The sequence below is a fragment of the Delphinus delphis genome, chromosome 1 (assembly GCF_949987515.2).
Source record: "Delphinus delphis chromosome 1, mDelDel1.2, whole genome shotgun sequence".
Taxonomy (NCBI): Eukaryota; Metazoa; Chordata; class Mammalia; order Artiodactyla; family Delphinidae; genus Delphinus; species Delphinus delphis.
In genome coordinates this window covers 95,951,710-96,022,212 of record NC_082683.1, presented here as the reverse complement: position 1 = coordinate 96,022,212, position 70,503 = coordinate 95,951,710, and the positions used below count along the sequence as shown (strand labels likewise).

Genomic DNA, 70,503 nt, shown 5'->3' with positions numbered 1-70,503 from the left:
TTGCGTGTGCACAAGAATGACCTGGGAGGGGGGGCTATTGAGATTAAGTTAGGATTCCTGGGACCCATCCTCAGAGTTTCTGACTCAGTAAGACTGGAATGGAGCCTAGGAATTTGTTTTGCTGGTTGGCAGTTAATTTTTCAGATGTGTCTAAGGCAGGGTCCCCAGGCCATATCTACAGAAACACTGTCATGGAGGTTACTTTATGACTTTGGAGAGGGACACACTTGGATCTGAGCCTCCCCTTTGCCAATAAGCAAGTGAGACTGATTGATTCCAACTTCTCTTCTTGAAGACCAAAGGAGAGTCTGGATACTTATCAGCAGAGCCCCACAGAGGCAAAGACCACAGCCAGGGACAAAAAATTCTACAAAGCAGAAAAACTCTTAGGACAAAGTAATCCACTAGGACATTGCTGAAAGGCAAGGCCAATGAATCAAAGTAAAACCAACTGGTAATATAATGTTTAATACAATTTAAATTATGGTTCTACAACTTCTAGATGTAAAACATTGTCACTTAACCTCCCTGAGCCTCAAAGCCTGCAAAATGAGGATAATATCTACTTCCCAGATTTGTTACCACATGTCAATGGGACACTGTCGGCCAAAACAAAACAAAACAAATGCCCACATTCAAACATCTGCCAAGTCCTACCTAAAAAACTAGAATTTCAAAAAGGATTCAAGACTGTCAAAATATTACCACAGAGGTTGGTGCTTCTGTTTCTCCACAGAGACAAGTTAAAGAAAACAGGAAAGGGACTTCCCTGGTGACACAGTGGTTAAGAATCCGCCTGCCAATGCAGGGGACACGGGTTTGATCCCTGGTCCGGGAAGAGCCCACATGCCGCGGAGCAACTAAGCCCATGCACCACAACTACTGAGCCTGTGCTCTAGAGCCCGCGAGCCACAACTACTTAAGCCCGCGAGCCACAACTACTGAGCCCGTGTGCCACAACTATTGAAGCCCGCGTATCTAGAGCCTGTGCTCCGCAGCAAGAGAAGACACCCCGATGAGAAGCCCATGCATCACAACGAAGAGTAGCCCCTGCTTGCTGCAACTGGAGAAAGTTTGCCCGCAGCAACGAAGACCCAACACAGCCCATAAATAAATGAATAACTTTATATAAAAAAAGAAAACAGGAAAGTAAAAAATGGTGCAATAAAAATAAATATAAGTGACAATAAAAGATCATACAAGTATATCATTTATATTACATGTCAATGAGATAGATTTCCCTATGAGGAGAAAATAAGTTCGAAGACTGGGTTATAAAATAAATATAACTATTCATTACCTATAAGAAAAATAATTCAAGCCAAAAGACTATTTATTTATTTATTTATATTTTTGGCTGCATTAGGTCTTTGTTGCTGCGCATGGGCTTTCTCTAGTTGTGGTGAGTGGGGGCTGCTCTTCGTTGCGGTGCACGGGCTTCTCATTGTGGTGGCTTCTCTTGTTGCGGAGAATGAGCTCTAGGTGTGCAGGCTTCAGTAGTTGCAGCACGTGGGCTGAGTGGTTGCAGCTCGCAGGCCCTAGGGCGCACAGGCTTCTGTAGTTGTGGAGCATGGGCTTAGTTGCTCCACGGCATGTGGGATCTTCCTGGACCAGGGATCTAACCCATGTCCCCTGCATTGGCAGGTGGATTCTTAACCACTGCACCATCAGGGAAGTCCAAGAATTATTTACAAAGGACTAAAATGATGGGAGTATTCTAAGTTCTCTTATGAATGTGTAAAAAACATGATGTCAAATAAATTAGATTTTAATCACAAATATTAAGGGTGATAACCCAAACTGAGCAAGGAGTGCCTAACAATTCTCACGGTTTTGGTCTTAAATAATGTAATAATAAAGACATGTAAAAAGCTGGTAAAAATTAAAGAGACAAATAAAAAACGATTGCATTTGGATTCCGTGGCACTTCATTAACTAGTTAATTTTCACTTTAAAAGAGAGAAAATTAAATCATGTATGAAAAAGAAAAGCAATTTTTAAGCATATAATCATATTTTTAATAGTTGTTGAAAAGACTGTCAATAAAGTTTAATATTTATTCCTTTTTAAAGCTTTGAAATAAGGTGTGGAGATTTTTATTCTTTTTTTTTTTTTTTTTTTTTTTTTGCGGTACGCGGGCCTCTCACTGTTGTGGCCTCTCCCGTTGCGGAGCAATGGCTCCGGACGCGCAGGCTCAGTGGCCATGGCCCACGGGCGCAGCCGCTCCGCGGCATGTGGGGTCTTCCCGGACCGGGGCACGAACCCATGTCTCCTGCATCGGCAGGCGGACTCTCAACCACTGCGCCACCAGGGAAGCCCGATTTTTATTCTTTGATGAGAAAAATCATGTACTTAATTTGAAAAGCCAGTGTCACACTTAACTGGAGATATGAGTTCCTCTCCTTGAAAGCAGGAACAGAAGGTTCACCCAGTGCCATTCTTTTCAACACGGTATTGGAAATGCTGATAATAGCTATTTGGGAAGGATATAAAAATTTAGGGATAAAAAAATACTGCTTTTTATATTTGACATGATTATATACCTGAAAGTTCCAAGAAAAGCAAACCCTAAATTACTAGAAATAATAAATGAATGCAGCAAAGATATAGCCAAAAGAAATCCACATAGAACAATTGCATTTCCATCTGTCAGTGAAATACAGCTGCACATTAATTAAAACATAAAATAGAAAAGGGAGAAAGATTCCATTTATAACCACAAACCAAAAATGAATTTGAGGATTTTCTTCGAGCCACCAGATTTATTCCAAGAAAATACTTGAACCATAACAGGAAAAGGAAAGGAGGATGTGAACAAATGGAGAGATACACCAGATTGTTAACGAAAAAACAAAATCTAGTAAATGTGACAGTGTTAATAGATTTAATGCAATAGTAGTTAAAGGCCTTATAAAATACTTATAGTAGCTGAGTAATTGATATGAACCTTAGAGAATAATGGGGAAAAAAATAAGGACTCTCTCACAAGATTTAAAATGCGTTATAAAAAATATTTATCAAAACTATAGGTCCCCAAAGAGAAAAAATAAATCAGTGGAACATCTCTACTTGGTATAGCATCTTAAGCTTAAAACAGGACCAACTCCAAAGTCCAAAATATTCCTCCAAATCCCAAACTGAGTCTGCTTCATCTCAGTAAATGGCAAAACCGCCCTTCCAATGTTCTGGCCGAAATATGTGAAATCATCCTTGACCTTCTTTTTTACCACCCACCACATCTAAGAGGTCAAGAACAGGTCCAGAATTGACCACTATTCACTGCCTCACCTCCATCAACCTGACTGAAGTCATCATGGCCTCTTTCCTGTACCACGGTCAGGGACCTCCTAACACATCTGCCATCTCCGCTGCTCTCCTACGGTCTGTCTCAGCACTGCCGCCAGAGCATACCAGGCATATTTCTCCTCAAGGAACTTGACGTTATTTTACAACTCTGTTCTCTTGACTGGAACCTTCTTTCTCCCAGCTATTTGCATGCCTATTCCCTCCCTTTCTTCAGGTCTTTGCTCAGATGTCATCTTCCCAGTGATGTCTTTAAGTTCCCTGTTGAAAAATTCAACTTTTCACCCCCCCCCCCCCCGTGCCAGCCTCCCTATTATTCTTTCCTACCTAACTTGTTATTTATCCATCTATCAACTCTTTTAAAAGTTTGTCTCTTTCCCCCCATTCCTCCACCAGAATGTTAGCTCCATGAGGGCTGGGATGTTTGTTTTGTTCATACCTGTATCCTTAGCACCTAGAACAGTGCCTGGAACATAGTAGGTGCTCAATAAATATTTGCTAAGTGAATGAAACAAAACAGAAATTCTTGTAGCACAGATGTCCTACTTTAGAAACTTAATTTACAACAAAGGAGAAACAATACAACAATGCAGAAAGACTTCATTGCTTCATTGCTTACTAATTGTTTGGGTAGTGGAATAATGAGGAAGTTATTTACTTTAGAGTAATACATCACATCATAAATAATAAATTTCAGATGCATTAGAGTAAAACATACACTAGTATTTTTAAGAATGGGAAAAAATTACATGGCTATCTCATGTTTGAAGAAGTGATAAATGTCTGACTGTTGAAGAAATGAAAAATGTTATTAAGCACAAGATAGAGAAATATGAATATGTAAAGATTATTCTAAATTTTATGGTAGATACATATAAAACAAGGCTATAGAAAGAAAAGATATGTGAAAAATATAGTTACTAGCAGCTTATTCCAAAAAAGGAAAGAACTGATACAAATATATAGTTCATGTCTAGATTCCACTCTGTAAGTAGCCAAAGAAGATGAAGAGTTTATTCCCAAATAAAAAGGAAGAACAAATATCACATAGAAAAATATACAGCCTTGAAAGTGGTAAAAAATATATATATATCTAAACAGCTTAAAGATATCATTCTAGAACTATTAAACTACTTTTTTTCTTTCTTTTTCTTTTCTTTTTTAAAAAATTAATTAATTAATTAATTTTATTTTTGGCTGCGTTGGGTCTTTGTTACTGCACGTGGACTTTCTCTAGTTGCGGTGAGCATGGGCTTCTCACTGCGGTGGCTTCTCTTCTTGCGGAGCAGGGGCTCTAGGTGCGCGGACTTCAGTAGTTGTGGCACGCAGGCTCAGTAGTTGTGGCTTGTGGGCTCTAGAGCACAGTCTCAGTAGTTGTGGCGCACGGGCTTAGTTGCTCTGCGGCATGTGGAATCGTCCCAGACCAGGGCTCGGACACGTGTCCCCTGCATTGGCAGGCAGATTCTTAACCACTGAGCCACCAGGGAAGCCCCTATTAAACTATTAAAGCAAATAAAAATGATAAACTGCTTGTTAACAGAACTGTGGGGAAATAGGTACTGATTTGTTGCTGGTGACAATATGAGTTTGTGTAATTCCTTAAACAAACAATCAAATGATATGTATCAAAAGCTATAAAAATATTCATATCTTCCAGACTATTCTATTTGAGGAAATTTAGCTACAAGGAAGTAAATAAACCACAAATTAAGCAAACAAAAAAAAAAGTAATCTGTTTTTGTACTGTGTAGAAAAGCGGAAAATTGGAAATGGCCCAAGTGCCAAAGAGTAAAGGAATTTCTAAGCAAACTTTCTTATAATAACACGTTGGACCATTACAACTGACAATGTGGGGACTTTTTTTTTTTTTTTTTTTTTGTGGTACGCGGGCCTCTCACTGTTGTGGCCTCTCCTGTTGCGGAGCACAGGCTCCGGACGCGCAGTCTCAGCGGCCATGGCTCACGGGCCTAGCCGCTCCATGGCATGTGGGATCTTCCCAGACCAGGGCACGAACCCGTGTCCCCTGCATCGGCAGGCAGACTCTCAACCACTGCGCCATCAGGGAAGCCCTGTGGGGACTTTTTTTAACACTTGGGAATGTGACTGTCAACACAGCATAATTACCATCCTAAATGTTGAACTTAAGGTGTGATCTTTCTGTAATCAAATAGAGGTCACCTTTGGGATCAGAATTCTAATCTTTGGGGCAATGCATCCAAGAACGATCGTATCAAATGAAGGACTACCTTACACAGCATTATGCTAACTCTTCAGAATGAAAAGTCTAAGGAACTCCTTGGTGAGGCTTGAGGCAGGAAGTCAGGATTTAACTTAGCCTCTTGGGTGCTATTAACTTGGTTTCAGGGACACACTTGCCCTGCAGTAAGTGGAAGGGAGGAGGAATGGCCAAATAGGCAGGACTGTACAGTTCAGAGGCTGAGCACCCACTGAGGAGGAAGCAGTAAACCATCTCAGAGGCTCCTGGAAACTAGAGGACCTCACGGGGAGCCCTGGGCCTGGGAGCTGCCCTCAGAAGCTCCAGGGGTGGCAGGTCTGAGGATGGGAAAATGCCAGAGGAAGGGTCCAACATTATGGAATTCCGTGTGGACCCGGAGCCCTCTGTATATGAGGCAGGATCCCTGAAAGCCCTAGACAGAAGACGTGGCAAGGTGGAGAACAGCTGCAGTTTATTTGTCCAACTCACAATCCAGGTGATCAGGAAGATGACGTGTTTGCCTAATGGTGCCAGACTGGCTGGATTTGAATTCTGACTCCACCACTTATTGAGTGACCCTGAGCAAGTCACCTAAGTTCTCTGTGGCTCAGTTTCCCTCTGGGGAAAATGTGGGATAACAATAATACCTACCTCATAGACTCGCCATGAGGATTAGATGCAACAAAACAGGTAAAGCTCCTATGCTGGAACTCTTGTCATTTTTATGCACTTGGGATGACTTGCTTAAACAACAAAGTGCCTGTGAGCACAGCTTGGAGAATCAGAAAGGGCTGGATCATGTCAGAGCACAAGGAATTTATAGCTGAGAGTTACTGAACCACGTGAGATTTTACCCAGACTCATTTTTTTTTGTTGATGACATTAGTTTGGGAGGAGGAAGAAGGAAGACCTTCAAGGTGCTCACATTGGAGAGGCTGTGCTGGCTTGGGGAGGTGGGACGTCTCCGAGGGTTTGGGCCAGATGGGCTGTCAGGCAGGTTTCTCCTCCTTGGAGTCAGCCTCGGGGCCCTGGCTGGAGGGCAGTTCCCCTAGAATTTCTTCTTGTGACAGAGGGCTGGTCCTAAATATGTCCAAATGGGACTACTGGGGACTCAGACCTCACTGTGTGGCAGACAGATCTAGGAACACGCCCAGGAATTTAGGAAGTGGATAGTGCTTTTTTTTTCCCCCCTTGATAGCCTAGCCATTGGTTGAGAGCAGTACTGTCAAAATTAAATCCTGATGCTCATGTGTTTTCCCTGGGAACAATTACACGTTTGGCTGCCTGGGGCAGTGGATGGGCAGGCAAGTGGAGAGACTGAGTGAAGGGGCCTGGAGGAGAGGGAGAAATGTCTCCAGGGCATTTTTAGGAAGCTTTGCTGTGTAATGTCCTCCTCTTCTATGTCTCCAAGAGAATTTTGCTAAAGACTGATTTATCTTTAAAGGCTTCTTTGAAGTTAGGTTTAGATTTCATTGAAATGTTGTTCTGTGATGGTCCTTAAGGTGGAAGCGATCCATAGATATGGGGTTATTAATTTGTATAATTATTTATTAAGCACCTACTGTGTGTGAAGCACCATATTAGGAACAGAGGTAAATAAGGTAGAATACTTGCTCTCAAGTTGCTCACAGTCTACTAGAGAGACAGGCAAATATACAATGAAAAGGTAAATTGTAAGTGTAATGATAGTCAGTAGGCTGAATAATGCCTCCTAAAGATATCCGAATCCTAATCCCTTTGAGTATTGCTTATCCAGGTGGACCCTAAATGTAATCTTAGAAGAGAGAGGCAGAGGGAGATTTGACCCCAGAGGAAAAGGTGCTGATGTAATGATGGAAGCAGAACCTGGAGTGATGTAATCTGAAGATGAAGGAAGGGGCCACAAACCAAGGAATGCAGGTGGCTTCTAGAAGCTAAGAAAGGCAAGGAAAAGGCTCCCTTCAGAACCTCCAGAAGGAACCAGTCCTGATGATATCTTAATTTTAGCCAGGGGAAGCTGATTTCTGATTTACAAAGCTGTAAGAGAATAAATTTATATTGCTTTAAGCCACTAAATTTGTTGTAATTTGGAACAGCAGCAATAGGAAGTGAATACACTAGTGTTGAGTGAAATAAGTGACACATAATGCAATGGATGCTCTGACTATTGTCCCATTGACATGCAGTACGCACAGATATGAGGAGAATTCAGAGAGGTGTTGCCATTGATTCTTCCAAGTGGGGAAGGACTGTTAAGGCCATCTGCATAGCACTCTTAGGTGTGGAGAGGTGAAGGGATTGTCCGAGGTTATACACATTCTTTCACTAAGCAAACATTTATTGAGTATCTGCTCTGAGCTGGATCCTGTGTTGACACTGATGGGGATCTGAAAATGAATATGGCAAAGTTCTTGTCCTTAAGGAATTTACACTTCAGCAGGGAATAACTTGGCATAAAAGCCCTGGGTTTGTCATTACACTGGACCAGTGACTTAACCTCCTTGGGTTCAGTTCCTTCTGTGTAAATCATAAAAAGAGCTACTTCACCAGATGTTGTGAGGACCAAATGATAAAATACATGCAAAAGTGTTTTGTAACCTGTAAATCATTTTGTAGGGCTGAATCCTGGTCTTTCCATAAACCCTTCTTAATCTGCAGATTTCCCTGGGCTTCCTTACTTCCACCACCTTCACCTTAGAGAGGGTCCCGGCTCCTCGTTAAGGTGTCCAGTATTAAACCCAGGTGGTGTGACTCCAGTCAGGGCTCATCCCACCAGCAGTGCCATCCCAACAACAGGCACAGAGTCCAGGGCTGGGCTCCATCAGCCTTTTCTTTAAAAAATACTGCTCAAGTTAAAAAAAAATTTTTTTTTTTTTAATGAGAAGGCTGCTCACTGTCAATTCACGTGAAGGATGAAGAGAATAGTTTCTGGGAGAGATGATCTGTTATTGTGAGCCAAAAATCAAATGCTGTTTAAAGTATGTTCTATTTGGACCTCTACTGATATTTCCGTATCAGATTACGTTGTGCTGAAAAATTGATGGAGAGAATGTTTGCACTAGAGCAAAAGTCCCAGCTCAGCGTTTGGTTCCTGGGTAAAAATAAAGAGGGAAATAATTGATTTAGAAGTTGTATTTGTCTTCTTTTTCTGTTTTGTCCCTTCCAGCTCTGCAGAGCTGAACTGAGTGCCTTCTCTGCCCAGCCGTGCGCTGCGCGGTAGGCAAGCTCTGTGAATGAGTTCAAGTCTGGTGAGGCTGTGTGTCAGGTGTGGTTCCTCTACCTCGGTATTTGAACTTTTAAATCAAAGGATTATGACTTTTAAGGAAGATTCTGAAGCCCATTTCAAATCTTTCCTCCTCTGTGCATTCTTCACTAAACGTTAGCTAGAATGTCTCTCTCTTTCTTTTTCTCTGTTTCTGTCTCTTTTTATGTTTCTCTGTCTCTCTATCTCTCTCCCTTCCCCACCCCCTTCCTCCAAGGGTAGTCTTTACTCTGTACCCCCCAGGACAGTTCAGATTTCAAATATCTTGCCCCACAAGCCCTACGTTAGAATGTGCTACAAATACAAACGTTTTCACAACCAAGCAACAGCTTCTGAAATACTTCTGTGTCCCAAAATAATAAAAACAGAAACACTTGCATAGTGCTATTTTCCAGGACAGTTTTGAGACAGGTACTATTATCATCCCCAATTTACAGGTGAGGAAACTGAAGCACAGAGAAATTAAATGACTTGTCCAAGGTCACCTTGGTCAGATCCTGTGGACCAGTTTTTAGCTCAGAAGATAATGGTCCTCACAATCACCCACCCTCACAGTGGTCTCTTTCACTCCTCCCTAGCCCTGTCTGAAAGCTTTGCACATTTATGTCCTTCATCCCCTCATGGACAGACATTGCTGTAGTCACATGCCTTTGAATGCTCCACCGTACCTGCCTTGTACAAAGTGGAAGCTCAGTTAATAACTATGGATTCGGGGCTTCCCTGATGGCGCAGTGGTTGAGAGTCCGCCTGCCGATGCAGGGGACACGGGTTCGTGCCCCGGTCCGGGAAGATCCCACATGCCGCGGAGCAGCTGGGCCCGTGAGCCATGGCCGCTGAGCCTGCGCGTCCGGAGCCTGTGCTCCGCAACGGGAGAGGCCACAACAGAGAGAGGCCCGCGTACCGCAAAAAAAAAAAAAAAAAAAAAAACAAACAAAAAAAAAACTATGGATTCGTTAATCAGCTCAGAAAAACATAGAAGATAAAAGAATAAATAATATTTATAAAAATTGTAATGGGGGCTTCCCTGGTGGCGCAGTGGTTGAGAGTCCGCCTGCCGATGCAGGGGACGCGGGTTCGTGCCCTGGTCCGGGAAGATCCCACATGCCGCGGAGCGGCTGGGCCCGTGAGCCATGGCCGCTGAGCCTGCGCGTCCGCAGCGGGAGAGGCCACAGCAGTGGGAGGCCCGCGTACCGCAAAAAAAAAAAAAAACAAACCAAAAAAAAAAAAAAAAAAAAAATTGTAATGATATGAGAAATGGTTCATGATTATGATATTAAGTATAAAATTGATGTAAAACTGTATATACATTATGATATTAACTATATAAAAATCTAAGTAGACTATTAAAAGACTGGAAGGAAATACAACAGAACGTTGGCAGTGGCTATTGATAAATGGTGTGGGTAAGAGTGATTTTATTTTTTTATTTATACTTTTTTGTATTTTCCCACTTTTCTGTAATCACCTTGTGATAACTTTATAAACAGAAAAATGTAAGTTTTAAAATATATCATCCACTTATAGGAAAGCAAGAACAACATGGAAGAGACTGGTCGATTGGAGGGTCTCCCCAGGGATTGAGCTGTGTGAGTAGAATTGGGGTTGTGGTGTGGCTCTCACAGCCTGTGTGTGTGTGTGTGTGTGTGTGTGTGTGTGTGTGTGTGTGTGTGAGAGAGAGAGAGAGAGAGAGAGAGAGAGAGGGAGAAAGAGAGAGACAGAGACAGAGACATCTGTGCCACAATCCGATGGTATACATATGAGGACATAGTTTAAATGATTACTTATGAACTAGGAAACAAAAAATCTCTCTCTTTGGTATAGTTCAAATGGCCCATGAACTTTGGAGGAAACTGATCCCAGAAAAGATTAGCATGTCAGAGTGGGAAAAGGGCCACCAAGATCTAAAATCGAATCTTCTTTTCTTATAGATCAATATCTGATGCCTATGGCTTGAGCTAGACCAGGAAGGAAAAGGTAGAAATCAGAAATAGAATTCTCACTTCTTCCTCCTCTGTCTGGGTCAGACCTGCAGTCTGGTCCTGTTGCCCGGGGGGAGGGCCACGTAGGCATGCCTCCGACGGTGGGCTGCTGCCCTGGTCTAGCCCTGCTCAACGTACCTGTAGTTGTCCCTGGTTGTCTTCACCGTCGGGGGGATCATGTCTCTGTGGTTGTGTGTGTGTGATGTCTTGTGGTGAGTGATTTGGAGGAGAGCACAGGGCAGTGGGACTGGGCTTTCTGAAGACCCAAGTCCACCAGCCAGGCCAGCTAAGCTATAGAGTCTGCCCTGCTGGCCCTCCTGATGAGCTGTTCTCCACTCCTGCTGTGCCCCTGTGACCAGCAAACTGGTCTTTGTGACCAAAATGACCATTCAGAGACATCAAACAACCAGTGACCAACCAGTAACTTACCAGTAATTTGTTCAGTTGGTCACACTGCTTTGTTTGTTTAGGTCTTGCTACAGAAGGTAACATTTTGTGGTCCTGTGGATGACTTCAGGAAAATCACAACTTTATGCACAGAAGGTTTTACAAAATATTAAAAAAAATTTTCTGATTATAAAAGAAATGTGAACATATTATTAGGAATTAGAAAATATAGAAAGAATAAAGAAAGAAAATAAATCCCCCGTAATTCTAATCCTTAGTTATAGCCTCTATTAACATAATTGTTTTTCCTTGCAATTAGTGGTTCCCTCCAACCTTTTTTCTCTCTATAGATATATGGCATAAAGTATATATTTTTTATTCCTGCTTTTTCGCCTAATGCTATATGATAAGCATTCCCCATATCCCTCAAAATTCTTTGAAAAGTATGATTACTGATAAATGCATAAAATTCCATGGTAACAATTAACCATCCTTATGCGATTATTCTCCTAGTATAGGAGAATACATTTCTAAATTTTAAAGATAAAAATATATAATATCATTTATATTCAATTTATGGAAATGTGGGTGTCAGAGGAACACACTAGTGACACTATAGCACGGCAAATCAGCAAAATCCAGATTCCAGGAAACTCTACAGGACAAATGAACCAGTTTTTTCCAGCAAATAAACTACTGGGGGGAAGAGATCAGGGGAAGGGATCCCATAGAGTCCTGTGGATGAAAAGAGGCTTAAAAGGCATATCAACTAATTGCAATGTATAAATGATATTTGGGTCCATATTCAAACAAATGCTAAAAAAATTTAAGAGAGAGAAATGGAAACACTAACAGATATTTAATGATATTAAGGAATTATTATTTTTTTCAGAAGTGATAAGAGCATTGTGGTTATATTTCTAAAATCAAATCCTTGCCTTTTAAAGACTTTTAAAAGGCAAGGATTTGATTTTAGAAATATAACCACAATGCTCCTTTTAAAAATTGCTCATTTCAAAAGATATATTTGGGATTTGCTTCAAAATAATGGGAGGGAAGACAGGGGATAGTGTGTGGAGATACACATGGGTCAAGACCGGCCACAATTGTTGAAGCTGAGTGATGGGTACAAGGAGGTTCATTTTACTATCTCTTTGCTTTGGCATCTGTTTGATATTTTCTATCATTAAAACGTGGGAAAAGGAACAAAGGAAAAGGAAGCTGGCATCTCTGATGCCAAGTGCTGAGTTTCGCTATGGAGGAAAGAGCCCTGTACTTGAATAAGACAGACTTAATTTTAGTCCCACCTTTCATACTTACTGGCTATGCATCCCTGGGCTGCTTTCCTAATGTCTTTGAGCCTCAGAGCCCTCACTCATAAAACTCATACTATAAAGCCTGCCTCACAGTGTTTCTGTGAGGAAGAAACATGATCTTATCTGGGAAGTGCTTGGAAGACTAAGGAACACTGGGTATTTTATCTTAAGGGATGAGTAGAGCATGAGGTCAAGGGGCAAGGACAATGTGTACCTCTTTCCTCCTCAGGAAGTTAAGTCTCCCCAGTTTTTCACTGACAGCTGGAGGGTGAGTGAGGCTTTTATAGAAAAGTACTCAGGTATGCCATTTTAATTCCCTTGTCATTTCTTTTATTATGTATTTTTGATTGTTTTCTTAGTGGTTGCCCTGGGGAGTACCATTAGCATCTTAACTTACAACAATCAGTTTAGATTAACAACCAACTTAATTTTGATGGTACACAAAAACTTTCCTCCTATATAGCTCCATTTCCCCCCTCCTTTATGCTGTAATTGTCACACATTACATCTTTTTAAATACATTTTTTATCCACCAACATAGATTTATAATTATCGCTTTGTTCAGTTTTCTTTTAAATCAATTAGGAAAAAAATACACTCATACTGTCTTTTGTCTACAGTGTATACTGTAAATATACACGGGTATATTTACCAGTGTAGTTACCTTTACTGGTGCTCCTTATTTCTTCATGTGGATTCAAGTTACTATCTATTATATTTTTACTTCAGCCTGAAGAAATCTCTTGGTATTTCTTGTAGGTCAGATCTGCTTCATGACAAAAGCTCTCAGTTTTTATTAATCTGGGGATGTTTTAATTTTGCCTTCAGATTTGAAGGATAGTTTTGCTGCATATAGAATTCTTGGTTGAGTTTTTCTTTCAGCACTTTGAATATGTCATCTCACTGTCTTCCAGACTTCATGATTTCTTTATTTTTCTTTTTCTAACTCCTTTAGGTGGTAGGTTAGGTTGTTTATTTGAGATTTTTCTTGTTTCTTGAGATAGGCCTCTATTCCTATAAACTTCCTTCTTTGAACTGCTTTTGCTGTATCCCATAGATTTTGGAAAGTTGTGTTTCCATTTTCATTTGTCTCGAGGTATTTTCTGATTTCCAGTTTGACTTACTCACTGACTCATTGGTTTTTTAGTAGCATGTTTAGTCTCCACATGTTTGTGCTTTTCCCATTTTTCTTCCTGTAATTGATTTCTAGTTTTATATCATTGTGGTCAGAAAAAATGCTTGATATAATTTTTATCCTCTTAAATTTAATGAGACTTCTTTTGTGGACTAACGTGTGGACGTCATGATTTCTGATGAAAAATCAGCTGTTAATCTTATTGCAGATTCCCGGTACCATATGTCACTTCTCTCTTAATGCTTTCAAGAGTCTCTGCCTTTTGAAACTTTGCTGAGCTTCTTGGATGTGCAGATGAATGTTTTTCATCAAATTTGGAAAGTTCCAAACATTATTTCTTCAAATATTCTTTATACTCTTTTGTTTCTCTCTCTTTTCCTTTTTGGACTCTTACTATGCATATGTTGGTATGTTTGTTGATGTCCCATTGGTCTCTGTTCATTTTTCTTCATTCTTTCTGTTATTCAGTATGAATAATCTCAATGAATTTATCTTCAAATTCATTGATTTTTTCTTCTGGATGTTTAAATCTACCACTGAGCCCTTGTGGGGAAATTCTCATTTAGTTATTCTAATTTTCAAATCCAAAATTTCTATTTGATTCCTTTTTTATAATTTCTACATCTTTGTTGATATTCTGTGTTTGGTGAGACATTGTTCTCATATTTTCCTTTAGTTCTTTAGACACGGTTTCCTTTAGTCTCTGAACACATTTTAAATACCTGATTTAAAGTCTTTGCCTAATAAGTCCAATGTCTGGGCTTCCTCAGGGATAGTTTCTATTGATTGCTTCTTTCCCCTACATAGGGCCCATACTTTCTTGTATTTTTACATGCCTTGTAATTTTGTTGTTGTTGTTAAAACTAGACATTTAAAATGATATAATGCAGCAACTCTGGAAATCAGATTTCTACCCCTTCCCCAGGACGTTTTTGCTGTTGCTGCTGTAGAAAAATACCCTGAACATAACACAGGCCTTGGGCCAAATTCCCTTCAAGCCTGAAGCTCTTCTTCGGGTAAGTAGACTGTCAGAGTGGGCTTCTTACCTATGGGCATGGAGCTCATTTTAGGAAAACCAGCACAGATTGAGCACCCTCAGTGCACTCTGATCATGATGCCTCTTTGAGGCTCTCCCAAACATCACACTCAGGGGGAGGCTTCTGCTCCTTCCACTCCTCAGCCTTTGGCTTGTCTCTCCAGAATCACTAGAGTGTGTTGAACCTGTAGATGTCACATTTAGTGGTCCTGATCCAGCCTTGCCCACACAATCCTAGCCAGGCCTGGATGACCTCCCCTGGGTGTCTGACTGGGTGTGAGGAGAACAAATTTCCAGCCTCTTCATCTGAGAAGGTCCCATCAGGCAAAATAAAAATGATGCTAAAGACTGTTACCAGCTGGAGTGATCAGTGCCCAGATGTCTCCTGGGCCAATAATTAACCAGGGGCCTGGGAGATGCCCAAAAGGCAGGCATGGAGAAAACATCTGGGTTACAAAGGGTCCAGGACAAAGGAAGCCAATGGCAGGACTGGTAGTCGAGAAGGGCTGTTCCCAGAGGCTCAGATGGTGGGCACATTGCCCAGGAGGGGCCTTCCTCCTTTCATGGTGGATTCAGGGTTAGGAACAGGGTCAAGAGAGTAGAAATCTGTCATAGGCACACTCGCTATCCAGTGCCAGACTAAACAGTCCTTCTGAGGGGAATAAGGCAGAGGATGCTAAGGCCCTGGGGACCTTCAACCCCAGGCTGGCACAAGCTGTCTGTTTGCACAACAAGTATCTGTCACTAGGGTGTGATGTGACAAGAGTGTGGGCTTTGAAAACACACAGACCTGGGTTCAAATCCAGACTCTGCCACTTACCAGCTGCTGTGACCTTGACCAAATTTTATGCTTCTCTAAGGAAAAAAAAGAGGATGTTAGCACCTAGCTCATGGAGTTGTTGTAGGGTTGAATGAAATTGCATTTTTATAGAGTACCTCACACATAATGGGTAGTTGATCAATGAAAACTGTTCATCCTTGTTGGCGGCACTGAATAAGGGAGAGGAATAGACCATGCCACGCTGCTTGAAACCATCCTATGGCTTCTTCTGCCTTAATCATTCTGAAGGCCTGCAAGGCCCTGCATCCTGGGTCAGGCCCCCTATTAGAAGCTCTCACAGCACTTGTATCTTCCTACATCTATTTACATTTTATGATTAGATACTTATTTGTGTGGTTGTTTGGATAATACCTGTCTCCCCCACTGGCTCTTCTGCTCACCATTCTGTGCTCAGTGTCTAGCAATCAATGGGGAAATGAATGAGTGGATGAGGATGAGGCTCCAGCCCTCACAGACCTCACTAGGGGCACACATGCAAAGAGAGGCTGGGGCAGGAGTCCAGGACCTCGGGGTAGTGATGGGGCCTGTGGGCCAGAGAGGCTGGAGTCCAACATGGCATTCTCACCCAGCCATCCTCCAGAAATTCACCCGACAACTCCCTTGACCCAGCCTCCCGCACTCCCCAATCCATAACCTCTTCTGCCCCACGGCCACCCAGTCCCGGAGCTGCATCCATGTGGACTCTACACAGGGCCATGGGGGTCAACCTGTGGGCTTCCCTGTGGTCCCAGACCAGGGGTGGGACCACAGCTGCCACAGCCGCGGCAGGGCTTTGGGAGCGAGCGTCTCTGTGGTTCCTTACTTTGCCAGGGGGCCTTACAGGCTGGCACAGTCCACTTTGTTCCCTCAGCAGTCCCAGCATCCAGGGCGGCAGAGCCTGGTCACCCCCCTTCCCAGAAACTGGCCCAGGAAACCAGGGGACAAAAGTGCTGCTCTGGTAGAGGGTGCCTTCACTGGGGGCTGGGGGCCCTTGTCGGGAAACATGGTCTCTTTCCCCAGGGCTGCCCTGCAGCTGACCTGGGCCTCAGGCTGCCTAGTCACTGCCCACCCCCTAATGACTTTAGCTCCTCATTCAGGGGGTCATCAGATACCCACCCAGCCCCTGCCCAGACCCTAGGCCACCCCAACCCCTTCCTTGCCATGGCCTGCAGTCTGCATGAGGTTAACCTCAGGCTTCTTCCTGGTTGTCTCTGATTCAGTTTCCTGGCTCTGGCCGGATAATGGTTTGGGGTTTGGCTGGGCCCTTCTGCTTGCATACTCAAAGCCAGAGTTCCTGACCCTGCCTGTTAACAGGCACCCGCTATGTCCCAGGGCCACTTCCTGCTCAGTCTTCCTTCAGCCCCAAATCCTTGAGCTACAAGGTATCTGAATCCTCATCCCAGCAGGAAGCACCTGGCTCTGCCACCTTCTGCTGAGTACAGCCAGGCTCTGGCAGCATCCTGGGTCCCCAGTGCCTGCCCAGAGAGGAGCTGTGTTTGGCCTGGGCACCACGGGACCAGCTGGCAGGGGCAGCATCAGAACACACTTTATCTGCGGGCAGCCTTTAGAGTCCACAAGGCGCTTTGGGGTTTGTCCCTGCATTTGAACCTCAGGCCAGGTATACCTGGCTTGTATTCTTAAGCCAGTTCTAAAGATGAGGAGAAACCTGAGGTTCAAAGGGATTAAATACTTCCCCAAGTGCACACAGCAGGAAGAGATCCAAGCCAATGGCTTAAGTTCTTTGGCTCTGAATCCAAAGTTGATGTCGTTCCACAGATACAACACTTCTGAAGCAGCACCTGCAGCACATGAAGTCCAGGAAAGGCTACTGAGATTCTCTGGCATTTCTTTCTGGATACCTCCTGGGGCCTCTGGAAAGGCAAGTGAGGGGCAGGGGCATTTGTTTGTTTGCCAATCCTTGCTTAAAGTCCTTGAAATTACATTCCATCCACTGCCCAGTGATCAGTTAGGGCTCTAACCTAGCCCCATCTCCAACAGAAGCCAGGGAGACCTGCTGAAAATACCTCCTCTACTAATGAATTGTAGTTATTGGATATCTATTCCAGTGGTTAATATCAAGTAAGCCCCTAGAAAAGGCCACCATTAAATCTGGTCAGAATTTGCCTTACTATACCTTTGTCATGCATTCAGTATTAACCTTTTGATGCACATTTATTGGGTACCTACTCTGTGCCAGATACTCTCAGGTACTGGGATGCAAGGAGGGATACAGAACAGTTCCTGCCATAGTCAGTGGCCTGGCGGGACAGACAAATAAACAGGCTCTCAGTCTGTGGGAGAACAGGGGAGGAAGGAATTGAGCTAGGGTGGGCCTCCGGGACCTGGGTCAGGCTGGGAAGGCTTCTCAGAGGAGGCAACTTTTAAGTTGTGACTTGAAGGAAAAAAATATGAATAAGTTTCTTCAAAAATCTTTTCTGAAGAGCTTTTGATACAAAGGGAAGAGCTAGCTTAAGGGAAATGATGAGAGACAGGGTGGTAGTGGGGGCTCAGGGCACAGAGAGGGGTAACTGAGATACCTGGGTACTTAGTTCCAGGCATGTTTGCTTGGTGCCCATTCTGACCCTATAACCTTGTTCTCCTAAGTCTGGGGACACAAACTTTTGTGCAGCGCTGTCCAATATGATTTCAGAGATGATGCAAATGTTCTGTTTCTGTGTTATCCAACATGGTAGCCACACGTGGCTATTGAACTTTGAAGTGTGGCTAGTAGTACTGAAAAACTGAATGTTTACTTTTATTCCATTTTAATTAATTTAAACCCAAATAACTTCCATATCAGACAGTGTAGCTCTACATGCTTCTCATCCAGGATCACATTTGAATTACTTGAAATGTCTTGAAAAATTTCTGATGCCTGGTGTCTGAGCCTCACGCCTGAGATTCTCATTTTGTTGATCTAGGGTGGGGCTTGGGTACCAGTATTTTTGGAAACAACCTAAGTTAGTTTCAGGTGAGCCAGGGTTGAGACCCACTGATGCAAAACTTTGTCCACCACATTCTTAGTGGTGGGGAGGCCCCTTTTATCCCAGCCTTGCCCAGGGTGTGTGTTTGGGCTATGCTGGGCCTTCAATCACTCTGAACCTTCCCAACACCCCTCTGCCCCTGGAAGTCTGCATCCTTGGTCTCCTCTCCACTCCCAGAAGGAAGATCAGGGCTTAAGGCCACTCACACAGCTTGCTGGCTCTCCCTCTGCCAGCCTCCCCTAGTTCCCAGTCCAGAGACAGTGCTCATTCACCTCAGAGCCTGCGAGGACCCGGACAGCAGGGGTCAGTGGTCAAGGAGCCTCATCCTTACAGGCCCCTTGGGCCCTTGGACAGAGCCCAACCAGCCATGCTGGGCTAGGCTGGGCTGGGGCAGGGGCTGGTGGGCAGGCCTGACGTTTGGCTGGTTTCTGTCCATTTTCCTATTAAACAGATATGCAGATGAATGTGTTTGGGACAGCGATAATGCAGGAGGTTTTGGTAACAAGACTGGAAGTTGGAGAGAACCCTCCTTCCCCCCGTACCTTGAAAAATGCTTTCTGAGCTGGGTCTCACCCAGCAGCTACTGCTCACCCCTCCGACTCCATTTTTGCCATTCACACACCAAAGGCAACTTTTCCCATGACTCACACGTGGCAGCTTGCGCACTTCTTTTATTATTAAATATATAAGCAGCTTCCTATTTTTTAAATAGATATTTAAATGACTTCATATAAAATTCACCACTTCCAAGTATAAAAACAATATCTCACAGTGCGTGAGCCAATGTTCCCTCTCGGCTTTCTCAGAGAAAAGAAGGGTTCCTGTTCAGGTAGCTGGGGAGCCGCCCAGAGGGGGCTCTGAGGCCCCTCCCACTCCTGTGTCACCAAGAGCCCACAAAGAGTTTCTGTGATGGATTGGACTTGCTTTCACGACCTTTAAAACACCATACGTTTAAGGGGTGGGGCGTGAGGGAGGAATGCTTTTTCTGTGGGGTTTTTTTCCTTCCACTTTTAAATATATATTTTTTCGTATCAAATATAGAGTCTGTGACTAGGAAAAGGGACCCAAAGGGGAAAGTTCTCCACTGCCCTTCCCTCAGCTGACAGCAACAGGGCAGGGGAGGCAGGGACCAGCGGACCCTCACTTTTAAGGGCAGGAAGGGAAGCTCCTAGGCCCCAGTCCAGTGGCCAAGTAGGGCAGGGTCTCTCAGTGAAGGGCCCAGGGCAGCAGGAGAGGAGGGACACAGTAGCACAAAGGGACCGAGGGTAATCAACAGCCCTGTCACCTGCTGCCCAACTCTCAGAGCCACAGCCATGGGCTGACCCAGGAAGCTGAGGCCCTCAGGCAGACTTGGAAGCAGATGCCTGGATTCTCCAAGTCCCTCTCCCACCCTGGCTTGCCTGGTCAGAGAGATGGTGCTAGCGAGGGGTGGGATGAGAGCTGGAGGGTGTCACTGCCTCCCGGGCTCCTACCAGGGACAACCACTCACCCCAGGTGCCAGCCAGCAGCAGCCTTGGGGTTGTGGTTGGGGCAGGGGCCTGGTACAGGGCAAGAGCACAGGCTGGGGGGTCAGGGGTGCAGACCCCTTCCCCCACCTCAGGGCCATGCCCTTAACTTCAAAGACCTATTTTCCATCAGAGCTCACCCTGCAGCCTCTCTCTGTGTCTGTCCCTGCCCTCCTTTTCTCCCTCCCACTAGTCACTTCCCTCTCGGGAATGTCAAAGTGCAAGATGCAGAAACCTGGGCGAACAATGCAGCCTGAAGACCAGCTCTGGCTGGTGGCCCGGGCAGTTCTCCCACCCTAATCCACCCCAGGGATTCAGAGCCGGGTCAGCAGAAGGTTGGGGCTCAGGGACTCCCTCAGTCGACGGGCGAGGCCGGCTCGGGCACTCAGTGCAGGAAGCTGGGGAGAGAGGCTGGAGGGGTGGGAGGACGGATAGGTGTTTGCTCTCGGGGATGGATGGGGCAGGCTGTTCAGCAGGCGGGTTCAGTATTCACAGTGCAATGGCTTCCTTCATGAGGAGAGCCTCTGCGCAGCCTCCTGGAGAAGCTCTGGCAGGGCTGGGGGGACGCTGGGGCGGAGGCCAGAGCTTGGTCTTGCCGTTGGCATCACGAGCCAAGCCAGGCAGGTCCTGAGGGTAGGGCTGGCATCCCCTCTCCGCCTGGCCACCAGCAGAGGGCAGTTAGGCAAGTGGAGGGTGCAGACCCACTCTGGGCTGTCCGTGCAGACCAGCAGGCCCAGAAGCCTTCTCTTCCCGTCTTTTGGGCTACACACCTTTACGGGAAATCCAGTGACACTGTCCTGCCCTGCGAATCTCATGCTTCTCTCTCTCTGGAGACGAGTCCCTGCTTGTCGGTGTTGGGATCTTGGCACCAGGCGGGTCCTCGGGCACAAGGGCTCTTCCATTCCTCAGCGCCCACCCTGCTCTCCCATGTCCCACGGGCCTCTGGGTCCCTGGCCCAGGTGTTGGCTTGGAGGGGGATGGGAGGAGGACACAGCCCCTGAGGGGCAGAGGGTCCTCAGCCGGGCTTCCCAGCCTTCCTCAAGCGGATGGGAGCCTCCAGGGCCCCCGATAAATAGCAGCGTGGGGGGCGCCTCCAGCCCTCTCTTAGTCAGTCCAGAGTCTGAGGGTCGAGGGCTGAGGGCCCCAGCCTCGCTGCTCTGGTCCAGTCTTGCTCTCCTGAGTCCAGGGGCTCTCATGGTAGGCAGGCCACATTCCCAGGAGAATGGCTGGGGAGGGGTGGTGGTGGATGTCCCCATAACGTCTCCTCGCATGGAGAGACTATCCTGCGTGCCCAGCTGTAGGGGAGAGAAAGAAAGGCTGGTCAGCCGGGTGGGAGTGAAGGGAGGGGTCGCCGAGGACATGGGTGGGCGAGGTAGAGCATTCCTGTGGGCCGTTGGTGGTGCTGCAGACAGGACTCCCCCCATCCTTTCCCTCGCCTTCCCAGCCATCCCAGACACCACAAGGGACCGGGCAGCTTTCTCTGGCAGCAGCCCAAGCCACTGGGCAGACTGGCCTCACCTCCTACCTCCTCCTGGGGAACCAGGGACCATAGGGGGAGGTAACAGGGCCTGGTAGAGGTCTCAGCAGGGCTGGGGTAGGGGGCATTGCTCAAGTGGAGGGGTCTGACGGGGACGGAAAGGGGCACTTGCATGTCCTTAGACCCCTCCTCAGGAAAGACCATCTCACTGTCCTTGGTCTAAAAAAATCAAAAGTGAATCCTGCTAACTCTAGCAAAGAAGAGGAATTGCTCATTCCCACCTCCTCACCACTTATCACAGAGGGTCATCACACATGATATTCAGGACAGCAGGGCAGAGGTATCTGAAGGGGAAGAACTGGAGGCAGTTCTGGACAAGGAAACTCCCACCCTGCCATTTGGCGTGCTAACCCCTAAGCAAGCCAGCCTCCTGCCGGATGGACCAAGGGACTTGCCTCCCTGCATCATCCGTAAGAGTCAGGGCCCTGCTCTCTCCAAGCCCTCCCCCATCCTTGTCCTCAGAACGCTTTGTTCCCAGAGCAGAAATCCCCTGGACTCCATCCAACAGTTTGACTTTGGACCCAGTGTGGAGCTTCCCTCCCGGACTGTCCATGGGCCCTACTAGCAAAACCCGTGATGGGTAAGGAGGAAGGATAGGACCACAGCTTCTGGCTCCCAGCCCATTCCCATGTTCTGGAAGGGGAAGAAGGGAGGACCATAAATTGGACATGAGCCATGCTGGGCGCAGCCAGGCCACAGGCCCTGCTGGGGCCAGGAGGGAAGGAGAGCCAAATGGGCAACCTCCAGCCCATTGCCCCTATGTCTTGGTTCTTGGAGTGGAGGGTCTGGTGTCCACGTTTCCTTTCTGAGGGTCCCTCTCTCGGACCTCTGCCTCTGTGTTTCCCCCTGTCATTTCTCTCCCTAGAGCAGCAGTAAGTCTTGAGGCCGGTCCGGAGTCTCCCTGAGGCTCCTGCCGCCTGGCCTGGAGACCACTTTAGGGCTGTATCCAAGGGGAGGTCTGGATGTGGCCCCCGCCCTGGGTTCCTCTCTAAGTGAAATTTTAAGGGGGGGAAGAGGAAAGCTTGGGAGGGCCTGAGATTAGGCAGGCAGAGGGCCAAGACCAAGGGGGGAGGCAGGGGACCAGTCAGAGGGTGGTACAGCATTGAGCTGTGAAGTCCCTAGGGACCTTGGTCCATCCTCTACTTGCCGGTCCTGACGGGATATGCATCATTCTCGCAGCCCTGCCAGTGTCCCATCTGACCCATCTTCATTCACCCTACCAACAAGGTGACCCCAGGATTCCAGATGTGTTACTTCTTGCTGTTTTCTAAATAGGCTCCCCTGGTTTTCGGCATTTGGCAGATCCCCTATCTCGCTAGGAGTGGCCCAGACCTGTCACTCCACACATGAGAAGGCCCTGAAGTGCTGGCTTGCATTTGGCATGGGATGTGGCTGGAAACTTGAATGGGTTCACTCCAGCTAGTCAGCCAGCCTGCCAATGAGCAACTCAGGCAGGCCGCCAGCCAGTCAGTTAGCCAATCAGCTCACCAAGCGACTAGCCAGTTAGGCAGTTACTAGCTAGTACGTGTCAGAGTCACCCAGCCGGCTGGTCAGCCGCTCAGAGTCAATTAGTTAGCTGGTTAACTGGTCACCAGTTAGAGACAGCCAGCCAGGGCCAATCGGCCCGTCAGCCCTGAAGCCAATCAGTCAGCATTTGCTGAGTTCTTAGCGAGGATGAAGAAGCCCTCTCTGTTTAGGACTCAGGATAGAAAAAGAAATGCAAAAAAAGTAGAAGACACAGTCCCTGCCCTCAAGGGGCTTACAGACTTCTTAGGGGTACGGAACGCACACATATGCATCAAGTAAGATTTTAAACTGTATAAAAACAAACAATATCCAAGTAAGTGCAAATCGATATAGTATTAACCAATACAAAAGAGAAGAGGAGTACGAGCTAAAAGAGAAACCAGAGGGTGATGGAGACCGTCAGGAAGGGCTGATTCCTGCAGCCTGACTGCGGTCTGAGGGGAAGGAAGGGAGGAGGGCCGTGGGCTGCCTGGAATCGGGGAGCCCAAGGTGAGGAGTGATAAGAGTCACACGTGTATCAAAAACATGGGCGAGGACAACAGAAGGCACTCATCTATGTGCAGGAGACACAACTGGGAGGGCTGTGAAGACAGAATTAGGATTTAAAACAATTTCAGTAGGCTCGGATGATAGGTCTGAGCCCACGAGGTGGTTTTAACAAGGACGAATATAAATTCCCGCACATTGGTAAAAACATTAAATTCTCCAAGTACAGGATAGAGTCCGGCTTGACAGAGGTTTATGGGAAATGGAACTAGGGGCTTTAACAGACCACAAGCTCAACATATGACAACAGCATGATGTGGTTGTTCAAAAAACAAACAAACACGAATGCAATCTTAATCTGTACGAATAGAAGAACACTGTCCAGATCAAGGAAGGTAACAGTCCCACTGTACTCTGAGCTGGTCAGACATCTGGAGCACTGTGTCCAGGGCTGGGCGCCACATTTTCAGAGGGACATTGACAAACGAGTGTGTCCAAAGGAGGGCGAACAGGATGGTGAGGGGTCTGAAAACCATATCATATAAGGAACGTTTGAGGGACTTAGCCACACTTAGCTTAGAGAATTCTTAAAGGGGACATGGATAACTGACTTTAAATACTGGAGGGCTCTCATGAGGGAGGATAGGGAGGGGGCAGGGAAGCCAGTTATGCCTCTAGTGAGGAAGGACTTCCCTACAGTGCTACTGGGAGAGGGCAGGGAGCTTGCCTGCGACTGAGAGTGTGTGACCAGAAGCTGGCTGACTCCCCATCTGGGATGCAGAGACACTAGGCCAAATGACCTCTGAGGGCCCTTCTAAGACTAAGCCTCTATGGCTCCTTGCATCTAAAAGCAGGGAAGTAGAAATGATCTTGGTTGGGAAGAAGGGTCAAATCAGGGCGCAGACAGAGAGGAAGCTGGCAGGAGGTGCGTGTTAGGAGCAGCTGCTGGAGGAGCTTGGGTGCCAAGCTGAGAATGTTGGGTTTGAAGTAGTTGGTGATACAGAGCTGCTGAAATTCCCCAAGAGGCTAAAGACCTTACATAAGAACAATTTGGTTGCTCTGCGATGGAAAGTGGCAGCAAAAGTAGAAGCCCAGTGCAGAAATAATAGCCCGACACAGAATTGGCAGTGCCTGGCCTCAAATGAGGTGGAGGGAATGAAGGGGCAGCGGGAGGCCTGAGGACTCAGGGAGAAGAGGGTTGGCCAGACCTGGCGATAGATGGAAAAGGGAGTAGGGGAGAGAGAGAGAGAGAGAAGGGAGTCAAGTGTGGGTGCCTCCGGGGAGTTGGTGGTACCACAAACAAGTTAGGGTGACTGGAAAATTTGGGTGTAACTAATTTTAAGGGGTTGCGAGAGATCCAGATCAGTCTTACCTTAGAATTCCCTCTACACTGGCAGGTCCACCTGTCTGTCCTCATCCTGGGTCAGGGGGCTGCGGGCAGAGCACAGGCTGGCATAAGACTTCAGCAGAGGCCAGGGAGTGAGGGGATCCCCTAAGTTTGCCCCCCAAGCCCGCACACACGTGCTCCAGCCCTCCCAGATTTAGAAGACCCAGAAATGCCTAACCCTAAGAAGAAACTAGGAAAAGTCCCAGATAGCTAGGAAAGAAGAGACACCCTTCCTTCTCCCCACCCACCCCGGAATCCTGTTCTGAACCTCATCTCCTTAGAGCAAGTGGGAGAACGTCTCCTCCAAATCTAGATGGGAAATAAATGCCAAGACAGGCCCCCCATGCCTATCAGAGCCCCCCCCCAAAAAAAAAAAACCTCTCACCTGCCCTCCGGTTGTTCCATGGGAGAATCCACTGTCTGAGGCTCTCGATGGCTCTGGGGACAGAAAAGAGCAGGCTCACCGAGGAGCTGAGGGAGCGTGGGGACGCCGTGGCCCCATCCTCAGGCAGGGCTGCTCAGGGACTCTACGACAGCGTTGCCAAGCCTCCCCACTCTGGATCAGCCAGAGGGCCAGGGGGCTTCCAGAGGCCTCTCCTATCCTCATACCCCAGCTCTGCAGAGCTGCCAGGCAATGCCCTGCCCTGACCTCACACGCATCACTTTCCTCCTCCATCTCCCCTCCCATCTGGGTCCTCATCCTGCTTTAGATCAAGCGCAGTGCCTCCTACTCTTCTGCCCCAGTCCCTACTGGTTCATCTTGTAAGCCTGAGCCTTCCCTGTTCTTGAAGAAACCCTTCATTTCAACCTCCCATCCCCTGTGCTCAGTCAGCCTCCTGTCTCTCAGCGCCTGAAGAACCCAGTCTGAGCCCAAGTCGTCCTCCGACCTGCTCCTCCAGCCAGGCTGTGCCCTGCCCCCACGCGGAGCCCTGCTCTCCCGCATCGGGCTCTTCTTACCCGCCGCCTCCGCCTGTAGAACAGGAGGCCACCGACAGCCAGCAGGACCAGGATGATGCTGGGCACCAGCAGGCGGAAGACAAAGCCGGGGAGCTGGGGGTCGGAGGGGTCCTTGTGTTGCCTCTCATGGCCTGCGTCAGTCAAAGGAACGGAGTTAAAACGGGCTGGGGGCTTGGCCGCCCCCTCACTTGCTTGTCCTCCTTCCAGCTCTGCGGTGCTCCTCCGGTCCCTGGTGCTCCTCTTGCCTTCCAGCTCCCCAAGGGGCAGCACGTTGCCCCAGGAATGGCTTCTGGGAAGCCTTGGCTGAGAAGAGGGGGCAGAGGGACTGCTGAGGCCGTGCGGGCGCAGTGCTGGGGTCCCGGCAGAGCCTGGCTCCTGGTGGTCTCTGGGCGAGGCAGATGAATGGTCTGCATTCTCAGGTGTGTGACTCCAGGCCTCAGTGGGTCTCACGGGGCCCACCATGGGCAGTGGTGTGCTAGTTACATCCGCAGGCTGCCAGCCCTTTCCTGACCCAGAGAGTGGTGAAGATGCTGAGAGGAGACGGCTGGTCCTGGCAGTCTCTGCCTGGACGCTGCCTCTCCACAACATGCGGGAGGCAAGCTCTGCCCCTTGGGGTATAAGACCCTCACTAGCCTCTCCGGAGGCCTCTTCCAGGTCCAAGTTAGTGCCCAGCACAGAGTCAAGAATGTCTTCCGTCCCAGTGACAGGAGCTCCGACAGAGGGCTGGGGCTGAGGTGAACCTCCAGTGGGGTGGCCCTCGACGCCCAGGGTCTCTGGTGACTCAAAGCTCTGGCAGGTGCTCCTGGGTGGTCGCTGTTTGGCACTGCCCGGGTCCACTGTGCGAAGGGCCTGCTCTCCGGGCAAGAGGGAGCTGCCCTCTGTCCCCTCAGAGTCAGCCCAGGTCAAGCCAGCCATAGGGGCCATGGAGGGGGCGAGGGGCTGCTGAGGGGAGACAGAGGCCGGGTCACTGCTAGGGGTGGCTTTGGGGTACAGGCAGTTGCAATCAGGCTTGGTCACCACATCTGAAAGAACCACAGAGAGAGGGAGAGAGAAGGACGGGGAGGAGATAGAGTCACCAGCCTCCAGCACAGCTTTCCCAGAGGGATGGAGAGGGGTATGTGGGTCTGGGGGTCCCCTCATGCCCTAACTCAGCCCTGGGGCTGAGGAGAGGACAGGACTGGAGCCAATGCTCATGACACAGGCCTTAGACAGGGAAGGTGCAAACTGCAGGAAGGTTCTTTGCAGGAAAGAGCAAAAAGTGGGGTTTAGACACACAGATTGGGGGTTGGGGTCAGGCAAGACCAGAGAACAGCCCTTCCTGGAGTTCCAGCTGGCCAGATGCCAAGCCAGGGGTGACAACAGCCAGCCAGGAGGTTGAGTAGTGGCCTCCAGGACTAACACAAGACACCCTCAAGCCCCAAAGACACTGTTGGTTGGAAAGCAGCAAGGTGGTTTCATGCACAGCAGGGGGCTGAACAGTCATGGCCACAGGCGGGAACAGGCTGGGGCTGGAATGTGGCCAAGGCTTGAGGCCTTGGGATTGAAGCAACGAGACTGGACTTGGCCATTGGCAGGTCGCAGGGCCTCAGCCCCTGCCTCGGGGAGCAAGGTTGAATGTAGGTGGGCACACGTGGCACAGGACGCAGAGACGAGGACAACGCAGGGTAGACATGTGTGCAGCTGGGCCAGCACTGGGAGTTTGAATGATGCTCAGACTTCAAATCCAGCCTTGTCCCTTGAGGGGACACTCAAGGCATCCTGGGGGCTTCTGGAGCCAGGGTATCCTGGTGATTCGCAGCAGGGCTCCCGGAGCAAGGACCCTGAATCCCCGATGGAGCCTCTGCTCTCTCCACGGTACCCCCCATACGTTCAGCCAGCCTGCAGAGCCGGTGGGAAAGCCTCCATGCCTACAGGGCTCTCTGAGAGGGCCCCCTTTTCCACTCCCTGATCTCACAGCCACCAGCATGATCCTTCTTGATGCCTCAACATGCAAACACATGTAGGTGTGCATGCACACACATGTCAGGAAAGGCATGTGCCTAGGACCCCCCAGAGGTACATGAAGCCACATATGTACACAAAACAAGCACGTCTACACACACAGGAGCACGAGGAGCAATCAGGCTGCCTCCCAGGGGTCCCTCCAGCCCCATGCGTCACCTCCCAATGCAGCTCTGTTCCACACGCCCTTCCCCGTCCCCACACTTGCTGGCCCCTTCTGTGCTCACCTTGGCTGGAGCATTTAGCAAAGCTATTGTTGCAGTTCTTGCTGAAAATGTTCCAGTTCTTTTTAAGGAGATTCTTTGTTTCATTAAAGACATTCTTGATCTTCTCCAGCAACTGGAGAGGCGTCTCATAGAAAGTTCGGACACAGGCCTAGAAGGAGAGCAGAGACCCCCTCGATGAGGATGAGCATTGGTCCCACGTCTCTAGCTTGTTTGTCAAACTCCCTTGGCCTTTCTTTCATCTGTCTTCTTTTTCTCTTGTTTTCTCCCTCCCCTCTACCCTGGTTTGCAGGACCCCTATGTCCTGAGTTGGTGAAATTTATCATTTATTCATGGCTCCATTTAACACACATTAATGTGCCAGGCATCTGGTAACTACCCGGAAATCACGCAGTGAACAACAGGGAGGTGGTCCCTGGCCGATTTGGACATTGAGTCCAACAGGGCATCGTTATTAAACATATTGTTACAAGTGTGGTGAGTCCTAAGAAGAATGATCTGGGCTTCCCTGGTGGCGCAGTGGTTGAGAGTCCGCCTGCCGATGCAGGGGACGCGGGTTCGTGCCCCGGTCCGGGAAGATCCCACATGCCGCGGAGCGGCTGGGCCTGTGAGCCATGGCCGCTGAGCCTGCGCGTCCGGAGCCTGTGCTCCGCAATGGGAGAGGCCACAACGGTGAGAGGCCCACGTACCGCAAAAAAAAAAAAAAAAGAAGAAGAATGATCTGAGAGTGTATAACAAGGGGAACTAAATGAGGGCCTGGGGGAGTCCCCAAGGAACTGACCAGACGATGAGCAAGACTTAACCAGGAAAGGAGGCGGGGTTGGAGAGAGCTGTCCAGGTGGTGAGAATAGACTGTGCAAAGGTCCTGACGCAGGAAAGAGCCTGAAATGTTAGAAGATGGAAAAGAAAGCTACAGTGGCTATAGCACAGCCATCTAGGAGGAAAGTGACAAGAGATGCAGCTGAGAGAGGTCAGCAAGGACCAGGTCCTGCAGGGCCTTGTTGGCCATGCCAAGAACCATTAACCTGGGCTTCCCTGGTGGCGCAGTGGTTGAGAATCCACCTGCCAGTTCAGGGGACACGGGTTCGATCCCTGGTCCGGGAAGATCCCACATGCCGCAGAGCAACTAAGCCCATGCGCCACAGCTACTGAGCCTGCGCTCTAGAGCCTGCGAGCCACAACTACTGAGCCCGCGTGCCTAGAGCCCGTGCTCCGCAAGAAGAGAAGCCACCAGAATGAGAAGCCCGCGCACCGCAACGAAGAGTAGCCCCCACTCGCCGCTACCAGAGAAAAGCCCGCGTGCAGCAACAAAGACCTGATGCAGCCAGAAACAATAAATAAATAAAATAAAATAATAAATTTATTTTAAAAAAAAAGAACCATTAACCTTATCCACAGAGCAAAGAGAACTGAGGGGATGTTGGGGAGGTGAGTGGAGCATAAGATTCCAGTCTTTTAGAGAGATCATCCTGTGTGGTGAGGAGAATGGCCTGGAGGAGGCCATGGGGCTGTGGGTCCTTCTCTGGCACTGGTGTATCTTGGAAGGAGAGCCAAGGCTGCCCCAGCTATGCCTGTTGAGCTGCTCTTTTCTCTTCTGCTCGTGGGACCCAAGCTCCCCACACCCCCTGGAGCTCTGAGAAACTTCACACACTCCTGGTTTTCCTCTCACCCCTTGAGCTGCTCCATCTCAGTCTCCTTACCAGGCTGCCCCCCTCCACCTGACTTCCATAGGCTGGCACTCCTCAGGGCTCAGTCCTGGGCCCACCCCTACTCTCATCCCAGACATTGTGCCCAGGGCTTCATCACATCTATGGCCCACCTGCCGATGACTCCCAAGTCCTTCCTTAAACTGACCTGCCTGGGGAAGAACTACGGGCTTTACTAGGTGCTGAAGTCCTTGAAGGCATCACTGGCTGCCCAGGGACTGTGCACAGTGGGCCCTTAGTAGATGTTTACCAGATAAAGGAGAGAATGAATGCGGGAATGAGAACACCTGGACTTGACTGCATCACTCACCAGCTCCGTAACGCTGGCCAAACGAACTTTCCAGCTTGGGCTCATCTCTTCATTTGTAAAGTCAAAACAACAATCCCTGCCTGCCTCCCGCCCAGGGCAATTGTAAGGAACAGGAAAGTGGCTTCTTCTCACCTTTCTTATAAAATCTCTGTGTCCTTCACACCTCACCTCATACTTCATAGAGAAAACAAGGCCAGAAGGTCCCGATGTCTACCTGTCTCAGCAGAGTCTGTGTCTTCTTGCCTCCCGAGCTCTGAATCCCTCCCCTGCCGGCTCCTCAGGAGACCAGCTCCTCCAGCTTCACTGGCTCCCCGCTCCTGGAGTCTGGCCCCCTGCCCCCAGCATCCCATACAGCGTGCAGGGTGGGCGGCTTGCTAAAATGCAGATTCCGAGGCCCACCCACAGACCCAGTGAATCAGACTTTCTAGGGGTGCATACTGGGAATCTGCATTAAAAAATTTTTTTATTAAAAAATGTTTTTTGAGTTTTTATTTAAAAGGAAGGTGTTTTCTTTGGAACCTGCATTTTTTTAAATGAAGACTTCCTTTTTATTTATTTTTATTTTTTGGCCACGCAGCATGCGGGATCTTAGTTCCCCAACCAGGGATCAAACCCGCACCCCCTGAAGTGGAAGCGTGGAGTCTTAACCACTGGACCACCAGGGAAGTTCTGGGAATCTGCATTTTAAACAAGCTCCCAGGTGATTCTTACGAACCTCAACATTGGAAAACCACAGATCTAATACCTCTCTTATTTAAAAGTCTTCCCTCCCTCCATCCCACACTCACTCCAGCTACCTCTCTTTTTCTGCCGTTCTTTGGAGCCAGGTTCTTCCACAGTGTTGCCTCTACGTCCTCACTTTCTGTTCACTGATCGGGCACCTGCCTCCAACAGCGACCTCCACGTTGCCAAATCCATTGGACACTTTTCAGCCCTTCTCTTGCTTGGCTTCTCAAACCCCGTGTGATAAAGTTGACTACTCTTCCCATCTGGAAATGCTCTTTTTCACGTGCTCAGGGATCCCACACTCTCCTGGGTTCCCTCCCATCCCTTAGACCGCTCCTCAGCCTCCTTGCCAGGCCCCCTCCGGTGCCTGAGTTCTAAATAAATGCTGGGTTTCCTGAGCCTGTTTCTCTTCTCACAGTGGGCAGTGTCATACAGTCCCCTGGCTTCACCGATGACCTACAGACCAACACCACTTACGTCTGTCTATCACCAGCCAAACTCAAGACCCATACGTCCAGCGGCCTGCTCGACATCTCCACTCGGCCATTTCACGAACATCTCAAGTGTAATGTACCCCAACCTGAACTCCTGCCCTTCCCCCAAACCTGCTCTGCCCCATTTCAGCATCACGGGAACTCCACGTGCTGGAGACAAAACCATCATGACCCTTCCCTTCCCTCGACAACTCACGGCCGCTACATTACCAAGTGCTCGGGTTCTTTCTCTAAACTCAGGAATGCGTCCCCTTGTGTCACCTTCACTGCACAACCCTAGTCCGAGCCGCCTGGACTTGCACCTCCTGCTGGCCGCCCAGCCTCCATCCCTGCTCCCTACATACCATGGCCCGCACAGCAGCCAGAATGGTCTCCCAGCGCAAGTTAGACTGGATCCCTCGCTCTTTAGACAAAATCCCCCATCTTTAAGACCCCAGGTGATCTGGCTCCCACCTCCCTGGCTCTCTCCCCTTCACTCCCCTGCCTTGGCCGTGCTGACCACACCTGGGGGCCGAGTGTGCACTTTCCTGCTCACCTAGGGCTTTGTGCCCAGCGTTCTCTGTTCTGGAATGCTCTGACCAGCCTTATTTCTTCCTGTTACTCACCTTTGGACCTCAAGTGAATATTTTCTTACTCAGAAGCCTTCCCTCTCTCTCCTTTCCCACTGCCTTTTAAATCCAAGTCCTGTTTCTCTCTCCCGCAGCCCCACGTACTTCTCCTTCCTGGCTCACTCCCTCACCTGCCTGCTTCAGGTCTTCCCTCTCTGGTTTTCTTTCTGCAATGCAGTTATTGACACTTTACTTACGTATTTCGTTAACTGTCTCACCACCCCTACATGTAACCTCCATGAATGTGGGGAATTTTGTTTGATCACAGCTGTATCCCAGAGTCTAGAACAATACCTGGTATGCAATAAGCACTCATTAACTATTTGTTGAATGAATGAATAGTCCTCACGGGCTAAAATTCTATTTACTTGTGTCATTGTTTGTTTAATGGCTGCCAACCTCACTTAACTATAAGCTCTAAGAGGGTGGGAACCATGTAGTTCTTGCTCTTGAGACATCGTCAAGGCTTAGCACTGTGCCTCCTGCACGGTGAGTCCTCGGCAAAGGTTTATGGGATGAATACGTGAGTGAGAGAGCAAGTGAGCAATGACATGGGTGAGGCCAGCGAGTGCCTCTGTGCCTACGGGTAGGGATGGTGCCACCGCAGCTGCCCTCTGCCCTCCCCGACTCAGTGCTCCTGGCTCCAGGGCCCTCCTACCTTGTCCTGCCCTTCATAGTCCCTGGTGAAGCAGCTCCTCAGCCGCAGAGAGAGTTCCTGGAGCTGGACAATGACAGCGGCATTGGGGGTGTTGTCTCTGAAGCGCATGGTGTCTTCCATTATGTCTTGCACCAGGAGAAAGGCCTTCTTAAGGTAGCACACGGGGTCGTTCTGAAAAGTAGAACCTGGAGTTGACGACCCGGCTGATGCCACTTGGGAGCCCAAGCTCCGTGCTGGATGCCCTCATCCCAGGCAGATGGAGGGCTGCAGCCTGCCCTACCCTTACTCCTGAGGAGAGGGGCCACCCACTCCAGTAAGAAGGAGAACGCTGCCCTCAGCTGGCTTTCATTCTCCCTTGTTGCGATCTGGTGCTGCTGGGGATTGTGGTAGAGGGAAGGAAATGTGGATTCTGACCAGAGAGATCCTCAGATTTCTGAAAGATGAGGCTTTAGTCAGGATGAAGGTGTACAGGTAGGGTGGGTTCTGGGGAACTTCTGTTTCTCTGTCTCTGAGCCTCTTTTGGCCTGCTTTCACACAAAGCCCTTTACCATACGGCTCCTTCTAATCCTCCAGGCCACGGGGATACTGGAGACTACCTCGGGGTCCAAAGAATGACCTCAGTGTTTTGTCTCCCTAACGAGATGGTGGGTGCCTCAATGAAGACTCGGCTTTTAGCTCTGTATTCCTAGCACTCGGTGCAGTAGGTTCCTAGTAGTAAATGCTTGGTAAGGTGTGAGTGAGTGAGTGGAACACCGAGGTTACTCCTTGGACCATGAGGTGGTCTCCAGTTCTAACAGAAATGTGTATGGGTCAGGTGTGCAGAAGCTCGGAGATGGGAGCAAATTCTGGGCACGATGGTGATTTTCTAGGAGGCACAAAGAAGACCAGACGTGGAATAAAGGCTGGGGTGGGAGCAGCTGGAAAGGCATTACGGGCATCAGAAAGAGCTTGTGCAAAGGCTTGGAGGCAGGAAGAAACAGGGAATGGGAGTAGTGGGTTGGGCCATGTGATAGAGACTGGAGCTTGTGAACCCCAGGCTAAACAACCTAGGCTTTCTCCTGGAGTGAGGGGTCTCCAGGTTTGGGGGAGGTGGTGAAGATAACAGGCTGTGGTTCAGAGAGCTCGCCCACTAGTGGTGGGGTGAGGGGTGCACTGGATGCAGGAAGGCCATTTAGGAGGCTTTTGAAATCGTCCAAGCAACTGATGGGGTGAGGGCCCAGAAGCCGGAGATGCTGGGAGGTAGAACCAGCAGCACACAGTTGGGTGTGGGATAGGAGGAATAGGGAAAGGGCTGGACTGATTCCCTCGTTGCTGGTCTGTCTGCTGGATGGAGGTGACATCCTTAAACAAAACATTTGACCCAGAAGAAGTACTGGTTTTCCTTAGGCCTTAGAGCCAGCCTGCCCGCGTTCAAGTCACTTACTACCTATGTTCTCTCCCTTAACCTCTCATGAACAAGAAGAGTGAACCACATAGTCAGGATCAAAAGTGCCTGGCGCATAGTAAGACCTTGACATGTGCCAGGCCAGCAGAAGGGAGCAGCAGGGGACTCGAGGCCTGGGCCCTGCCCAGCTCAGCCCTGGACCCTGGCACCCCAGACCTGAGTACCAGGGATCCTTACACCATACCCTGCCCAGCTCTAGGACTTCTCCTGCCTTCATGCTCCCACATACACCCACCCTGGGAAGTTCATGCATGCTGGCACATGGGCCCTGTAAACAGCCATGACTCACCAACTGCTCCTGGTCTACAAACTCGAAGGCAATTTGGCACGAGGTCTCCATCTGACTGTCAATCTGTAAGAGAGAGCAGGCCAGTGGTGGCAGGGTGTCTGCACTCGACTGAGCTTGCCTAAGGACGGGGACTCGAGTTTCCGGATGGATCAGGGTTTGATCCTCATCCGTCTCCCCCCAGCCACACCTGGAAAGACAGAGCCAAGGCTAGGGGAAGACCTGTGCCCTCCACGTGCCCAGGGGAGGTCTACAGAAGAACAAGAAGTCTCTGTCTTGTACCTCCCACTCTGACATCTCACAGATGCCAGCTTGTTATAAGGAAGAACTATCTAATGTAGGACATAATCTCCCGTGGGAGGTAGTGAGCTCCCTGTCCTGGAAGGAATTCAAGCAGAGGCTAGACAAGCTCTGGGGATTCAGGATCTGTAGGGACTGAGGCTAGATGCCCTTAAAGCCCTTACTGGCCCTCAGAGCAGTGGTTCTGTGATTCTAAGCCTCAGAGAATGTGGTGGCTCTTGGTCTACCTTGGATTGCTGCAGCAGCTACATACAGGAGGAAGAGTGTAGGGGGTAATAGAGGCAGGAGGCCCGGCATATGGGCTCCAAGCTCAGGGCCCTGGAGCTGGCCTTAGCCTGTGGTGCTCCCCACTGCCTGGCTGGCTAGAGGGATGGTAAATTCTCTTCGGAGCAGGACAGCAGCCATGACAGCAACCTGATTCTGCCGGGCTGAACCACGTTTGAAATTGTTGACGACTCTGCTGGCACGATTAGAGTGAGGCACGGGCTCCTTCATGGCCTGGGTGACCAGGCCATCCCAGCCCCAGGGCTCAGGCAAGAGCCAGGGAAGTGAGGGGGGAGGGCTGGGAGTTAGGCGGGAGCCTCCCTTCCAAATCTGGCTGAGGCCCTGGTGCCAGGCTGGCGGCACATCTGGGAGTCCAGGAGCTAGAGGCAACATCTGGACACAGCAGGCAGACTGGGCTGGCTCCTCAGAGGAAGCATCCCACCGAGGGAGAGCTGGCTTTACAAACTTTTGCAGAGTCCACGTTTGACATTCCAGGCAATCATTAACCTAGGCAACCAGCTAGAAGTCCACCCTGTCCACCGCCTGCAGGGGAGTGGGAGAGGGCTTCAGGATTGAGGGGGGGCTCAGAGGCATTGACCTGTAGAAGGTCAGTGAGAAGAACATCGGTGGAGCTAGTGGGAGCCACGAGCCACATCCTGCATGGCCATATTTCTCTGCCTACAACCACTCTCTTTAGCCCTGCTCCCTGACTCCTGCCTCCGTTTCCCCAGTGGGGAGAAGGTAAGGTAGGCAGGACCACACACTCACCAGCTTCTGCAGGACCTGCAGGTGTCCGTTCCCAATCATGTGGCTACAGTTCTCCGACACCTCCTCGGTAGTACTCCTGTTCACGAGGAGACAGGCCAGCAGCAGCAGGCGGCCCAGCCATGTCTGTGACAGAGAGGGCATAATTTCTCCCCAGCTCTCACACTCCCCAGGAACCCCCACGCCCTGTTGAAGGTGGAAAAGCAAGGACCTCAGACCCACAATGCTACAGACCTGCCCCTCATTCCAGAACGCAGCATTCCCCAAACCCACCTTACTCAGGATTTCCTAGCAGCCACGCACAACCTTGCTCTCCCTCGCTAACAATCCAAATGTCGTCTCCTCCAAGAAGCCTTCCCAGATTAACCCAGGCCAAGCCTTACTACACACTGAACTTCTAATGAGGACATGGGAGGTATGCCTACCAGTCTAAATGTCAATTACACAGGAAACTCCTTGAATGCAGGACTTGCATCTACCCATTATTCTGTCTCTGCAATATCACACACTGAGCCAGGCATCTTGTGAGCTGCCCACTCCTCTCAAGTTCATGTTCTTGCACTGGCTGGCTTCCAGACTTGGAGCCAGAGGTATTTGCCTGGGCCCAGCCCTTCCTCCTACCTGATTCCACACAGGTCTGGCTCTGCTACTGGAAAAACCAGGGGCCCCAATTCAGTTTCACTGGGAACCTATCCCGCACCACAGACCTTTGGAGCCTGGGTATGTGTGTCAAAAAGAGCCCAACCGATTAATCAGAGGCAGCAGTGCCAGCTCTAGACCATCCCTGGCTGGCACCTGCCTATCGGAGCCCCATCAGGCTCTGCATCCAGCCAGTCAGCTCTTAGCATTGCAAGAATGTTTTCTGAGATCTCTCCCCTCTTTCAGCACCCACCTGGCCCGGTAGCTGCTTACCCCCAGAGTGATGGGACAGGCTCCTGACACCCTGTTGTTCCCCTTCCCTCCTTCTTGCCAAGGTCCCCTTAGCCCTCTCCCTGGCTCTAGGTCTCCCCTTCTCCAGCCAGAAGCAGAGAAAGACCCTTGGGTTTTCTTTCCGAAGCTGGATATTGCCTCCTGGCAGATTCAAGGAAATGCTGTCAGGATGGGGTGTGGGCTGGCACCTTCCTGGGTTCTGGGCTCTGGGCTCTGCCTCAGTAATTCAGATGACGAGACAAATACTGCAAACAAGTAGCACATTGGAGGCTATGAAACAGTCCACAACAACATGCTGATTTACATATAACTAAAAGCCCAAATGTTTGTCAGCTCTTACTAGGGAGGAGAGGCCCTGGCTGGGCTCCAGGGAGGTTGCAGGGAGGAGGGGCCACAGTGAGGCCTTGAAAGATGGGGAGAAGTTGATGGCAGAGAGAGGGAAGGAGAGGCCTGGAGGAAAGAGGCACAAGATGGCCCAGTGCCATTCAGCACAGGGATCTGGTGAGGGTCCTGGTCTGACCTGGGGGAGGGAGACTGTGGAGGAGGGAGAGCAGTCATGGAGGAAACACTGGGCTCTTTTGCATGGTTGAGGAGGTAGCTCTGGGTGGGAATAGATGCCCAGGCCCTCAGGAACCTGCAGTTCAGGACCCATGGGAGGAAACTGGGCCGTGCAGAAGGTATGTCTCTGCCCCAGGCTGGCTGCCCCTGAGGCTCTGAGCCCCAGCTGTCAGTGGCATGGAGGAAAGGGCCTATGGGGGAGGGGATGCTTGGGAAGACAGCCTTGCCACACGCATTTCAAGATATTGATGTTTGAGGACAGCAAGGAGAGAGCAATGCTTAACCCCAAGGGCTGCCTGGCTTTTGGCGTTATTTCAGGCACCATGTGGGAGGCTGACTTCGAAGGTAGCCAAAGGGGCCACCCTGCACCTGGGGCCCTGATTTGGCCTCAGCGGAGGATCTGGACAGGCACCAAAGGGTTAACACTCTAGCTTGCATCCGGCTGGGCCGGCTCTTCTCCCCGCTTCTTTCTTCCTCCCACCCACCAGCCTTGGCCTCTGGGGTAACCACAGGAATCTCTTCAGTCTCAGAGAGATGCTGGGACATCTCAGCCCAGCTATCCATCCTCACCTGCCTCCTATCTTGTTCTATCTTCCCCATCAACAAGGTCCCTGGAGAGATCTTATAGCATGAGTGGACCCTTGGGCTGCCCCTGTCTAAAACCAGCCTCTTTCTTTCCACCTTTCCTTTCCTCCTCTTTCCTCGTGGTCTCACTTCCAGCCCCTGTTTGTCTTGTTGCCTATCACCTCACCCTTCCTGATTTCCCCTCCTAACCCCAACTCTTCTCTCTCAGTTGGGCTCCTCCTCCCCCGTGGAAGGGCTCTTCCCTCTTACCCTACCTGCAACCCCCTCCCTTAACCTCCAAATATTTTTCTGCTTCTCTCCCCCCTGGGTTTCTCCTCTAGGATTCCTCAGAAGCAAACCCATTGGAAGACCACTTACTGTCCATTAACGGTGCCACCCTGCGCCATCTAGGAGCTGCCCCACGGTTGGGGCAGGACAGTCCCCATGCAGTCCTGAGCAGCCCGCTGTCCCTGTCCACAGTTCTGCAACCCCAAACCTTCCTTCCACCTCCTCTACCACCACTAAGCCCAGGATCTCCCCAACGGACTGAACCAGGTTTGGCAGGAAGATTCAGAGCTGGCCCCATGCAACTCTGGGACGCCGCTTCCCACAAAACATACTTGATCCAGCCACCCAAGTGCCCAACAGCTTCTGTCTGTGAACCGGAACAAGTAGTGGCTTGCCCTGCACCTTCCTTTTGCCTTGGCATTCTATAAGCTGGACGGCCCCTGAACTTTCCCCATCCAGAAGCGCCCACTCCCCAGCAGGACCTAGAAGCATGTGTTTGGCCCATGAGGAATGCCCGCTGGGAAGGCACCACCCTCAGCACACAGCCACTCCGCCTGTCCCTTGGCGGTGGCTGATCAGAAGGGAGAGAGTCAGGGACGCAGCCTCTGCCCCGTGGCTGCGAGCCCCTTTCTCTTGCCAGCGGGTGGCTCAGTGTGCCTCTCCATGCAATGGGGGTGAGCAGCCTTCCCTTTCCCGAGGGAGTGCCGCAGCCCCAAGAGTAGCTGCAGGGCCGTCTCGGGTCCCAGCCAGAGCGCGAGGGGCCTCGCGCAGTCCGTGCGCAAAGATGGGATGGAAACCGGAGCCCGCTGCCGGGGCGGAAGAGCCTCGGCAGTCGGCGCGCCCGGGCAGCGGGCTCCCAGGGGCCGCGCCGCCGAGCTCCCACCCCAGCCCGGCCAGGGCCCCGCGCCACGGCCGTCGCTTACCGTGGGAGGGCAGCGCCCGGCGGCGCCCCGCGCGGTCATACGGGCAGCTGGGTCCCGGCCGGGCGCGTCGGCCGCCCTCGCTCTCTCGTTCGCTCGCTCGCTGGCCTCTGCAGAGTCCACGCCCCGGCCGAGGGCCGCGCTGCTGTCCCAGGAGTGAGGAGGGACTCGCGGCGGCGCAGAGAGCCCCCTGGAAAACTTTCACTTTCCCCGAGCCGGGCTCCACTGGCCAGCTCCTCGGCACAGCCTTTTAAGCGGACTTGTGAGGCATGTGGTTTATGGGAAATCACCTTGGACAGGCGCCAGATGCACACACACGCGCGCGCGCGCGCGCACTGACACAGACACACAAACTCCAGAGGCCCACTGAACCGCCTCCCCGCCCCCACCCCGAGGGCTGGTCTTCTCCGCTCGTCTTCCAGTCGCCTTGTTTGCTGTGCTCAACGCCAAAGCCTTCGAGAAAGTAACGCGGGCTTCACCGCTTCCCTCCCTCCAGCGCGCCGGCTTTGGACAGAGCCTCGCCTTTCCTTCCGCGCTCTCCAGGCGGATCCGGTGTTCTCTCTCTCTTTCTAATATTCCTTTCAAGGGACTTTCCCTCTAGGCCTGAAAATTCCCAAATCCGAGCAGGAAATGGCCTGAGAGCAGGGGCAAACACTGGAGACTGGGGCCTCCCCCGCTGCGCTTCCTGCAGCACCTTGTGGAACCCGAGTCAGCAGGTTTGTAGGCAGCCCTCTCCTTCTTATGCAGCCCCCAAGCCGCCCGCCCAGCCTCTGTCTCCTGTTCTGGTGTCAGGGTGGAGGCAGGGAGGCTAACTACCTGGCCAGAAGGGGATGAGTTGTGTCCTGTGACAGGGAGCTGGGAGGCTCTGCTGTGTGCTAGGGGATGCTCCCAGCACCTGACCTGCAGGTGATGTAAATGCTGGCTGGTACCCATGCTCCCCTCTGAGCCTCCAGACCTGAGGAGATTGGCACCTGGGCCCTAGATTTCCCTTGATGCTTTTGGAAATGCATTTACTGAGATGATTAATCACATTTCGTCTCTACATGAGAATGAATCTAAATGAGGCCTAATAGGAGGAGCCTGTTAATCATAAAGCCAAATTCAGGAGCTTTCTCTTTCTTCAATTCACTACGGTTCAATGTTTCAATCTCTCTGTGACTCCACCCAACCCCAGCCCCTGGGAAATACATGCTATGCAGCCGGGTCTGGAAGGGGCATCTCTTGTCACTTGCTCCAGCCCCAAGAAGTAATTTTACACCTGCATGCTCTTGTTCATACTGGTTCCTCTGCTTAGAATTATCCTTTCCCCACTTGTCCTTAAGGCAAACATCTCACCCTTCAAGGCTGAAATCACACCACGTCCTTCACCAGCAAAGCCTTCTTTGACTCCTCAGGCAGATCAATGGGTCCTTTTCCTGCGGTCTCACTGAATTTGGCTCCTTTCTCTGTGGTCTCCCTAAGTTGTTTGTCTTTCATTCATTCATTCTCCACATTATTCTAAAAAGTATTTCAGGTGGCGCCGATAGTTATATTTTGAATCATCAGACTGAAACTTCACCCCCACCCTGGACTGAGAGTTCCTCCAAGCTGGTCCCATGTTTACCTCCAAATCAAAAGTGCCCAGCACATAATAGGTACCCGTTTGATAGTGATCAAATGAGGCCATTAGGGAATAATTCATTCGTTTAACAAAGGTGCACCATGTGGCTACTGTGTGCCAGGCACTGAGCTAGGCCTGGGAATGTGATGATGGACGTGTCGGCATATCCCTGCTTTCATGGGTTTGGGAGTAGTCAGAGCTTAAAGGGTGTGGGGCAGGCCTGGATGTTCAGAAACTTGAGGAAGGAAGGCCAGAGACAGAGTCCAGCCAGAGGAAGGAGTCTGAGGGCTTACTTCCCCTGGGCATTGTCAAGTGGTCCCAGTACAAAATGATTTAAGATAACATGTTGACACCACTTGTTCTGAGGACTGATATGAGGTTAGAGGAAGTTATGTGAGGAGATAAACCTCTTGACTTGTTGAACTGGGAGTAAAATTTTACCTGTTCCCTCCTTCACCTGACCCGATGCTGTGGGCTCACTGAAGCCAGTGTTAGGACGTAGCTCTGCCTCTGGAAGTCAGCCTTCCTCTGTCAGCACGAGCCTTGGCTTCTTGTTTCCCCTAACGGAAATTCTTTACACCCCCAGATTTGAACCCTGATTCCACTACTTACAAGCTATCTGACCTTGCAACTCTGCCCAGTCATTTGTTGTATGACTTGGGACAAACCTCTCTTAGCCTCAGTGTCTTCATCTATAAAATGGAGACGTTTATATTTCTCACCAAAGTGTTGAGGATTTCGTAGGATGATGCCTGTGAGGTGTTTAGCCCAGGACCTGAAGGTAGTAAGTGCTATTGGTATTAGCGTTAGCATTAGTATTAGTATTATCTGTCCACTCACATGCGTCTTAAGCAATGACACCACAGTAGTGCAGTAAACTTGCAAGTCCCAACGCCAGACTTTAGTCCCAGCTCTGCCATTCATTTTCTGTGTGACTTTAGACAAAGCCTTTATTCCTTCTGAGCCCCTCTTTCTTCATTTGACAATGGCGACGATAAGCCCTTTCCCCAAGGAGTGGATGAGAGGTCAAATGGGTGGCAAATGGGAGTCTCTAGGGCAATGAACAGCACAGAATAAGTGCCTGGTTATGAAAGAACACTTTGGAATTGTAGGCTATGGGATGCTGGGAGGCTCTGCCTGTGTGGAGCTGCAGAGGGATGAGCAAGGTCCTGGGTAACTGTGACTCCACAGTGGGACTTGCAGCTGTCTCGTCTCTGTTACCTTAAAAGGAGAGGTTATGAACCTGCTTGACCTCAGGCAAGCTTTACCACCAGACATGGAGAAATTGAGGCTGGAAGAACTTATGGTGTGCCTGGTAGGGCTCCCCTGGACAGCATCTCCTGGGCTCTCTCCTGCACTGGGCGGATACTCCAGCCCCTGCCTGTCTGGCTGGGAGACCTTGGGCAGGCAGGTTCTGGCTGCATCTCAGGGCCAAGCCAGCAGGATGGTTTCCATCTGCACGTGGCTCCTTAGCTGTTTACACCCGTGCAAGCCTGTGTGTGCCCATTGGTGGTCACAGACCTGACCTAGAAGCCGTTCCACCCATATTGCCTCAAATGAGCAAACAGAGTCTCAGACAGGCGAAGCCACCTCCTCCAAAGTCACACATGATTGGTGCAGTGTGGGGTGGGGGCCTCAGGGCCGAGGCCGGGACTGACCCAACTCTGGGTCCCCTGTGTTCTCCCTGGTCAGAGTAGCTGCTGTTCTCCCTGCTGACTACTGGTGGAGTCATGTCTGGAGCAGGGTCCTGGGGGAGGCATAGAGGAATTTGGAACCATCCAAGATTTGGGGTTTCAATGATTTCCTAACGTAGCACCGTCAAGGAGGCAGTGCTCAGCTGACCCTGGAGGAGGGCAGAAGGGAGCACCAGAGGGACCCTGCTTGTCAGGGGAATGAAGCAAGGGTGGGAGGAGAGAGACAGAAAAGAAAGAAATGGAGACGGTTGGCAGGAAGTGGGAGGAAAGCTTCATTTGCTAGTTGTCAAAATGTCATTTCTTTGAAATTATTTGATAGGCAATTTCCCCTTGAGATCTTTTCTAGGGAGTTGACTTCTATCACAAAGGACTACTTTCTTTCTCTTTCATTTTCTTCCTTCCTTCCTTCCTTCCTTTCTTCCTTCCTTCCTTCCTTCCTTCCTTCCTTCCTTCCTTTCTTTCTTTCTTTCTTTCTTTCTTTCTTTCTTTCTTTCTTTCTTTCTTTCTTTCTTTCTTTCTTTCTTTCTTTTTCTTTCTCTTTCCTTCTCTGCCCCACTCTCTTTCTCTCTTTTTTCCTCCCCCTCTTTATTTCTTTCTTTCCCCCTTTATTTCATTCCCCTTTCATTCCTTTCATTTTCCTTCCCTCCTCTCTCCCGCCTCCTCTTCCTCTTCCTCCTTCGTTTTCTTCTCTCTCTCTTTCTTCTTTCCACTAAAGTGGCCCAGGGCTCTTTAAGAAGTGGACTGGGGCTGGATAGCGTAGCCTTGGAAGCTTGGGGCTGCAGAGGAAATGCCGCTTTCCTGTCCCTGTGCTCCTGGCAAGGTGCTGCAGAGATGGCCAGAGTGTGCTGAGACGCCCCAACTAACCCATCTCCTGTGCTGCCCCACCCAGGTCTATTACTCTGTGGGCTGCCCTTCTAGTCATGCCTTCTCCCTTTTTATAGGGCAGTGGTGGGCGGGGTGGGGGGGCAGCAATGGCCATAACGGAGGGACCCTTGGACTGGGTTTCTCATCAATTAAATGGGAATGGTTGGGACTTCCCTGGTGGCTCACCGGTTAAGAATCCGCCTCCCAATGCAGGGGAAAAAGAGATCGATCCCTGGTCCAGGAAGATCCCACATGCCGCGGAGCAACTAAGCCCGTGCACCACAACTACTGAGCCTGCGCTCTAGAGCCCGTGAGCCACAACAAGAGAAGCTGTCACGATGAGTAGCCCATGCATTGCAATGAAGAGTAGCCCCTGCTCACCGCAACTAAAGAAAGCCTGCACCCAGCAACGAAGACCCTAACGCAGCCAAAAATAAATTTAAATAAATAATAAATGGGAATGATAGCTCCCAGCCAGTCGGCTTCCCAGGGCTGCTGTGAAGACCTTGTATTTGGTAAACTACCAAGAACCAATATTTGATACTTTGGAAAATGACTGATAGAATTGTTGAGACCAGATCTTCCCCTTGGAGGACAGCCAGCTATACCCCTTGTCCCTGCAGGTACAAAAACACTTGTGCTGGCTTCAGCGCCATGCCACCAGGAGTCTTGCCTCTGAAGGGCAGGCATTCTGGGAGGCTGTCTGTATCAGGGCCCCAGCTCTTTCTTCTGCCTGAGCTTCCTGCCAACACCAGGAGGCTGGGCACCATCTTCTAGACCTGGACAGGCTCTCTCAGGTGCTCATGAAGTCCTCAGTCTAACCTAGAAGTGAAGAAAAAATTTATTTGCATGAAATTTGGCTTCCCGAGTACCCTCCCTACCTGCTAGAGTTATAACTCCTTAGCTGAGGACCCTTCTAGAATGAAAGTTTGTCCTAACCGTCATTGGAAAAAAAAGAATCATGAAGAGGATCATGTGTCTGCTGGTTTCCAAGCAACAGACAAGCGTACTTCCTATCTTTGGCCCTGCGTGACTTCAGAGCAAATAAGGCAGAGAATTACCTGGAAACAGGAAGTGAAAATCTATGCCATCTGTAATCATGTGTTAATGCAATAGGCATTTTTGAATGTCTGCTGTGTGCTGGGCCCTGCGTTCATCCTCGTCAGTTGCATTACATGCCCTCCCTGCTCTCAGCCTGCCAGGGAGACAGATGCCTCAGGGACAATCCAACTTGAGGCAGTGAGTGTGATGATGGGGAAATGTATGAAGTGTGCCAGGAGCCACTTGGCTTCTGGAAGTCACTGAAGGGAGCCAGAAACCTGGAGCAGAGAAGAGCCTGAGGGTTGCAAGGGTTCTAGCCCCAGATACGGCTGGGGGACAGACCCCTTTCTCCCACCTCTTGTGATTTAAGGCTATTCCTTGCCTTTGTTCTTTATGTTGGTTTGCCCAATGCCAACGGGGAAGTCCAAAAGGAAGCTTCCTCACGAGAGTGCCCAGCTAGTTGGGATGGGGAGGCCCAGAGCACGGACATGAGTCAGGAGGTAAGACTTTCCAGAGTTGCCCTATGTGAGGGGAGGAGAGGCAAGAGTGTCGCCCACTCCAGTCTGCAGCACTCATCTCTGTGGCTGCCCTAAGCCCCGGGCCAGGGTCCTAGCCCAGCCCCAGGCCCTTCAGCCAGATGGCAAATCTCCTTTCCACTGGCTGGTGCTGTGCACTTTTCCCCAAGGAGTAGGAAGAGCCCGAGCAGCCCTCATGGGTGGAGCAGTGAAGTGTGGTAAGAGCATCAGCTCTGCAGCCATAATGCTTGGGTTGAAATCCCAGCTCTGCCTCTTGCTAGCTCTGTGTTCCTGGGTAGGTTACTTAACCTTTCTGTGCCTCAGCTTCCTCATCCGTAAAATGGGGATAATAACGGCATCTTCCTCATAGGGCTTCTGTAAAGTTGAGTTATTATGTATAAAATGCTTAGGACATTGGTTGGAATATAGTGAGTGCCATATAAGGGGGAGAGCTATCATTATTAAGGAATAGTGAGACCGAGAGGGCACTGCGCCTGTTGTCTAGTCGGTGTTACTCGAGACTCCATTAAAAGAGGACTCCAGAGTGGCTGTGCTACTGCCTCCTCAGCAGTGCCCTAGCCAGGCAACAATGGGGGCAGGGTCGAGGCGGCACATGGCCAAGGCTGCTTGCACGCCAGAAAAGCCCCTCTCCTACTGTGAACATTCCTCTGGATCCTGCTGTGGAGAGAGCCCTGCTCTGGGGGCCAGGAGGGTGCGGGGTTGTTGAGGGGCAGGCTTCATCCTGGAGCCAAGTGGGTGGACAGGGTCTGTGCTCCCAGCTCCCACTTGGAGTTGCTGTCAGAAACAGGAATGCAGTGTTCCTTGGGAGCCTCTTTCCTTCCCCTAACCACAATTGGCCCACAGAACCACAACTACCAATCGGTCCATTCATTAGAAAGCCTCCTGAATGTCCAGCCGGTACAGCTCCCGCCCTCTCCCTCACATTCCATCTCCCAGGCGTGGGGCTGCTAGCCCCCAGAGCAGCCTGGTCATCAGGCCTGGAGCGCCCTTCCCTTCTCTCCTCCCAGGAACAGGAGTCTGGGACAGAATCCAGGCAGTCCTGCGACAATACCTGGGGGCTCTTTGGGGCTGTTAGGTTAGAATTCTGTTCCTGGGAATTACCTGGTAGTCCAGTGGTTAGGACTCCACGCTTCCATTGCAGGGGGCCTGGGTTCGATCCCTGGATGGGGAACTAAGATCCCACAAGCCACACGGTGCGGCCAAAAGAAAAGAAAAGAAAAGAATTCCGTTCCCGGAATGAATTCCTTCTAAGAGACTACATTGCCCAGCTCTGTGCTAGAAGGCAGCAGGGGCCAAAACTAGATGCTCCAGTCCTCAGTGTGGTGTTGCAGGATTTGGCTTCACCTCAGACAGGGACTTTGGAAACTTGCTGGAACCCTCTGCACCTCAGTTTCTTCATCTGTAAAATGAGGATTATAACAATTGTGAACTCCCGTGAGTAGTGTTAGTATCAAATTAGAAATTTCCTAGAAAATACTCTGTCCTCTTGGAAGACTCCTGCAGATGTTGGCCATCACTAGTAAAGGACTTTGGGTTTGAAATTGGGTTTCAGATCCGGATCTGCTTTCCAGATGCAAAACCTGGAGCAACGTAGGAACCTCTTTTGAGCCCCAGATTCCTCATCTGTTAAGTGGAAATGATACTACCTGCCTTAGAGAGTTTATAAAAAGTCAGTACCAGAGATAACCAGACCCTTGTTGCAGAGAAGATGTTCAATGAATGCTAATTACAATCATTCATAGAAGTAGTAGCGATGATATGGCCGGAGGGAACTGGCCATGCAAAGTAAACCAGGTTCACACACATTTTCCCTTCTACTCAGCTGCAGCTCCCCATGCTGTAATCACTCAATAAATATTTGCTGATTGATTGAGGACGATTGACTCCAGACTCTGGTGCCAATATCCCGGCATCAGGCCCAGGGCCTTCTTCAGGGGACATGGAACGGTCTTGCCTGGAGCCCCTCTCCCCTCCCTTTGTCCCTGCCTTATGTCAGATATTTGCTTCCCTTAAAGCTATTTCATACATAATAAATAAATAGGTCATAAAACACTATTTCACTTATACAAGAAGACTGTCATGCCAAAGCTATTTTATTATGAAGAAAGCAGAAAACCATAGAAAAAATATTTTTAGAACACAGCAGTAGAACTCATGTTCTGGTTCTTCCTTGAATTTGAAAAATAAGGTCATGGACTATATGCCTAATTTTTAAGCCAACTTCAAATAGGGGTCTTTCTAGAGCTGAGTTTTGGGGGGTCCTAAACTGTGGACTTATGCCATCTTAGACACTCTGGGCCCCAAGGGAGTTTCACCCCTTCTTGCAGGTGGGAGCCAGGACTCAAGAGGAAAATTAGACATGTACCTCTGAAAATACTAGCACTTCTTCAGACATTAATTAACTTGTTCACTTAATGAACATTGAGCACCTACCAATTGCCCGGCCCCAGTCACTAGGGCTAAAATCATTGAAGAAGACCCATCCCTCCCCTCAAGGAGCTCTCGGGCTTGTGAACACACTGCTCCCACACAGAGCAGCAGTGCTGGATGGCATTTGAAGCAGGTGAGTGGGTGGCGAGTCAGGAGGGCTTCTAGGAGGAGGAGACCTTGGAGCTGCATTGAGAGCAATAGTACACCAGGTACAGAAATGGGGAAGGGAATTCCAGAGAGAGGGAACAGCGTGCACAGAGGCCAGGAGAGGTAAGTGACAGTGTAGTGGGCTCTGGGCAGTATATTCTGGAAATGATTGGAGCTGAGGAGGAAGTATAGAAGTGGGAGAGAGGCCTGGAGGTCATACACACATTTGACTTTACCACGAGGAGTTGCTGAGGAAGCTGGAGGGTGACAGGATCAGATCTATCCATTCAGTGCATGTTTTTTGAGCTTAGGGCCCCTTCCTTAGGTTCTGAGGGGCACGTGAAGAGATGCATATGGTACTGAATGGACTCTTGTCCTCAGGAAATACAGCATCTAATCAGGAAGTGAGGGGGTTTGGGTGTGCCAGAGACTTAACTACATTTATCAGCTAAAGGGATGTTGCCCAGAGAGAAAGAGGCTAAACAGATGGAGAGACAGAGGTCACTGAAGGAGCGGGATCCTGGGGGTGGGCGGGGGTAACATCAAGGATGCAAGGAAAGATTTGTGGGGTCAGGAGAAGAGGTGTTTTGCCTTTGAGGTCAATGGTGTGGGTTTCAGAAGAAAAGGGATTCGGGAGACTAAGTGCTGTTGAGAGTTCAGGTGATGGGTGGTGGGTCCTGGTGGGGAGGGAAGGAGGAGGGACCAGGGGAAGTTCGCTGCCTCAATCAGCAAACAAGACACAGGATTACTGAGCACAGCTGAGGACCAGGGACAGAACCAAACCGCATGGTTCCCTCCCCCAGGAGCTCACGGCCTTCTTCTGCCTGGCCTGCTGTCCCTTCCTACCGTTCCCAAGTCCTCCTGTGGAAATCATGTCTTTTAAGGCCCTCCTGAAATGGCCCTGCTCAGGAAGCCTTCCCATTGCTCTCAGCAGGAATGCTTTTTCCCTCCTCTGCATTCCATGGTGCTTTGGTCTCTGCCTCTCTTTTGTTTGTGTCTTCCTTTGCATGTATATTTCTTACCTTTCTGCCAACTAAACCATGAGCTTCTAGAGATAGCTTTTGGTCTCCCACAGGACTCAAATATACTAGGTGCTCAATAAAAGTTTGTTGAATGAATGAGTGAATGAATGGACTTCGAGAACTCAAGTCATTCCCCCTGCTGGAAACGACCTCTCCTCCCCTGTTCCTAAGCTGAGCTCCTCACTTCCATCCCACGGTGGCCTATCCCAGGGCCGGCTGCTGGGTCACATGCTTGTCACAGGTCCTCTGCACTTGGTTGGGGTCATGGGCTCCGACAGGATGCCAGAGCCGCAGGGTTTGAACTCAGTCTGTCCGTGAGTCAAGGTGTGAGCAGAATCTTGGGGGCCTGTGCAGGCTCACTGAAGGCTCCGGGGACCTGTGTGTTTACCAGGATGCTGGAGCAAGCCTTCCGCCCTCGTGGCCTTTCATTTCTTTGCTCTAGCCCTCGTGTCCCTGCAGGGCAGTCCTGTCAGTGGCCACCGCCAGCCACCATGGCTCACTGAGTGCTCCAAGGGCTCTATGCACCCCCGCTTGTTTGATAGCTTTCTGCTTCAGACTCATCTTCTATTAACCACCCGTAGGCCCCCCAAAATTGGATACACCTCCATTCAATAAATCTATATTGAATGTCTCCTATGGCCCAGCTCAAGGTTAGTTGCTGGAATTTCCAAAATATATAAAAGACAGTCTGCACTCAAGGAGCTCACAGTCCAGCAGGGCTAGAGGTAGTTGGACAAGTAAGTAGCCTACTATAGCATCCCAGCCCACAGTTAGTGCCACGGGCAGGAAGCCCAGGTTGGGACATCTAGGAGAGGGTCGAGGAGTTGGGGGAGTGGCGAGCCAAGGGAAGAAGAGAAGGGAGAGGAGGGACATTCTGGGTAGAGGGAGCAGCAAAGGCAGGCAGAGACGAGTGTGGTTTGGGGTGGCCGGGTGTGGGCGACACAGGGTTTGATGGGGAGAGGACTGGTGAGGCCAGAGACCTGTCATTAGAACCCCATCCCCAGCCGAGGAGGTAAACCTCTCCTTAAAGCCCTCTCAGCTGTCCCCTTCTCTAAGAATTCCTATTTCCCCAACCCGTGTGGTTTCATCAGAAGCCTATGGCATTTTGTCTTCCTCTGGGGGCCCCTTTCCATGTTCCAGTTTATTTTAGGCATATGTGTGTACCTGCTCTGTCACCTCCACTGGACTGGGAGCTCTTCCAGAGCAGGGACATGTCATTTCAATACTCTCCACAAATATTGAGAGACGACGTACTGTGGGCCAGGTTTTGGGTACTGGGAATGCAGCCAAGACTTAGATGGACACATTGAATTAAAACACCAAAGTGTCCACCCATATCCCCTCTGTCCTTTTATCAGGCTCTCCAGTGAGTCATCGGGAGGTTACTTAATAAGCAAGGAATTCATCCAAATGGAGGGGAGCTGTCTGGTGCCACTTGCTGTGTGACATTTCACAAATCTTGTAGTACCTCTGACAGGGATGAAATAAACTCCTGTCTCGGGACATTGTCATGAGAAAATGCAGTAACAACTGTGGAGGGGCTGGGCTAAGTTTGCAGCAGCCTCCAGAGGCCAGAAGTTTGAGGGTGGTGTGCTCTTCCACTGCTCCCGCCAGAGTACACCTTCCAAGAGATACTCCCTCTGCATCTGGACTCCCTGCCTGGACAAGGTCCACAGGCTCAGCTCGGCTCAGCTCAGGGCTCCTCTCCAGTTTGCCCAGAGTCTTTTTTTTTTTCTTTAATCATTAAGGAAAAGCTTCTCGTACTACTAGGAGATCTCATGCATGGGGGTGTGATTTCCAAGACTGCAGTTCATTCTCTGATTCTAGAGGATCTGCTTCTTGGTTCCTTTAACCTCTGGGTTGAGTTGCATCCAAATTTCAATAGCAGGGGAATGGGAGGTTCTTAAACATGTTCACATGGTGGAGCCTCTGGAAGCCAGCACTTTTGTGGAACTCACACACACACAAAAGTAGTATGTGCAACCTCCAATCACCCTTACTTGTGCTAAATCAGAGACCCCTGGATCCTTGATTCTTATGGAGATAAACAGTAGCAGGGGCCAAGGTTTAAGGTTTAAGAAGAATGTTAGGATCTCCTGTCCGAAGTGGAGAATATTTCACACTCGGTCTTCAGATTGAAGGAAGGGGATCTTTATTTATGTTTAGGGGTGGGACTCTTACTCCAGGGAACAGAATTTGAGAGCTCTGGGTCTCAAAATTGAGCCAAACCTCAAAAGCCATGGCCCAGGGTCCTAAGGGCTCCACTGACCTCCTGGCTACCCTAGCTTTCTCTATTTTCCATTTTCCTTTCCTTTTTTTTTTTTTTTTTTTTGGTACGCGGGCCTCTCACTGTTGTGGCCTCTCCCGTTGCGGAGCACAGGCTCCGGACGCGCAGGCTCAGCGGCCATGGCTCACGGGCCCAGCCGCTCCGCAGCATGTAGGATCTTCCCGGACCGGGGCACGAACCCGTGTCCCCTGCATCGGCAGGCGGACTCCCAACCACTGCGCCACCAGGGAAGCCCCCTTTCCTTTTTGATAGGCTACACCCAAATGCCTCTGACCTCCTGACTTTCCCTCTCTCTTCCTCTCCCTTCCTAGAAAGGTCATGGAATGTGGCTGCTACTAAATAGGAACGTGGGCCTTGGAGCAAGACTGCCTGGGTTCAGTATTTACCGTGTGACCTGGGACAAGCCTTCTGTGCCCCAGGTGCCTTATTTGTAAAATGGTGGGGATAATAATAAACTGGCCTCACTGTCATTGGTGAGGAGTAAGTGAGTTAACACAGGGCTCGGCGGACCTGTTCTGTAAAGGGCCAGATGGGAAGTATTTTTGGTTTACTGTCCATCCTGTCTCTGTCGTCACTATTCAGCTCTGCGGTCGTATCTCGGAGGCAGCCATAGACAGTACGTACATCAATGGGCATGGGGACCAGCAAAATTTTGTTTATAAAAATAGGGAGCTGGATTTGCCCTGAGGCTCACAGTTTGCTCTACCAAGTTCATATGCGAAGAAAGTGCTGGCTTGTCGTAAGCACTCAATAAATGTTAGCAATTATTATTCATTTATGAATAAACTAAATATTTGAGCACCCTTTCTGTGCCGGGCACTGTCCTCACAGCCAAGAGCAACATAGACAAGGTCCCTGAGCTGGTGGAGCTTACGTTATGGATGGGGGACAGGAGTAAATGAGGAAACAAATGACAGAAAATCGCAGATGGTGGCAAGAGATGCTGTGAGAATGATCTAGGGGCTGGGATACTGATTTCAGGGCGGCCTCCATTAGAGGTGCGGTCAAGGAAGCCTCTTAGAGGCTGTCATGTTTCAGCCAAGACCGTGACAAGGACCCAGCTCTGTGGCAACGCTGAGAAGAGAATTCCAGGCAGAGGGACAGACTAGCTCTGGCTCCCACTTACGAACCAGCTGCAGGGTCTGCAGTGCTGGGAAGACTGGGAGATGGGAAGTGAGAAGGAGGAAGGATAGGACAGAAAGGAAAACTGGGGTCCCTTCTGATCTGCAACTCAGGGTGCTGCAATGGCTGTGGGAGAGCCCCTCTTGCCCCGCAACCCCTCTCCCGGGATATGTTCCTTTCCCCGAGGCCCCACCCCTCAGCCCAGCTCCGCTCTCACCTTCTCTCCTGCTGCTGCCTGCCTCAAAGCCCTCAGCTCAGGCCTGACACCCACATCTGCTCTTCACATCTGTCTCTGGGGCCCAGGCTTGCTGAAGCCAGCTACTCACCACTGCAGCCAGACACGCCCCCTTCCCACCATCCAGCAGGTGAGCAGCAGGGTCTGGATTCTGCCTCCTTCTGTGCAGGGGAGAGTGGAACTCCAGACACAGGAGGTGGAGTGGGTTTCACTGGAGCCGCTCCCAGACACAGAGCCTGGAAGAGAACTGGAGGAGAACTTAGAAGTCCTGCCCTCTGGCTCATGGTTCCCACAATCTTTGGTGTGCGTATGGGTTCCAGACCCTGCTCCAAGTTTCCTCTCTTCCGTACTTCCACACGCAAACTTGCAACTTGCTGTCTCTCGTTTTTTTTTTTAACGTTTTTATCCGAGTATAATTGCTTTACAATGGTGTGTTAGTTTCTGCTTTATAACAAAGTGAATCAGCTATACATATACATATATCCCCATATCTCTTCCCTCTCCCTCCCTCCCACCCTCCCTATCCCACCCATCTAGGTGGTCACAAAGCACCAAGCTGATCTCCCTGTGCTATGCGGCTGCTTCCCACTAGCTATTTTACATTCGGTAGTGTATATATGTCCATGCCGCTCTCTCACTTTGTCCCAGCTTACCCTTCCCCCTCCCCATGTCCTCAAGTCCATTCTCTAATAGGTCTGCATCTTTATTCCCGTCTTGCCCCTAGGTTCTTCATGACTTTTTTTTTTTTTTAAGATTCCATATATACGTGTTAGCATACGGTATTTGTTTTTCTCTTTCTGACTTACTTCACTCTCTATGACAGACTCTAGGTCCATCTCTACAAATAACTCAATTTCATTTCTTTTTATGGCTGAGTAATATTCCATTGTATATATGTGCCACATCTTCTTTATCCATTCATCTGTTGATGGACGCTTAAGTTGCTTCCATGTCCTGGCTATTGTAAATAGTGTTGCAATGAACATTGTGGTACATGACTCTTTTTGAATTATGGTTTTCTCAGGGTATATGCACACTAGTGAGATTTCTGGGTCATATGGTAGTTCTAATTTTAGTTTTCTAAGGAACCTCCACCCTGTTCTCCATAGTGGCTGTATCAATTTACATTCCCAACTTGCTCTCTCTTTCTCTCTCTCTCTCAACATCTGTATTGAGGTGTAAATGATATACAAACAACTGTACAAATTTAATGTACACAATTTGCTGAGTTTGGACAGACACATATACCCATGAAACCATCACCACAAGCGAGGTAGTGGACATATCCATCACCTCCAAAAGTCTCCTTGTGTCCCTTTGTGTTTTGTTTTGCTTTGCTTTGTTTTTGTGGTAAGAACACTTACCAGGAGACCTACCCTCTTAACCAAATTCTAAGTGCATGATACTGCATCATCAACTATAGGCACTTTAGTTTTCTCTTACTAAACATTCTGGCTCCCATAGAATTCTGTGGGATGGTCTAGCCAAGGAACTAGGCCACCACATGTGGCGTCCCTCTTCTATAGAGAACAAATTCTAAACTCCAACAGTTTGGGGGTTGGAGCCAGCCTGCCTTGGTAACTGCCACAGTGAGTTAATTCTTGTCAGCTTCTATGTCAGAGGGACCAGGTCTAGTTGACCTGGTCCCAGTCCCAGGATACGCACTTCTGGGAGCCTGCAGCCCTCTGCCCCCTCCTTCAGTTCTCACTTCCTTAAGAAGCCTTGCCGGATTTTGTCCCCATTCTGATGCCCTCACTGGCTCCAGTGTCCGCCTGAGAGCCAGAGCTGGCTGGTGTGACCCCTTCGCCCCGACCAGCCTGCAAGGACTGGAATGGCGCTGTGGACCTCACACCTCCCCAGCTGGCAGTGAGAGGGTTTCCAGGGCTGCCTGACTCACCAACAACTGGTGCTGTCAGCCTGGCTGTCATGTGGCACCGTGGGTTCTGGGTGGGTGGGCGGGTAACGTGGGTTGGGTGGGCCTTTGCCCAGCTCATTCAGGGGTTCCCTCCCCACTCTTTGCTGTCCTGTGTTGTTGTCTTGGTGTCCAGGAAGCCTCCGGGGAAGGGAAAGTCTGACCCCTCTTCCTGTCAACAATGACTTTCTGCTCAGAGCTGACCCTCCGGGGTGAGTCACCAGGGAGGGCAATCAGGCCCTGTGGTGGAGAAGGAAAGCCGGGGGTAGGAGGTTTCCTTCCACGGCCCAAGGCTGCTAGAGGTCTGAGGCTAGATTGGGGTGTTCTAGCTGAAAGAGGGGCTTGGCGCAGGCCCCCTGGGGCCCTCCAAGTGGGAGTGTTCTCCAAACTCCTCCTCTATCCCCATGCAGGCCACGCCAGAGTGATGTTCATTTCTCTTTTTTTTAATATCTTTATTGGAGTATAATTGCTTTACAATGGTGTGTTAGTTTCTGCTTTATAACAAAGTGAATCAGTTATACATATACATATGTTCCCATATCTCCTCCCTCTTGCGTCTCCCTCCCTCTCACCCTCCCGATCCCACCCCTCTAGGTGGTCACAAAGCACCGAGCTGAGAGTGATGTTCTTAAACATGGCTTTGGCTACTAGCTCTGGGATAAAGTTTGAATGCCTTAGCTTAGCCCAACCTCCCTCTTAACCTCATCACCCTTCACCCCACTCCTGCCCTCCACTCCCATCAGGTGGCCTCCTCTGCCCCTGAACGTGACATATCCATGGCCATCCCCCCACCTTTGCCTTTGCCATGCCCCTTCTCCATCACTCTCTGTGATGCCTTTTCCTTCCTAGATGCACCCATACTCTAAACCACATTTCCATCCTCACATCATCCATCCACTCAAAAAATATTTGTTTGAGCACCTTCTACTAGAATGCCAAGCCCTGTGCCAAGAGCTGAGGTTTTGACCACCAACGAGCTAGACGAGGTAAGCACTAACAGACCTGCCAGGCTTGTGGATGAGACAGACATAAACAGGCACTTGCAATGGAGCAAAGTGAGCTCAGGGTGCTAGGGTGACACCTGGCAGGTGCACCTCACCCAGCCTTGAGAAGATCATAGAGGGCTTCCTGAAGGAGGTGATGCTGCTGATTTCTTGAGGCGTGAGTAGGAGTTAGGTAGGCAAGGGAATCAGGGAGGGAAGGGGGCAGCAAGGATGCTGGGACCAGAGGAAGCAGAAAGTAGGAGAGCCTAAGGCAAGAGACAGTCATTCTAGGAACTGAAAGTTGATCATAAAGTTTGGAGTAGAGGGTGTGAGAGGGAGTCACAAGAGGAGAGGCAGAGAGTTACCCAGGGGCCCCGCAGAGTTTAAACTTTATCCTAAGCGCCATGAGAAGCCAATGAGAAGTTTATAACGGAGGCTTACAATGAGCAGATTTGCACCTTAGCTGGTCCAGAGTGACCAGAGTGTAGCCCATGGATGGGAGGAGGGCAAGCGACAGGTTCAGAGACCTATTAGGAGGTGATTTACATGGTCTGGGCAGGAGGCAGTGGTGGCTTGAACCGAGTGATGGCTGGGGAGCTGAGGCCAAGAGGAAGGGGTCCAAAGTTCTTAACAGCTAACAGGACTTGGTGATTGCCTAGGCGTAGGGGTGGAGGGGAGAGGGGTCAAGCGTGGCTCCCAGGTTTCTGATTAAGCAGATGGGCAATGAGGCTATTTTACTGAGGGGATCAGGTCTGCGGGCAGGGGATGATGAGTGCAAACTTGGACGTGCTCAGTTTGAGCTCCTGGAGGGGCTGCTCAGGGCAGGCAAGTGCCAGAGAGGGTGGGAAAGGCTAGATTTCTGGAGAGAGTTCTGTGTTGGAGGGACGGACTTGGGGGCCCAGGTGTACGTGGTCATTGAGCTGGGAGAGGATGAGCTTTCCTCTTCCATGAAGCCTGCCCTGCTTCCTCCAGTTGACTGCACCCAGCCCTAGCTCCCTCTCTACATAGTACATGCTGCTTTGTGGTATTGAGCTTTTCCCCAGGTAGGGACCATCTTTCTGTTCAGAGAATTATCAGAGGTCAGCTTTTACAATATCCTCATCACAGGGGTGGGAGCCTGATCCAGAAAAAGAGGAAACAGATCCAAGAAATATTTTAAAATGGGGTTTAATGGACATGTGATTGGCTGGGTGTGTGGGGTAAGGGACCAGGAGCCGTCACAGCTACTCCCAGCTTACCAACATGGGGGATGGTTTAGACCAGAGGATGAGAAGAGGAATAGGTTTCTGGAGGAAGAACACGAGTTAAGTTTCGGATCCACTGAATTTGTGGTGACGCCTGTAGAAGCTCTAGCTGGGAAAGCCCAGAAAGACAGAGGAATTGGAGTCTGACGTGGAGTCAGGAGTTATAGGTGAGGCTGCCTCAGCCACCACCCCTCCCCCTGCTCCAGCCACAGTAGCCTTCTTTACAAGCTCATTTCTCACCTCAGGGCCTTTGCACTTGCTCCTTCCTCTGCCTGAAACACTCTCTTCTCAGACATCCACATGGTTTGTGCACTTAATTAATTCAGGTTGCTATCTGGAGTAGCCCTTTACCCCATCGCTCTCTACCTGCTTACCCTGCTCTAATTTTCATCATAGCATTAATCACTCCACAACATTCCATTGTAAAATTGTTTACATGTTCTTCTGTCTCCACCACTGGAATGTGACTTCCCTCAGGGCAGGGGTTCAGTCTGTCTGGTTCACCTTCACCTGGAAGGCACCTGAGGAGATCCCAGAGCGGGCAGCTGGTGAACACTGGTGATGGAATGAGTCACCAGGGAGTGTGACAGATATGCCAGCAGCAGGGGCAGGAGGGGGTCACAGCCGGATGCAGGCAGAGTGGAAGGAGAAGGGGCTGGGGCAGAACCCGGGAGGGACCTCAGGGCAACACTGAAGCCTAGGGCCAGGGAGAGGGGCCCCCAGAGGAGGGATGAAGGATGTCGAGAGTGGACCTTGTATAGGCATTTGTATTTTACACCTCAGACGGGGGCCCCAGGTAGTACATGCAGGGCCAAGATGCCCCGGCAGTGGAGAGTCCCAGCAGGAGGAGAGGCTAAGATCACGGAATGCCTCAGAGAGGTCTCCTCTGAGAAAGACCCTTGGAGTGGGCCACGGGTGGCAGCTTCTGTAGCATGTGGGGACAGACTCCAGATATAGTAAAGAGTCAACAAGGAGAGTAGCAGAGGAGAGGAGCTAGGCACAGTGTGCCAGGGTCTGGAATGCTAACTGGGGAGGGGGATGGAGATAGGGGAGGGGGGATCAGTTGTGAAGAATGATGATCACAGCCTCCTAACTGCTATCCTGGTCCCACTTCGGCAGTGAACTCCCCAAACAGAGTAATCTTAAAAGCATACATCAGATCAGTTCACTCCCCTGCTCAAAACCATTACTTAGAATAAAACCAAACTCCTCAACATGATAAACAAGGCCCTCCAGTCCTGCCCTGCCTTCTCCTCTGACCTCATCCCCCACCACAGCCCCTGTTTGCTCCACTCTAGCCACGCAGGCTCCAGGCTGGTCCTTGAGCCAAGCATCTCCCTGCCTCAGAGCGTTGGCACTGCTGTTCCCTCTGCTTAGAACGCTCTCCCCCAGAGTGTGGCCTGGCCCTCTCCCTTACCATACTCAGGTCTCTGTCCAAAAGTCACTTCCTCCGAGAAACTTTTCCTGAGCATCCTGAGGTGGTACTATCCCACCTTATGTCACCTTGTCCTTACAGAGAAGAAAATTATATTTATTGTATATTAAATGTTTACTCATTTGCTGTTTAGTTTCTTGTTCGTCTTCCTCACTAAAGTGTAAGCTCCAGGAGGACAGGGGGTTTTGTCTGTTTTGCTCATTGCTACATCCTTAGCAATGCAAGGTTGCCTGACACGTAGTCAGTATTGATAAGTACCGCGTGGAATGGATGTGTGAATCAATGAATAGCTGTGTGTCTAAAGCAAATCTGCAAACAGCCCTTATACACAATGGCTCTTCAAGCAGCTTTGCAAAGGGACATCCTCATTTTACAGGAGAACAAGCTTAGGCTTGGAGCAGCTGAGTGACTTGCCCAGACAGAGCCCGAGCCCGTGGCTGCTGCAGGCAGGGGAGCACAGACCAGACCCCAAGTTATTCTCACCATGCCCTGCAGACCCTCTACAAGGATGCAAACCTAGGCCCTCTCTTGGCTTTCTCCTGGTCCAGCGGGAAAATGAGAGGAAGACTGAGGGGAATAAAGAAATGCCAGGAGGAGCATTGGGAGGGGTGGGGAGGGAGGGGAAAGGCTTGGGGTGGGGCAGCCCACCTCCCATGGGAACTGAACACCTTGCATCCCAGCCCTGAAGGGGCACCTTTGATCCCAACAGCCCACTTTTACCTCCAGGGGATAAGCAGGGACTTCCCTCAGGAGGGGTTGCCCTTGCTAATGAAGCCCTGACCCGATTTGGCAGCCCTCCAGCCCTCCCCACAAGCTGCTGGGAATCTCCCACTTCCTGGTAGGAACTGTGGAGTCCTGGGGGGATTTTCCTCAGCCCAGGAATTCAGGACATTGTCCAACTTTTCTCATAACTTCTTCACCCTCTGCATACCACCCCACACTCACCAACGCAGAAATTGGAGGAGGGTTAGAGAGGGGGAGGGCACAGTCTCCTGGAAACCTCTGCACATGATCCCAGGGCAGACACTTCCTCCCCACAACTCCCCAAGCCCTTTGTCGGGTCATTTTGAAGCCACCCTTAGGGAACGGGCCCCCCTGTCCTCTTCATAAGTTGGGTGACCCGATGGCTGACACCACAACTGCTGAACACACAGCCCCTCAAACCAAGATGGGGCCCAATCCACAGTGATAGGGGGAAGGGCAGGGGGGAGGTTCTGGGGGTGCCTCTCAGGCCGCTTCTCTGCTGTTCCTCTGAATCACTCCAGCCTGGTCCCCGTAGCTCCTGACGCCGCCGTGATGGCTAGAAGGGCCCTTCCCTGCATCTGGCCACGTGCAGGAGAGAGTGGCTACAGGGTGGGCAGGTGCTGGGAGGCCTTGGTCAGTCAGCCAGCCTCGGGGAGCCCCACCGGGATGAGTAGTGATCCACTGGTGCCTGGGTCGAGACAGCAGAGTCCCGTGAACCATGAGCGCTTGTCTGGTCTGAGACACTTCCCAGGCCAACTGTTTACTCACAGGTCCCCAGAACACCTGCTACTTCCCAGCAACTCTTTCTCTTAATTCATTTCAGCAAACACGGACTCTCCCAGGACTAGAACAAGGCACTGGAAGGGGGAAGAATAAAAGAACGAGGGAGACACAGCTCCTGTCTTCTGGGAGCCTGAGCTTCATCCTAAACTTTTACGACCACATGGTGCTTTCACGACCTGACAGGGTCTGCGGCAGGGGTGTGGGGACTTTTAGAGATAAGCATAGCATCTTTCTGAACTCAAGGAACTTCTGTTCTAGCTGGGGAGACGGATACAAACCTGTAATTCCACTCCCTGGTGGAATTATCGGTCCTCCGCCTTTCTCAGAATGCACCACGAGCCTTTGCCGTCGCCCATCAGCTCGCCAAGCACCCCAGCGCTCCCACTAGAATATGAGCACCTCCGAGTTAGGACCTCTTCTCTCTTTGTATCCTCAGTGGCTCATACAGCTAAGCATATTTGCAGTGTAAGTGTTACGTGAACGACTTCTAAACCGCTTACAAAACTAAAAATACATGCTGAATAGAGACGCCGGCACAGCCTTCTGGCTTTGTCGTAGAGGAAGGGCTGATTAGTTCTGAACGGTGAGGATCAGCTAAGGCACCGGGAAGAAGGTGTGATTGTAGCTAAGCCCTACAGGATGCAGGTGGAGAACGGAAAGAGGGACATCTCAGGCTGAGGGGACAGCAGATGCAAATCCCCAGGGTCAGGAAAGAACATCGCTTATTTCAGCTAATGTAAAGTAACCCAGAGGGGCTGGCACCCAGTACATGGAGGAAGGAATAGGAGATCTGGGTGACAAGGAACATGGGGCGAGGTCAAGAGGAGTCTTGAATACTATGCTGAGAAGTTTGATCTTTGTTCTGTGGACACAGAGATCCCCTGAGAATTTCTGAGGATGGGAATCATGTAAACTGAGCAGCATTTTAGGAAGATTATATGATGGCTGAGTAAAGGGTCTATTTGGAGAAAGCATTGCTAGGCGTGTCCTCTCTCTGGCCTTGGCCTCTTGGGAAGAGGGAGAAGCCGGGGAAAACTGTGGGCAGGGTGTGGTAGGAGGGAAGCAGAGAAATCATTTAGGAAGCAACTGTAATGTGAGGAGACATGACAATGATATGAATAAGAGCAGGGGCAGTGGGAATAGAAAGAGGCAAAGTTAGTGCCAATTGGATATGGAAGTGAGACTGAACTTTCTAGCCAGAGTAGCTGAAAGAAGACAAGAGACAGGGCAGGCTCTGGGAGTTGGGGGTAAAAAGGTGAGGCATACCACCATGTGTTATTACCAGTGAGGCATAACACCATGTGTTATTACCAGCCCAGTTCCTTGGGCTTCCAGAGTAACATTGAGAAGAGAAAGAATCTTAGATTTTCTCAGTCTTGATGAATGTTGATGACAGACTGTGGGTAGACTGTAGGAAGACTCAGTGGAATCCACTTTGTTCCAAGGTTACACAGAATCTCTTTCTACTATTGAAACATTTCCCAGTCCCCTCCCAGTGTGAGCCACTACCAGCTCTCCTCTTCCCGCCCACCACCATAGCGAGCCCTGTGGCCTGACAGACAGGTAAGTGTTACCAGGAGAGGTAAGACATGTGGAGGACACAGGGAGGCCCTGCCACCACCATGGGTGACTTCAGCGTCCATGAGAGTGACCCAGCCTCTGGGTTGCTTGATTTCTCCATCTCTGATGACCTCTGTCCCACTGTCTTGGCCATCACCACTCCCCAGACTGAGTCACTACCAGAACTCTCCCATCTATGAAGTCACTAATTCTGACATCCTTCTAGCCTCTCAGCTTATTCACTCCATCAGTCGGCCTACACCTGTCCTCTGAACCCCTCAGGAGCATCTGTCTCCGACCCTTTCCCCCCTCTCCCTATCCAACAGCCCTCTTTTTTCTTCACCCCCCATCACACCTTAGCTTGCAGAGCTCAGAATTCTATTCACTCTTGCCTTTAACACAAACTGCCCCTTATCACACCACCCAGCAAAACCCCAGCTGTGGAAGGACTAGCTCTCCTTTCCCTCTGAACTGAACCTGTGTGGCGGGTGATGTCTGCTGGAGAAGAATCACCACACCAGCAAGCTGACTGCGGCCACTATCACTGGTGCTCACCAAGCACCAGTCAAATCAGGCAAGCAAGGTGGTCCTCAGCACCGCCCACGATGCTTTCCCTAGCCTACATCTATTCAACTCCTTGTACAACCACTTTTTTTTTTTTGCGGTACGCGGGCCTCTCACTGCTGTGGCCTCTCCCGTTGTGGAGCACAGGCTCCGGACGCACAGGCTCAGCGGCCATGGCTCACGGGCCTAGTCGCTCCGCGGCATGTGGGATCTTCCCGGACCGGGGAACGAACCCGTGTCCCCTGCATCGGCAGGCGGACTCTCAACCACTGCGCCACCAGGGAATCCCCACTTTTTAAAACTTATACCCTGTTCTCAAAACTTCAACTTATTTCACTTGCATTTTAATTCTCGGCAGATGATATCACCACCCCCTTCAAAGATAAAATAGGAACCTGGAGGCCGGAAATCATTCACCATACTGCCATCCTCCCACCAATCTGCCTGGATCCTTCCTTTCCACTTTGCCTCCTGGCTTGATGGAAGATGTATATCCTTCTATCTAATCTTGCCACTTATGTTCTGGATCCCAGCCCTAGCGCCATCTCAGGGACCTTGCATGTTTCCTCTTCCTTCATCTTCAACTTCTCTCTCTCTGTTCATGGCTTCCCATCAACATGTAAACAAGTTCAAGTCTCTAATACTAAATCAAGCCCGCCTCTGAGCCCACCTCTTCTTCCAGCTCCTACCTTCTCCTTCGTGGGAAAACATCTCAAGCCCTCCCGTTTAGTCCTCAACTCACCGTGATGTATTTTCCCCCATCACAAAACATAAATAAACTGCTATCACCAAGACCGCTAATGACTCCTCCATCCTTCCCGTGAATGCTTTTAGCCCTTGTGTGTTTCATTTTTCTGCTGAGGGTCATTTCTTCTTTCTACTACTGTCAGCTTCTGTGGTGCTCCCCTGTTTTTCCTCCTCCTTTCTCCACTCCCCGAGCCCTAAACTTTGGAGTTAATCAGACCCTGTTCTAGGCTTTGTCTCCTCCTTAGGTTGACCCTAAGCCACCCCTACATGGCGGATGCTGCACGTGCTGCTCTATGCTGACACGGTCTAGACCTCTGTCTTGTGTTTCAGATCCAGGTACACAATTGCCCGTTGGTCAGATTTAGCAAATAGAAATACAGGATGCCCAGTCCACTTTGAATTTCAGATAAACAATGAGAAAAAATTTAATATGACCATGGCCCACGTAATGTTTAGGACAGATTTATACTACGAAATTATTTTTTGTTTATCTGAAATTCAAATTGAACTGGGCACCCTTATTGCATCTGGCAAAGCCTGCATGACTTGACCTCTTTCTTCAAGGCCCCAGAGGCATCTCCACTTCATGGATCCACGACCAAACTTCCCATGGAATGAACTTGACCACGCAGGGGGTTATACAAGTGAAAAAAGCAAAGTTGTCCTGGACTCCTCTGCTCTTCTTTAGCTCCTGAATCCTCCAAAATATCCTTAAAATCTGACTGCTCGGCTCCAGCAAAAGCCATCTCCCTAATCCAGGCTGCCACCGTCTTGTACCCGCTGCGGTGTCCTCTGTGGGCCTTGGGATGTGATTGCTACACGGCAGTCCCGAATATCTTATTTAAATGCACATTTTCTCATGGCTTTCACTGATTTAAATTCCAGAGTCTGAAATCCTGACCATGGCCCCCCACGTCATGTGTGACATGGCTCATGCCCACCTCTCCCTCCTCTTTAAGGGTCACTTTCTCAGCATTCCACAGCCACTCTGAGCTTTTCTCAGGTCCTCCAAAGTGTTGAGCCCACCTTGCCCTGGGCCCTCCCACGGGCTCTGCCCTCTGCCTGGAACAATCTTGTCTCTCGCTTCTCCTCTTAGCTCTTAATAATTCTTTGGGTCTCAGCCCCTGTCCTTCACTCCCCCTCCATCCCATGCTTCTCTTTCGGGGCACTCATCAATTTCTAATCACCTGCTCGGCGCCCAGTCCTCTGGTAGACTTTGAGCTCCCCGAGAGCAGGACCTTGTCTGTCTTTTCCATCGTATCCTGAGCCCCTAACACAGTCCCTAGCCCAGCGGAGAAACCCAATTAATATTTCAGGGATGAATGAGAGAGTAACGTTCTTCGCCATTCAGCCTGGGAGGTCTCCTCTTATCTTCTCGTGAGCTCTCAGCACAGAGCACTCCCCAGAACTGGAATGGTTTCCAGATGGATTTAGAATTTACCCACCACTCTGTTCCCCAGTGGGGTATCTCAGTCTTCCAGGTCCAACATCAGTGACTCAGACCCTGTCACTGTCTGAGTCAGGAGACAGAGTGACCAGAGACTAGAGGGAGGGCAGGCAGCCTCCTGCAGGATGATGGCGGGCCTGGTGCTGGTGACCTGAGGCAAAGGCCCGGCCACCAGGGCAGCCTGTCTCTAGGCTTGGCTCCCCCCAAGTCTCATGGAAGCTCTCCAACAATGGATGTGTTGTACCTGGGGATTGTGGAGGGCTTCCAACTACACCTGTCCAGCAGACTCTTGCAAATGAGGGCCTAGAATTGAAGGAGTGATCAGGGCTATAGAGTCACCAACAAGCAAGTTGCCCATCAAAGCTGAGACTAGTGGAGAGGGTCCCCAGGGAGACCATGGAGATGTCCAGGAGAAGAGGCCAGTGGCAGAATTTTGGGGACACCTGGCTTAAGGGATTCAGAAAGAAGAGTAAACTACACAGAAGTAGAGAAAGAAGAACTAGAGCTGTAGAGGGAGAACCATGAAGGTGCAAAGGCTGGAAGCCCAGGCAATAAGGTTTAAAGAAGCAAAGATTGAACAACAGCTGCCCCAAGAGGGTGAGCGCTAAGTGGAAGCTGGGGTTGGAAAATGGGACAACAGTGGTGACCTTTGAAGAGAAAAATTAGCTTATGTCTCTGGTACCAGACCCTTCTACCTTCACTCGGATGGCCCCTCCATGGGCAGGGAGAATGCTGTCCCCTCCCTGCCCCTTTCTATAAGTGGGAGAGCTGTTTATGGTTTGGGAAATGGTTGGGAAAAAGGAGAAAGTCAATCCTAGTTCAGCAAGGTCATGGCTAGGAGTCCAGTCTCCAGAGCCTGGGACTATGGGCTGAGGAAGTTGGGGGTGTGGTCCCCACCCTCTAGCGGCCGGTGGTCTAATGGTGGTGTCCAGGCGCTGCTGCTCAGCTCTGCCCCTTCTCAGGCTGGGGGGCTTCCTGGCTGACCCCTTTTGTCTCTGTACCCCTCCTTGCCACCACGCCCTCTTTTGCTTGGAGTTTGCCTCCTACATTCCCCTTCTCAGACCCCCAGAAGCTGCTTGCACAAAGGGCCACAGTCTCCCCACCTCATTCTACCCCCCAAACAAGCCTCAACATACTTCTTTACTTACATCCACTTCAAGGAAACAAACAGCAAAACAACTACCAGTCTAGCCCGGCTTGGGTGTTATGGGGTCTGACAGCTCTCCAAAGCCCTTCCAGCTCTGCGTGATTCCTAGTCTCCTCTCCTTATCCCTCCCAGGAGCCTCCATGGGCCTTGACCTCAGGAATTTGATCCTGAGAGTAAAACATCTTTCTCCTTTCCACCCCAGATATGCAGGACCCCCCTCCTAGTGCCCCCATCTTCAGTGGGTCCTCTGTCCTGTGGAGCCATTGGAGCCGTTTCGCAGAGCTTCCGACCCATTCAGGAATACCCAATGGGAGGCGTTCTCTCCCAGAAGACACAGGACAGATTAATTTTTCATAATAATATTTTATAAATAACATTTTCATCATAACACTCCCATGCTCTAAAACCTTCAGTGGCTCCCTGTGGCCTGGGAGCTAGTGGGAAACCTTTCGCTGGTGCCCAGTGAGCCCGGGAGGGCGCCAGGGGGAGGAGTGCCTTCCTTTGAGGGGAGGGGGTGAGAGGAAGTCCACCTTGGAGGTGCCGCCGAACCAGGGCATGCCCTCTCCCCAGCACTGCCCCACTGTGGGCTTCCTGAGGAACGGGAGTTTGGAAAAGGAGGAGAGAAGGTGGGCTGGGGTAGAGAGTGAGCTCAGAAGACCTTTGCCTTGGGCTCCTACGCGGCCGGCTCCAGATCGTACAGGATTAGGTACAAGCTCAGCAGCTGGGCAGCCAAAGCCCTTCTGAACAGCTGGCCCTAGCATATGACCCGGCAGTCAGGAGGCCTGAGCACCAACACCTTTGCCAGGTACTCCCACAGACCTCGGACAAGTACTAGTAGCCTCGGACTCTGTAAGTGAAAATGTGGGAATTGGTTCCTCCGGCCCGTTCAGCTCTGCCATCCTGCAACTCCACGACTCTGCCTTTCCTCCCCACTCCTCCACACACAGCGTCCTGCTCCAGCCTCATCCATTTTCTCAGGTCTCAGAGGCCCCTTTCTCTAAGCCAGAAAGGGCCACTACACTCATTCCCACATTAACCAGTTGGTGATGGCAGCATTGAGAAGGAGTCTTCACTCAGAGCTGGTGGGAAGCAGCATAACAATCAGTCAACAATGTCATCCACCGACAAGCGATAGCAGAGCGGTGTCATGTGTGCCGTCTATTTGCCAAGTTTGATCTACCCTCTTCCGCCCTTTTTTTTTCAATTGTTTTTTTTTTTTTTTTGACTACGTTGGGTCTTTGTTGCTGTGCACGGGCTTTCTCTAGTCGCGGTGAACAGGGGCTACTCTTCTTTGTGGTGCGCGCGCTTCTCATTGCGGTGGCTTCTCTTGTTGCGGAGCATGGGCTCTAGGTGTGTGGGCTTCAGTAGTTGTGGCACGTGGGCTCAGTCGTTGTGGCACAAGGGCTCTAGAGCGCAGGGTCAATAGCTGTGGTGCACAGGCTTAGTTGCTCTGCGGCATGTGGGATCTTCCCGGACCAGGGATCAAACCCTTTTTCCCCTGCATTGGAAGGTGGATTCTTAACCAGTGAGCCACCAGGGAAGCCCTTCTTCCACCCTTTGACTCAAGCAATTCCGCCTTCCTGAATTCCCTCCCTTCCTCGCTACCTGTCCAGTTCTTTCAAGACCCAGCTTCTTCAAGAAGCTGGGGGCAGTTTTCCAGCCCTCAGAAAACTCTTCCTCCTCTGAGCCTTTTAAAGTGATTTGGGGGGGGGACATTTGGTTTGTTTCTAGAGCTGCTATAAACAAAAATAAACAAATAAGGGCTTCCCTGGTGGCGCAGTGGTTGAGAGTCCGCCTGCCGATGCAGGGGACGCGGGTTTGTGCCCCGGTGCGGGAGGATCCCGTGTGCCGCGGAGCGGCTGGGCCCGTGAGCCATGGCCACTGAGCCTGTGCGTCCGGAGCCTGTGCTCCACAACGGGAGAGGCCACAGCGGTGAGAGGCCCGCATACCGCAAAAAAATAAATAAAAAAACAAAACAAAAAAGGTGATGACTCTTCCGCTCATTTGACATTGAATCCAGGCTGCCTCGCAAGGTTAAGTTCACGCTGGTGGGTTTATGTGTTCTCACCCTAAGGAGATGGTGAGCTTCTGTGCGGCAAGGCCTAGCTTGTCCCACTTTGCCTGCAGCTGACATAGCCCAGAGCCCGGCCTCGAATTAATGCTCCGGAGAGTTTAATGAATGGAAAAACTGCTTATCCGTAAGACAGACCAGGCAGTCAGATCCTGGCCCCTCTGGACTGACAGTCGGGTGCCTGACTTGAATACAGAGAGGGGGCAGAAGCGATGGCCTGAGTCAGATGTGGGACCTGGAGACTGTTTCCCTGGAAGTCACTTTCAAAATAGGGGAGGGACATGTTGGGTGCGAGGAGGTGGGGAAGTTCCAGCTGTGGGGAAAGAGTGAAGGTTCAAAAGTGGGAACCAAAGAATCCGCTCTGGGAAGTCTCACTGAAGAACGATTCTAATCCTTTCCCTTCCTTGTACATGAGGCTGCTTGCACTTTGCCAAGTTGCTCTGTTTCTTCCTGCCTGTGTGCTCTCTTTCCCCTAGCCATGTGTACTGGCTGCTCGCACGTTGATGAGCAGTCCATCAGTCAATAAATTTAAGATGTTGGTGGTGTCCTGGGGTGGGTGGTCAGCAGTGTGAGTACTCTGAGAGCTGTAAATTCAGGACTGGAGCTGGGGTGTCGCCAAGGCCTCATAGAGTTATGATTTATGGGAAGTTATTCTCTAGCCTTCACTGCTGGCCCTGTTATGTAGAGACGCTGCATGTGTGTGTGTGTGTGTGTGTGTGTGTGTGTGTGTGTGTGTGTGTTTGTGGGCGTGGGGGGATGGTAGAAGGAAAGAAAGGAAATAAAAGAGCAGATGCCTGACGTTTACCCGCAGTGGAGAGCACCCTGCCCCCAGTCTCCTATTGTGTTTGGTCGCCCATGGTTAGCTATTTAACCATTCTAACCATGATCCGATTTGTATGTGCTTGTTTGCTCTCCCCGACTATCTCACGGGCCCCCCGAAGGCAGACACTGGCTTCTCTTTCTGGTGCCTGCCTCCCCACCCCTCCCAGGCTCCCAGCACCACACTGGGCTCATGGGAAAGCTGGATACACACCAGTTCCTGGGCCGATTGGCTGGCTGAGTGGCGAGTAGCAGGGCTTAATTAATCCTGGTAGGAAGACCTCCCAGAAAAGTCCCACTGCCTGTTCCCTGAGGGCCGACGAACCTCTCCCTGGCACCCTCTGCCAGCTAGATGTCTTCTGTGTGATCCTGCCACTGCCGGCTCCGCCTGGCCTGTCCCCTTTGGCCTCTCTGGGGAGACGTCGCTGGCTTTCAGTTCGGAGCACTTCAGCTGGTTCTGTGAGCAGAGCCTGCTCCGAGGCCAATCTGAATGAATTTGGCCACCTCCCTGTTTTACAAGTCCCTGTTCCTACAAACATTTCCTCCTCCTTCCTGCACAATTCGTTGCTCTGTTCCCTCTGAGGGGAAAAAGCCTGACGTTCTGAGCCTGGTTCTTCTCCAGGCCTGCACACATCCCCTCTCTCATTGAGCAGGGATTTGCTGGGCCCTGGTGCTGGGCCTGGGTGGGGCAGTGACCTGGGCAGCGGTCAGGAAAGCACGGAAGGCCCCTGCCCTCCTACAGCTCCAAGTCCAATGGGGTAAGCAGACCGCAAGGCTCATTGCGAAACCCTGCGAGGCAACGCTTGCTTGATAATCACCACATGTGTGCAGAAGACTGCTCATTCCAGCCAAGCCTGGGCTCTCTTGGGTGGGTTGGGGTCTGGGAAGGACCAAGATGAAAAAGTGCAGAGAGGAGTCTTCCAAGAGTGTGGAACGTCAACCAGTTCAGTGACTCACCAGCTGTGTGACTTTGGGCAAGTCACTTAACCTCTCAGGATTCGGGTTCTTTCTCCATACTGATCCTCCAAGATTCAGACTGTGCATAGCACAGAGCTGCAGCCCAGTTGCTAGACAAAGAGAAGGGCCTTGAGAACTCGCTGAGGTGGAGGTGGAGGCCCAGGACAATAAGGATGGGTGTGGGGCCCACCCATGACCACTAGGTAAGAGGGGTCACACCTCAGAGGCCATAGGGTCCAGAACCACAATCTCTTCTGGGAACCAGGTGCCTCGGTCCTGGGCCTCACCTCTCCCCTGCCCCTCCCCACCCAGCCCCAGTTCCAAGGCTGCAGTGGGCAAGAAAAGGAGAGCTGGGGGGCTAGGGGCTGCAGGATCTATATCAGCACCAACCAGGACAAAGATGAGCTGTTCCCCCTCAGCCCGAGGTTGTTTATTTGAAAGCAACGGGGTTTGCACTGGTCACTGTTCCCAGCCTCCCGGGCCAACAGAGGCTGTCTGTGTGCCTGCCCCACCCCTTCCCGGGCTCTGTCTCTGGCCTCCACCAGGGCCCGCTGCACGTGCAAATCCCCCGGCTCTTCACGGCAGCTCCCCACAGATGGAACCTGAGCAGACTCTGCTCCAGACCGATGGAGTTGTCAGGGGCAGTTTAGGAAGAAATGTAGAAGTGGGGACACCCAGCTTTGGGGAGAGCCAGCCACATGTTAAGCAGGGAAGGTGTTTGTCTTGCCACATCCCGGAGGCCTGATCTGACCACGCTTAGTATCTCCACCCCCATACCAAATCTCAGGGTGTCTACGGCCATACCACCCTGAACGCACCCGATCTCGTCCAAATCTCAGCGCCAAGGCTTAGAGATGGCCCTGGTCATCATCCACCAGTGCTGGGAATTTAGGGATCCGAGCACCTCTGAACTGGCCTTCCGAGGTCCTGAAACCATGAGTCGAGGAGATCAGATCTGCCTGAACTTTTGGCAAAGTCAAGGGGCAGGCTCTGTACAGAGTGTCCCTGCGTGAGATCAGACAGCACCGTTCTAGCAATTCCATCCTTTGGGATAAGCACCTTCTATACAGGGCCTCATCAAGCAGGCAACTACCTTTGGGATGTGTGGCACATCAACCCAACAACGAAACCAAATGTGTTTCTTCTCTGATGGGAGAAACTGACCTAAGATGCTGGGTAGGGTCCAGGGGCCTGGCCAGAGGGGAGACACTCAGGGCAAGTGGGAAAAGAGTCTCAGCAGTGGGGCCGGAAAACACAACCAGTGTCCCCCTTGCTGAAAGAGAGCCCTGGGAGACAAATGCCTCGCTTGGGCGCAGAGGCTTGGGGGTGAGACGGGGAGAGAATAGGTCTCAGGATATCGGAGGGAATAAAGGTCACTGCACTGAGCCCCAGGACCACCTTCTAAGGAGAGAGATGCCCCTTCCTTGCCCACATGCCCAATCCTTATCTGCTCTCTGCCCCAAAGGACAGGGAAGTCAGAAAAATTCCAAAGATGTGTCAGCACAACCCCCTCCCTTCCCATTGCCAAGGCTTAGGCCATCCCTGCAGGCTTACCCCCATCCCTGGACTGGCGGGGAGGCTCCAGAGAGGGTAAGGCCTCTGGTGAGAAAGCCAGATTGACCCAGAACTGCTCCTCAGCAGACTTGTGGGCCCAGAAAGGAAGGGGATTTGAGGAGGGCTGAGGTATGGGTGCTGGAGATGTCAAATACCTTGGGCCTCAGGAGCTTTGAAGTCAGGCATCTGAGGGTACAATCAGGAACTCCAGCTGTGTGACCTCTGAACCTCTCTTGACCTCTCTGAGCTTCGGTTTTGTCCAAGTGGGGATGATCCCTACTCCATAGTCAGGAGAATGTGTGTGTGTGTGTGTGTGTGTGTGTGTGTGTGTGTGTGTGTGTGAAAGCGCCTGGCATAAAGTGCTTTTACATGTTTAAGGCCTCCTTTGTGACTCGGGCAGGTGGCAGGGTTTTATATCCAACTTCTTAGCACAACTTTAGCAAGGAACCCAGAATCCATCCAGGAACCCCTAGTCTGGGCTCCTTGCAAAACTGGCTCTTAGCAGCCTCTTGCTGAAACTTTTGTACAGGGCCTGGTCCTGGATGGGCAGAGCTCTGCTCTGATATGTAGGAGAAGCCCCTCTGTGTCCTTCTTGAAGTCACCCTTGAAAGGAGGTCCAGGATGTGCCTGGGCTAGGATAGTGGTGTTCAGACTCCTGAAATCATGCTGTGCTGGTAGATTTCCACTCTTCCAATCC

At 50.5% G+C, this 70,503-nt stretch overlaps 1 protein-coding gene across 3 annotated transcripts; it reads right to left on the bottom strand.

Moving 5' to 3' along the window:
* Window positions 1-19,058: 19,058 nt before the first annotated feature.
* On the bottom strand, window positions 19,059-39,207 carry CSF1 (colony stimulating factor 1). 3 transcript variants are annotated; one of them, XM_060026836.1, is made up of 9 exons: window positions 38,865-39,207; window positions 35,605-35,727; window positions 34,276-34,338; window positions 32,543-32,713; window positions 28,044-28,191; window positions 25,816-26,837; window positions 25,244-25,296; window positions 24,844-24,902; window positions 19,059-21,216 (listed from the first exon to the last, which is right to left on the bottom strand). In XM_060026836.1, the coding sequence occupies exons 1-8, from the start codon at window positions 38,901-38,903 to the stop codon at window positions 24,857-24,859; spliced, it is 1,665 nt and encodes a 554-aa protein (XP_059882819.1). In that variant the 5' UTR covers window positions 38,904-39,207; the 3' UTR covers window positions 19,059-21,216; window positions 24,844-24,856. The 3 variants fall into 3 exon arrangements, with proteins under 3 accessions (XP_059882819.1, XP_059882838.1, XP_059882829.1); XM_060026855.1 differs by having other exon boundaries at window positions 25,816-25,946; window positions 38,865-39,204; XM_060026846.1 differs by lacking the exon at window positions 19,059-21,216 and adding an exon at window positions 23,575-23,996.
* Between the last annotated feature and the right edge of the window lie 31,296 nt (window positions 39,208-70,503).

Excerpts from the sequence above, each read along its gene's own strand:
- CSF1 (XM_060026836.1), bottom strand. The coding sequence starts at position 38,903 with ATGACCGCGCGGGGCGCCGCCGGGCGCTGCCCTCCCACG. Across the intron at positions 32,714-34,275 it reads TTGTAGACCAGGAGCAGTTG|AACGACCCCGTGTGCTACCT; the intron begins GTGAGTCATGGC and ends TCTACTTTTCAG. Across the intron at positions 24,903-25,243 it reads ATGGAACAACCGGAGGGCAG|CCCCCTGACCCAGGATGAGG; the intron begins GTGAGAGGTTTT and ends CTCTGCCCGCAG.